At 38.1% G+C, this 72,089-nt stretch overlaps 1 protein-coding gene and 2 long non-coding RNA genes across 3 annotated transcripts; 1 reads left to right on the forward strand and 2 right to left on the reverse strand.

The window, feature by feature from the left end:
• The first annotated feature begins 11,221 nt into the window (after positions 1–11,221).
• Positions 11,222–12,699, forward strand: LOC148011452 (uncharacterized). The gene is made up of 3 exons (XR_015689391.1): positions 11,222–11,980; positions 12,153–12,311; positions 12,400–12,699. It is a non-coding gene; the product is annotated as an uncharacterized LOC148011452 (long non-coding RNA).
• A 14,338-nt stretch (positions 12,700–27,037) lies between these two features.
• Positions 27,038–54,527, reverse strand: LOC148011453 (uncharacterized). The gene is made up of 4 exons (XM_087670369.1): positions 54,402–54,527; positions 54,090–54,286; positions 53,911–53,967; positions 27,038–27,083 (listed from the first exon to the last, which is right to left on the reverse strand). Exons 1-4 carry the CDS (start codon positions 54,525–54,527, stop codon positions 27,038–27,040), a joined length of 426 nt encoding a protein of 141 aa, XP_087526495.1.
• A 202-nt stretch (positions 54,528–54,729) lies between these two features.
• Positions 54,730–55,200, reverse strand: LOC148011454 (uncharacterized). The gene is made up of 3 exons (XR_015689296.1): positions 55,097–55,200; positions 54,950–55,022; positions 54,730–54,845 (listed from the first exon to the last, which is right to left on the reverse strand). It is a non-coding gene; the product is annotated as an uncharacterized LOC148011454 (long non-coding RNA).
• Positions 55,201–72,089: the final 16,889 nt, after the last annotated feature.

Below are 72,089 nucleotides of genomic sequence, written 5' to 3' on the forward strand. Positions count from 1 at the left end.
GACACTTGCTGAATTGAAAATTGGAAATGGTGATTTCTTGCTACCCATAGAGAAGCAATGCTTTCAGGATATGCTTGAGCGACATGGAAGGGGATTTGCTTTTTTCCCACATGATATTGGATGTGTGAATCCTGATATTGTTGCTCCTATGGTCATTTTTACTATTCCTCATATTCCATGGAATCTCCGACCTATTCCAGTGCCTAAAGCACACTTGCCAAAGCTTATTGATTTATTGAATGAGAAAATTAGGATGGGAATCCTTGAGCCTTCATTTGCTCCATACTCAAACAGGTGGTTTACAGTTCCAAAGAAGAATGGCACTCTTTGATTTATTCAGGACATGCAGCCAGTGAACAGAGTTACTATCAGGAATGTTGGTATAGGTCCAGTTGTGGATGAGTTTGCAGAGGCATTTGCTGGACGTGCCATCTATTCTTTGGGTGATTTGTATTCAGGATATGATCAGTTTCAGCTGGCTTTGGAAAGCAGGGACATAACCACCATGAGAACTCTTATTGGGCTTGTCAGGATGTGTACCTTGCCTCAAGGTGCCACTAATTCTGTTGCGCATATGATGAATGCCATGCATAAGATTCTTCGTGATTATATACCACAGCTTACTATGCCTTTCTTGGATGATGTGCCCATTAAGGGGTGTGTAGAAGAAGAGAAGAATGAGAGTCTAAATGAGCAGGGATGCAGATACTTTGTGGCTGATCATATTTCAGCATGTGAGAAGATTTTGGCCAGGTTAGAAGAAGTGAATTTGACACTTTCAGGGCAAAAATTTGTTTTTGGAGTGAATGAGGTTGTCATTGTTGGACATATGTGTGGATATTATGGGAGAAAACCCTCACTTGATAAGGTGAATGCTATAGGCAAGATTGCAGAGTATTGTTCTACCACTTCAGAGGTACGGAGATTCATTGGTGCTTGTGTGTTTTATATGATTTGGATACCTCATTTTGCACACATAGCAGATTGTTTGTATCAGCTGCTTCGAAAGGGGCAGAAATTCTATTGGGATGAGAGCCACACTAGAGCCATACGGAAATTGAAGAAGTTATTGCAAAATGCTCCTACTCTCAGGAAAGCGGATTATAATTGTGAAAGGCCTATTGTATTGACAGTTGACACTAGTCCAATTGGCATAGGTTGGGCTGTGTGTCAAGATGATGCAGATGGAAATAGGTATGCTATTCGGTTTGGGGCGAAAGTCCTAAACGAGAGACAGAGAAGATATCCGCAAATTAAGAGGGAGTTATTGGGGATTGTCACGGCTCTCAAATGTGACAAGGAGTACTTTATTGGAGCTTCAGTTGTGGTAGAGACAGATTGCTTACCATTGATTGGTATGATTACGAGTTGCTCTACGCCGGATATAGCCATGTTGAGATGGATTGCATACATCAAGTCATTAAATCCGGAATTTAAACACATAGCAGGGAAGGATAATCCAGTGGCAGATATGTTGTCTAGAGCCAGATATGATGATGAGGAGACTCTACTTGCAGAAGAGGATGATGTAGAAATTTCAGCCACTATGGTTGATCATGTTTGTCATGTCTATGATATTGTGGCTTTCACAGAAGAACTCTATGTTGGAGATTGGTTGCAGATTGGCAGGTACCTTAGTACACTAAACAAAAGAGATGAATGGACGGATGAAGAGTTCAAGAAGATCAGAAGGAAAGCCTATGGTTACTTTCTCAAGGACGGATTTCTTTGGAAGCATCCGAATAAAAGAGGCGGATTACCTTTGCGGGTTGTCTGCGATAGAGAGACACAGTTACAGGTGATGAGGGAGTTTCATGAGAGTCCTTGGGCTGGTCATAGAGGAGTGTGGGCTACTTATGAGAAAATCAAGGAGAAATATTGGTGGAAAGGCATGTATAAAGATGTTTCTCACTTTGTTGAGACTTGCAGAGACTGCTAGATGTATTCAGTAGTGCGTCATCGAGATGAGCTTCATCCGACCTATCCGTTATGCATTCATTATAAGTGGGTAGTTGATTTGATTACCATGCCTATGGGTCTATGGCAGATGAGGTACATTGTTTTGGCTAGAGAGGATCTTACTAATCATGTTGAGGGCAGATCTTTGAGAACGAAGACCACTAGTGCAGTGTGTAAGTTGTTATTGGAGGAAATTTTCTACAGGTATGGTTGTGTGGGTAAGATCACTGCAGATCGTGGTGAATTGGATGCAGATGAAGCTAGGGAGTTTTTCTCTCAGCTAGGAATCAAGTTGGCTCTAACTACAGCATATAATCCAGAGGGAAATGGGAAGAGTGAAAGAGGGCATCCGCCGATAGTGAAAGCATTAGCCAAAGCATGCAGAGGACGGATTGGAGAATGGCCGAGACTTCTACCATTTGCTTTATGGGCTGATCGTACGACTCATAGTGTTACCACAGGATATATGCCTACAGAGTTGATGTATGGTCAGAAACCTGTTATGCCGATTGAGACTTGTGCTTTGACTTGGTCAGTTTTACCTTAGCATGAGGATTTGACGAGAGAAGAGCTCTTAGCTCTTCGGATTCGACAGTTGGAGAGGAGACATGAGGATATTCAGCTAGCTATTGACAGGTTGAAGGTTGCTAGATTAAGAAATAAGGACAGGTTTGACAGCAGGCATCGCTTGCGGCCTAGAGCAATAGAAGAGGGAGATTGGGTATTAGTCTTTGATAGCAGCCTTGAAAATCAGCATACTGCACTTCGGAAGATGGTGAAAAGATGGTTTGGGCCGTACATAGTCAGACATGTCTTTGATAATGCAACATATGAGCTGACAGAATTGGATGGGACAGTGCTTAGAGTGCTTATTGCTGGAAAAAGAATTAAGATTTTCAAGAAAAGAGATGATGAGGAATATGCATTGGAAGAATTTTCAAGAGAAGAACAACGAGAAGAAATTCCAATGGAAGAAACAGATGATATGACACTGGAAATGCATAACGAAGAGATTGATCTGTTTGTGGATCTTGATGATAATGATCATGGGTAGTTGGCCCATCCGGAGGATGCGCAAGATTAGAGGGGGTGGATGTCGTATTGCTGCGCATTCGAGGTGTGAAAACCACCCAAAAGTCGTGTGTGTGATTTGATATTTTGTACATATTTAGATGTTATGTTTGCTCTTTTATTCTATGCTGAAGACGAAGAAGAACAAGGAGTTTTGGGAGACTGGTAACTCGAGATGCAATCTCATGGCTACACTTATTTCAAGATATGTCGATTATGGGTTTCGTGAGGATGTTTCTAACATCTACAACTGGATGTTCTATGTGTGAAATGGCAGTAGTATGGGCACAGAACCAATTGATCATGATGAGTCTAGAGACTTATCAAAGCGTATCCTAGCAAGATGTGCGAATGTCTTCCGAATCTGAATGGAGAGAGTGTTGTGGAGTGTGATTAAGTTTCTTCCATGTTCACAGAAACATTTTGATCTTACGCTTGAGTAGTATATCTTGAAAGTTGGAGAGGGTAATGAAATGTAATGTGTTAGTGGGTTTATGGGTTTGGATGTTTCTTCAAGGCCTCTATGGATGCTTGGAGATGTTTTCATGGGCGCTTATCACACGGTTTTCGATTATGGAAAAACACGTGTAGGCTTTGCAAGGAAAGAGCTTTTTTTTGAATGGGACAAGGGGGGGGGAAAAGCAAATTTGAAAGGGGAGAAAAGAAAGGGCCGCTTTTGGAGAGGAATCGGGAAGGAAGGTTAGGGAGACGCAGAAAACACGGAAGGAGGAGACTAATGAGGGGATTTCAAAAGCTAAAGAGGGAGGGAAAGGCAAAAAGGGAGAGCCCGAAAAGGAAACGATGACGGAAACAGAGGAGGGAGGAGAGATGATACTCTGCGGAAGGACAGGGGAGAACGAAGGAGCTTTGTTTTTGGAATCGAGCTTGGGGAATTTTTTTTTCCAGGATTATTGATCTTGCATACGACATTTTAAAGGGAAATTGAAGATGATCAGCTGGAGGGTGAACTCAGCGTTCAGAACAGAGGAGGACGGCTATTCATTTTGTGTTTCAGGCCTGATGGTGAATTCACGATCATGCTATCCAGCAAGGCCGGATATATTATGATGACATCGCTGCTGGATATTGACAACGTGAATCACAGGAGAAGAGAAGTAGCAGGCCTTCATGCAATCGTCTTTCTTGTCCATGGAAGAAGACTGCAATCGAACGAAGGAGCAGGATTGCAACCTTTGAGGAGAAGTGAGACCTTGGAGAGAGGAGTTTACATCCATAGCATGCCATGAAGCACGTCGTTCATTATCGACACCAATTTCTTCATAAGGACAGCTATGTTTATTATTCATGATAGCTCAAAGGCTGTGGATGACCAGGAGAGCGACAGCCCTTCTATCTCACCAGTTCTGGTTTCGCATGCCAATCAAACCTCAAAATACACTGGAATAGGTGGCACTTAGTGAACGATGGTGCTAGACTCAGAGAATCATGGAGGCTGCGGCACATAGTCGATTGAGGAATGCTGGGCAGTGTAGACAGAAATTAGCATAATGATTAGAGAGAAACAAAGTTCCCTGCAACAGACTAGAACTGCATCTACTTCTATCACTCTAGCGGCCAAGGCTCTCTGTCGCTACGACAAGTGAGCGTTGTGTCTGTACTATCTCTGCGTAGACAGAGAGAAAATGGAGAGAGGGGAGACAAAGAAGGGAGATGGTTCCCTACAACCAGTCCGCGGAGACGGGAGCAATCAATAAACAGTCATGGAAACTTCCAGAGCAACCCTGTCATCGAAGCACAAGCTATCTCGAGAAGCAGGATGCATGTGTTTGGCCACGGCAGATTACGTCAGAGATCCTCCCTCCCTTCAGAAATACCTGGAAGAGTCCTGCTGCACTTGATAGAGAAGCACTTCACAACTTCCCAGGCATGGCCAGGTGTTGCATAGGTTGCCGAAGTAAGAAGGAATATCTTCAAGCTTCCTGCGGATTGAGGGAGCAGCCTGATAATGATGTCGCAGAGATGATTATGATGCAGCATTATAGATCCACTGCTTAGAGTCGAACTAATAATAGATCCTGAGTGTGGATGCTAAGCTCTAATATGAAGGATTGCAAGACTTGCTCTAAGCTTCCGTGTTTACGCCAATTCACATTCCAACTTCATCCATTGTTGCTATACAGAGCAGTGTGATAGTACATTAATCATGGAATAAAAAGAATGGAAAATAGAAAAGGATGAACCAGGTTGTCATTCTCATCAAGGACCTGTATTATGCACCAATAATTGTGGGATTTTTTTTAATGGAATGCTAGCACTATGAACCTTTGCTCACAGTGTTATTGAGCAGTTGAACTGAAGCGAGATAAGTCATCAGAAGCTGCAACAGCCATTGCAGTGGCTCATTCAAGCAATTTACCCCATAGGTGTCAAGTAAGCTTCGAATAGAGACTGTTTCTCTTGGGCAGAAGTATTAACTCAATCTGAGAAGAAAGAGAACTTGGATAGAACCCAAACTCCTAGTCTGATGCCATCACAACCAAACAAGTGCCTGCATGCAAGAGCTTGCTGGAGACAAAAATAGCCTGAAATTATCAAGAACTTCTGAAGTTGCGACATTGCTTTCGAAACCCTTCGACAGCGGTAATGATTGCCATAGAAAAAGAGAGAAAATTAAAAAAGAGAGTCATTTAGAACACCTATTGACAATAGAGACCAAACTTGGCAAAGGGACGAACAGAATTATCAAATCTTAGCAAGACAAAATGCTCAACTAGCACAAGAAGTTGAAGATCAATTATCAGGTCAAATGCAAAACATGAGGTTAGGAGCTTTAAGAGGTCAACCCTTAGGAAGATGTAATGGAGGACTGATGGGAAAATCTAATCAAGAAAAATTGAGAGGTAAAAGAGGAGAAAATGGTAGAGGATATTTTCGTAAATCAATGGTAACTTGTTATTCATGTGGAGAGATAGGTCATATAAGTACAAACTGTCTGTATCCACCTAGAGCCAGAGGGGATATGTATCCCTTACCTCAAAATTTGCCTAACAGACAGGATGATTTTGGGATAGAAATAAAAAATGATTCTACTTCTCAAGAACCTAGGTTGAATGAAGAGGAGAAATGAAAAAGTGCCATAAAAAATATTCTTTTAGAAAATGAAAAACAGGAAAGTAAAACTATTGATGTAATGCCTGTAATTAAAAGACGAAGAGATGTTGAGAGAGATGAACCTGAAACTAGTAAGGCTGGTGAGGTCAGAGAAAGAAAAACAAAGAGAGGAGAGAAGAAAGAGAAGAGAGAAGAAAATAAATTGAGAGCACCTAGAAAACATTATCATGCTACTGATATTCCTTTGGGGGAAGGAGAGAGTGACTATGACCTTAAAAAGGATATGATGGGTAGGAAAGCTTATTTATATTTTGCTCAATTGATGGAGTTATGCCCTAGGATGAGAGGACAATGGAAGAAATTAGTAAATCCAAAAGGGAGAGAGAAAAAAAGGAGCTGTAAGAGTTTTGAGTATAGAGGAGCTACTAGATATTTGTCCTGTAGTTGATGCTTGGTATAAAAAGAAGAACATAGGAGAGGCTTACATAGATGGAGGAGCACAAGTCAGTGTGATTACCCAAGCATGTGTAGAACAATTTGGACTTCAAATAGTTGCAGGATCTGGATTTTGAATTAGGCTAGCAAATCATGCTAAAGTGAAATGTATAGGAATAATTCAAAATCTTGAAGTCAAGGTGTATGCAGTTGCAATGAAAATCGCTTGTCATGTTATGCTAGTTGGATTAGAAGCATTTTCGCTTATCCTAGGTAGACACTGGGTTAGGAAGGCATGAGGAATACAAGATTGGGAAAAAGAAACCATAACAATTTATGACCGTAGAGGAGTAGCAAAGAAGTTTGATATGGCATCGAGGAAGGAATTAGTAAATGGGTATACTAGCGAGGAAGAAGAAGAGGAAAGTGATAGTACAGAAGATGAAGATGAAACTGAGGATGAAGGTTCAGAAAGTTATTCAGATCTAGAAGTTTCATCAATAATAATTGAAAAAAACAAAAAGAAGAAAACATCCTTAGGAAATAGAGTGAAGTTAATAACTCATATCGGACCATCAATAGTTTCAAGGGTATCAAGAAACATTGAAAATCTTAGTTTAAATCTTTCTTCTAAAGAAAAAGGACTTTTGTTCCTGTTAAAGGATGAAGAATCATCTTCGGAAGAAGAACTTTCACAAGAAATTTCAAATAAAGTCCAAATTATAAATGTTAAAGGAAATAAAAAATACGGATTTCTTGAAAATGATGAAGAAGGGAAACTGGAGGAACTAGAAAAATTAATGGAATGACCTCAAGTTTCCATAGGAAAAAGAGAGTTTCTTGAAAAAATGTTGAGTTAAGATATGATAGAATGAGAAAGAAAACAATATCATACACTCATCAATAAATATCCAAATCTATTTGCAACTTCATACACAGAAATCAGAGGAATGAAAGGGGAACGGCTAAAAATAGAACTTAAAGAAGATGCCAAAGCCAATATGTAAAAAATTATCAGTCTTGAAAGAAGAAGTAGATAAATTGTTGCAAGCATGATTTATTTATCCTATAGAACATTCAGAATGGGTAAGCACAATAGTTATATCATCAAAGGAAACTGGAGGTTGGAGAATTTTTGTAAATTATAAACCTCTAAATGCTGTCACAAAAATAGATGATTATCCGCTTCCTTTTATAGATGAAATTTTAGATTCAGTTATTGCAGGTTTTGAAAGGTACAGTGTTTGTGATGGAAATTTTAGATTTAGTTGTTGTAGGTTTTGAAAGGTACAATTTTCATAGCACCATGGGGTTGTTTTTGCTATAGAGTTTTACCTTTTGGACTCAGTAATGGACCGACTTGGTATCAAGGGAGGATAAATAGAGTGTTAGCTCATTACTTAGGGAAGTTTGTTAGAGATTTCATTGATGATATTTGTGTTCATAGTATAATATTAGAACATTGTGAAAAACTTGATGAAGTATTTGAAAGATTGGATAGTTACGGTTGTCCATTAAATCCAAAAAAATGCAAGATAGCCCAACCAAAAGTGAAACTTCTTGGTCATGTAGTTTCGGAAAATGGAATAGAGCCTGATCCTGAAAAAGTGGAAGTCCTAGTAACCTTAGTATCACCTGCAGATACTAAGGAACTTATGACATTCATTCATAACGTAAGATATCTATCAACATTCATTCCTTTGGCATCTCAGTTACTCTATCTGTTTACAGATGGTAGCCAAGAAGGATACTTTAGAGTGGACTAAAGAGGCTGAGGAAGTGTTTCAACATGTCAAGGAAATTGTGGGTCATGCATCATCAGTTCAAGCACCTGATTGGGAAAATGAAATTTTTGTAAATCCTTCAGTTGGAAAATGCTATTGGAGCAATTCTGATGCAACGAGGAAGGAATTCTAGATATATGAGACCTATCTATTTCGCAAGTTGAGTGAAGTTGCAAATAGAAAAATCATATATAGAAATTGAACTCGTAATGTTAAGTGTGATATTTGCTTGTAGAAAGTTTAGGAGGTATGTAGTACCAAAATCCTTTACTATTCTGACAAGAAAAGTTGTGAAATGGATTATTGAACTCAAATCTCTTAAGAAAAGTTGTGAAATGGATTGTTGAACTTGAAGAATTTCAGTATAAGTTCCAGGTTGAGGACTCAACTAGGGCTACAATAGTAAACCTTTTGACTTATAGATTAGCAAGGAAAGAAAGTATAGCTTTTTCTCCTTTTAAACTGGTTTATGGAAGGGAAGACTAACTACCTATAGAGGTAGAAATACCAGCTTTTAGGATGTCTAAAAAGCTGACTGAAGGTGAGGAAAGAAATTATTTGTAGAAAGGTTTATGCAATTACAAGAAGAACAATTATACAGATAAGAAGTGTGTGATCAATATGAGAGAAGTCAAGAAAAAAATCTATAAGGGATTAGTTAAAAAATAAAAATATGAAAAAATGGGATTTAGTTTTGAGATACAATAGTAAATTGGATCATAATTTCCAAAAGAAATTCCAAACAAAGTGAGAAGGACCATTTAGGGTTTTTGAAGTTTTTAAAAATGGGACTTATGCATTAGAAAATTTGGGTGGGAAGGCAGATAAACAAAGGATAAATGGATATAGATTAAAGAAGTATATATCAAGGTTAATGACAATAAAAATAGAGGAGTGGTCAGAACGATAATTTCAACAAAAAGTGAGGAAACTAAATGGATAATAGATGTAGCATCACTCTATGAAAGCAATGCTGCACATAAATGCTTGTAGACTAGGGGGAGGGCTAAATATGTCAAGCCTTTTTGCAAAAACTAAAAACCCCTAGTCAAACTGTAATCAGTTTTGTTTTTTGTTACCTAAGTTGTTTGTGTGTTTGTTTGTTTTGTCACTTTGTAATTGGATTTCTTGTGTTTGTCTAGCTTAGGATTTGTTTTTTCCATTTTGCTTGATATGTTGAGTGTGAAACTTGATAGCCTTGGTCTAGTTTGGTATTCTTTTGGACAAGTTGAAGTTGGAGTTTTCTAAGTAGCTGCCAAACATTGTGGAACAAGGTTTGATTTCTTGTTGATACTCTTGCACATCATGGGGATGATGGGTTCAGGAGCACCTCACGATGCACTTTGTTTGATGGACTGCACTCAGGGGTCGTCTCCTATTCTTATGAAATACTTCCATGCCACGGGTTTGGATTATGCACATTTTGCACCATTGTTGAGCACTAGCATGGCATGAGGCCCACTGTAGCTATATGTAGTAAATCTTAAATGCATGTGCACTTGAGAGAGCACATGTCATTGAACATGCATATTTCTTGCACGCTCGATATTTGAGATATTCATCACCAAGTTAGGAACCTTTGGAAGTGTGTAAGGTGGATGGGTAGAGTGGAGTATAACATATTTTCTTGCTGAGAGTTGAGAGGTGAGGTTAAGGATTTAAATAATCAAGGAACTCTGTTTGCACTTGCATGACGGACGAGCACATGTAGATAGGGTAGGCACAATATCTTCAAGTGCATCCATATTTCTTCGTGTGAGCATCGCTTGAGTGTGTGCATAGGATGAATTCCAATTGTCATATCTTCTTAAATCATGGTGCCTAGGCACAAAGTTTTATTCTAAAGCATATACTTCTTAGGGCATATTGCACGAACAAAAGCCAAGAACATATAAAACAAATTATCAGTTATTGAATACTTGAGGAGCATGTCAAGGTGGCTTTTTATGGTGATGTGTGTTCTTTGCAAGCAATCACTAGAGCAGAGTCATTTTCTTGATGTCTTCTATGGTAAATACATGGATCATTGAGGTTTTGGCTTCTGGCATTTCTTATACAATAATCAGGGCAGCTTGTAGTAGCGACAATGATGGGTAAGGGTGTCTTATTTGGCAAGGAAAAATTTGACAAAATGCAATTTCATTAGACATACAAGGAATATAAAGAAAGTGGACCCTTCAGTTTTTTTGAAGATATAAATGCAAGGTTAAGCCCAAGTGAAGATGAAGAACGTCAAGATCAAGAAGAGTACACAGACCAAGCGGGCCAAGAAGACCACCATGAAGTCCACCAAGGAAGAAGGCATGATGGTCAAAATATGAAGCCAAAGCTAGTGCCAAAAGAAAAAGACAAAGCTAGGATAAAAAAATCAAGACCAGGAAAATCGATAAACGGGCCGTAGGTCATGTTACTTTGCCGAATTGACACAGTTAGAAGCTGGAGCTAGACGTTTGCTATAGGTCTAGGAGTTAAACAAATTAGAAGGTTTGTTCCTGCGGAAGCTTGTGGGACTCCTTGAAGCCTTGAGAGGACGGTGGGCATAGGGTACTCTAGGCAGTGAATGGACCTAGAATCCTTCAAGTGGGATATGAAGGCGAGGAGGATCCTCCTTCTTTAGTAAGAAACAAAGGTACTGAACATCAACTTGAAATTCCTGTTGGATCTCCTCACATCAAGGATCCTGTTTGGTATGACATACAGGAGGACAAGGTGCAGAATATGGTGGGGTGTATGGGTTCGAGTCAGTGTACGGATTGTATGGAGATAGATATGGCATAAGTCAGATGCCTGGAGTAGCCCCTAAGAAGGCTAGTTTGGGCTAGTTGTATGAGAGGAGGAGAAAAAAAGAGCATATGGCTCACGGAGGCTATGGCAAGTGCAGGGTGGGGGGAGGCCCCGCTCTCATCCTCCTCTTTCACAAGAGGAGCTGCTCGTGGCAACAGAGGCCTCGAGGTGTGCCACACAGATAGGGAGAAGAAGGCCAAGATCATGTCCATCTTAGCAAGGCTTTACTAGTGGAGGTAAAGGATGCTCAATAGAAGAGAGTGGAAGACTAGAAGAAGCAAGTTGAACTCCATGGCCGTGTTGAACTTGAATGGAGGATTGATATTCGATATCGAAAAGGTAAGTTCTTTGAGAGGAGGAAGATTGAGCGAGCTATTTAAAGGTGGACAGATGGCGGAACGTGAAGCAGTTGTGGCCAAGATGGAAGTTGAACCGTGGAATATTGAGCCCTTTAAGGCTGAACAGATAGCACAGGTTGATGCTCAAAATCTTCATGTATCTCGTCAAGAGTTAAATGCACAGGTGCATCAACTAACAAAAGAGCTAGTGAGGGTTCGCACTGATGCTTAGCACGTTCCAACCATCAAAGCTGAAATGAAAAGCCTCAGGTAGGAGGTTCAACGTGCAAGAACTGCATTTGAGTTTGAAAAGAATGCTAAAACAGAATTGCTAGGGTAGAGAGGTGCAATGGAGAAAAACCTTGTGTTTAAGGCTAGAGAAGTGGAGAAACTATGTGCAGAATTAAGAGAACATGGTGGCATACGCAGATCGCAAGCAGTTTCGGCTATCGACACAGGTAGAAGATGGCGATTGTTATGAAGAAAGCAACGATTATTTGAGAAGCAAGAAATAATGGCAAACATTCAAAGAAGAAGGTAAGATGGGCAGCCTGTTAATTCAGGATGACTGTAATAAGTCAAAAGCAAAAGGGCAGTATATCAAGCGTGTTAACTTTTAAAAGCTATCCATAAAAGCATAAGCTTTTAAGTTTAGTCTTAACATTTTGAAAGCAAAACGTATAAAGAAGCCCAACGTGTGTGTGAGTAGAAAAAAACTATATACAGAGGATTGGTGGAGACTCAAGGAGGAGGCCACAAACTCTCCAAGACAATGGCAACCATAGTGGGAGGTAGCGAGGCATGATTGGAGACAGGGGCCATGCATCATCTGGGGACTAGCGGCCATATAACTTATTTGGAGGAATTTGTAAGTTTTCTTTTGTTCTCACTTTCCTATTTGGAATGTCACTTATAATAATAACCTTATTTTTAATAATGCTGCTTTTTTTTGGCAGTACTCCATCGTTAACCATGATCCTATAGGTTTGGAAACTCAGTATGTAGAGAGATGCGGTCTCACTACACTCATCCATAGATTTTATGTGTATGGTGGCCTAGTAAGTCAAGCCAAAAAGCGCTTATATGAAAACCTTGAGATGTTTTTATATGAGATTTGGTCTATTAAAATTTGGTCATACCATAAGTTTCTTACATTTATCAGGGTTCAAGGAGATACCTATATCGTCATACGCTCAAACACTTGCGTTAGTAGCTTAGGAGCACACATCCTTTCCTTTTGTGGCCCTATGATCCATATAGGCTCTTTCCATGTAGCATTCCTTGGATATATTTCTCATCCTTTGTATGGAATCCTATTTTGCAATATTTATAAATACATTTCCATGTTTGTTTTGGACTTTCTTCTCTATCATTCCATGTAGTTTTATGAGTTGTCATCATTGTTCTTGTACTTATTTGAATATTGAATCAATTGACATTTTTTTTCCAGTATCTCATGATACACGTGTCTCAATGATGATTGTTTATTCAATTTATAATTTCTTTATGGAACATTTTTCAACATATGGTACTCGAAGGTGGCAGAGCAGTATACTTCCCTGCCACCTTTTTTTACTCTATAACCATTGCTATTAGCGTCACTAAATTATTGCATGAGTCGCTATTAGCATCAATATATGCATCAGAAGAGACACGTATATCAATGCTTTTAGCGACAACGGGGGTAAATTTTTAGATGAATATTTGCATCACTTTAAACGTTGGTATATGGCATGTATCTTATAGTGGCATTACTCCTTTGTGATCTATGAAAATAATTGCCTCAATATACCGTCCTTTACTATGGTGTGATTGGGTATCTCTTAGGTTGAGTCAAATGATATTTCAAGTATAACAAAGCCATTATATTGGGGCATATATGATTTAGGAGGACCACTTTAGAGGCTCGTCACCCCATGGTGAAGGTCCCTTTGAACCAATCAATTTGTTACTCATTACTACCAATGGGTGAAAAGCATACCAAGGTTAGGTTTGATAATTAGGTAAATGAGCCAACAATACTTTCTAGCAAAGGTGGTATTCAAATAGGGGGAGATGCCCAAGAATTTTATCTTTCATTGATTAAAAAAAACTAATAAGCCACTTTCAATTGTATGCCTTATTCCTAGATTCTTCATTGTATATTTAAATTGTCATGTTCATTAATGAATCTCTATCAGTTAGAGCATTGTCTATCAAACAATCTTTAATCTAATATCTTGCTCCTAAGTTCTTGAATTCAAAATAGCATTAGCCTTATTTATCTCCTTTACACATTTTGGAACTATGGTTGGCTTTGATGCAAACACCAAATGGGAAGTCTATACTCCCCTTCATTTGAACAACATTCTTTCTTCTATGCATTGGTTGTACCAACCATAGTGGAAAAAATCTCAAGTTTTCTTCGAATGTGTCAAGGTTCCTCATCAAATTGTACTCCTTTTTGGGATCCATGTGTTTCACCAACTAGCTGTGCATGGGCTGACACCTATCCTATTTTTTTTAAAATTCTCAAGAATAAACTATAAAATCCTTCAACTGAGTTCTTGAGAAATTTTGATCTCTTTTTCATGGATCGAATTGATCCTTATGTGGCTCTATCTTAGCATGAGCCCTTTGTTGGATTTTTCTATACTATACTCTTCTAGGCATATGGACAATAGGACTTTGAGCTTAACTGCCCTTAGGTTTGGAGGACTTTCTTTCTTTGCCATAACTTGTCCTTTCTTTCTCTACCATAGTACTTTCTTTGCATGGAAAATAGTACCTCCTTCAATCTCTTCCAAGTTTTTTGTAGGCTCTTAGAGCTTGGATTCATTACCAAATATATGCGATAGCACTAGACTAGGACAATCTTTTGTAGTATGGCCTTTACTTTTCCATCTATTACATGATGACTTATAGTCCATAGACTTTTTTTGGATTCAAATATTTGAGGAAATGTTTTATTCTCCCCATCATTAATTTAAAAAGGGAATAAACAAGGCATTGTAAAAGGAATGAAGGAAGAGGGGATTAGTTATTGAAAGCTTGAAACATGGGTGGGCCTAATTGTCATGATGAGAGAAACATGCGTTAGTATGCTTCTATGGCTTTTGTAATGTTCTATATGGGCTTTGAAAATCACTAATGTGTACGATATATGGGATATATATCTCAAGGGTTCTTTGTGTTTTAGAAATGGGTGGCTTTTTTCTCTAGCTAGATAGCTTAAAGTGAAAGTTTTTTAAAGAGTCAACTGAAGATTAAAGTGATAATGTAATGTGAAGCATTTGCTTGCCTCTTTATATAAAAAGATTTCTCTTGATGGTATCTACATGAACAAAGAGAGATGACTATGCATTTTTCATTATTTTACTAATGAAAAATAATCAAATATTTTTTATGAGAGGGAGTATAATATTGCCTATCATATACTATGTACTATTGAGAAGTTTTGGTGAGAGAAAGCAGTTATGAAGACATTGCAATGCTATGAAGGAGATTCTTTCATGGATGTGGATCTTATGGTATTTCTCTCTTTCCTTAAGAAGGACATTTTTGTCAAGATGATGAATTGTTGTGATAAGTAATGATATGCATGGGAGGAAATAGAAATGAAGCTATCTCCTTATGCCAGCTAGTTCTTTTCTTTCTCTTTTTCTTTGGTTTTGTATAATTGAAGAAATGAATATATTTCTCATTGTTTTTAAAATGTATAGCTTATTCATCTCATCCATATACATGGAGAAAGAACATTGCTATTATATACTAGATATCAAAATAGGTATGTTTTCATTATTCTCCAAATGTAAGAAAGCATATGTTACTCTATTAAACACTTCAGAGAGAATTTGAAACATTAGACGCATTAAGGAATGTGAATAGAATTGGAAGGCGTGTTCTTTTGTGAAGCATTAATAATAAATATGAAGTGATCGAGGCTAAGGAAGCCCTAAGAGTTTAAGGTGATTAAGAAAATATTTAGAAGAAGAGTTGGCAACCGTATGTGGGTGCTCTATAACAAGAGATATATGATGCTTAGTGTACTAATAACTTACTATTCATTGACTTTTAAACCTAATTACAAAATGATTGGATCATATCATTTTACTACTTAAAAGGTCAAAACTATGAAAAGTTTGTACGACCACTATGGTGGATCATATTATTTACGACTTAAAGGTTTGAAATCATGAAATGTTTGTATAGCCACTATGGTGGCACTCTAAAGTCTCTCACATGGATTATATTTGAAGATCTCAAAAGAGAATAAACCTTGATTTATAGTGGGCTACATGTTGAGTTTAGAAGCTTCAACAAATAAGAACTAAAAAGAATTTTCAAAAAAGACTCCTATACAACTTAAAAGAAAAGAGAAAGAAAAACAAACCCACCATATGCTTCCTGTCAAACCCTTTTTACATACTATAATCCCTTTTTACATACTATACGGCATTGATATCCTAAAGTGAACCATTGTTGACGTGATTCACTTATTTAGAAAACAAGTCAGAAAGTGCTTCCAAAGAGAGAGAGACCTCAAGTAGCAAAACAAAATAGCAGTTGAAAAATCACTTAAAGAAGTCATATTGAATAATATCTTAATACAATGTATAGATCTAGAATCAATAACCTCAATCTATGAAATGAATGGTGAATCAACAATCATAGCAATAGAGCCTAGCCAAGTGGAATCAATACTCAATCCAACTTGGACTTTTAAGCTAGAATCAGCGCAACACCCTTCTCCTTGCAAACCAAATTGTGTATGATGTTGTCACAAACACACCCATTGAATGTTGACACAAATAGATCTATCCATAGAGAAGCATTGTGCTCCAATGTATGGCTTGAAAAGTGAACTTATCACAAATGCACCCATTGAATGTCGATACAAATAGATTTATCCATAGAGATGTATTGTGCTCCAATATATGGCTTGAAAAATGCCATCACATGGTATATTTAAGCATTAGTCATCTACATCAATAACCAATGTCCACAAGTACTTAATGGATACAATTTTAGAGTAGATTAATAAATTAATTAATATTGATACAAGTAGATCTATCCATGGAGAAGCCTTCTACTCCAATATATGCCTTGAAAAATGCCATTGAGTGGGACACTTAAGCATTGTGTGTAGCCAAAAGCCAACAATACAAAGTTCCTTCTACCTTATTTCTTTAAAAGAAAACCACACTGAGGATACTTGTTCTCTAAAGGAGATGCAAAATAGATGAAAAGAGAACAAGTTATTTGATTCAACTTGTTAGAGTCTAAGATAACTAATTAGCATATCATTCCTCAACCTAGAGAGTTCATTTCTAACTTTAGATCGAGAAGGTTCCCCAAAACTTCAAAGTCATTAATCTAGAGGAGGGTAGAGGTCTAAACTTAGTATATTCTAGCACTAGGGAGAGTATGAACTCCAAAAGGGCCTTTACATTAGGATATCACAAGATATTTAAGGTTGATCAATGGGAGATTGGAAGTGTACATTTTATGCCCTACTATTTCTACCTTTGCTCTGCAATTGTGTTTTCTCAAAATATATAGTGGTTTTGGCAGTAAGCTATTACCAAATGTCCCTTGAGGAATGATGCCATTTTGAGGGATTTTGATCATTTAAATTCTAACCTACCTATTCAACAAATCATTTTAATTTATATTACAAAAAGCATGGTATGCTTAGCATGTGGAGGCAGATTGGTACTATTCACCATTGGTTAGGTCTATGATATTTGTCACTAAACTATTGTAAAAAGCCCCCTATGGAATATGTCTTTTGTAAGAAATTTTTATCATTAAAATTTCAAATCCATTCCTTTTTTTCTTAAATCTTTATGCTATGAAAGTCATAAGACTTGCACCATGTGAAGATAGAACAATAATACTTGCCAAAATGTTAGGCCTAGCATTATCATACCCCTCAATAAAAGAGAAAATACGTCAAATTGCATGAACATGGTTTAAATCAATTAAAAACTAAATTGAAATATATAAATTCACATAGCACTAGAAACGCCTTCTCATTAGAACTTGTTAAAGGCTATTGAAATCCATATATGACCATTTCCAACACTTGAAAATCAAAACCAATCTAGTATAGAGGAAAATGAGCTCAATAAACAAAAGATAAATAATAGAGCATTCAAAATTCCAAGATATGCACATAACCACATACAATTTACTCTAAATGTATGATTCAACACATATTTCAATCTCTAAGGCCACATTCAACAGCAAAAATTGACCAATAATACATACATTTCATAATCATAGCAAGCATTCACCAATCATTTTGGCTTCTTGGATATAAAGATGTTTACACACATGTTGTTCTTTAGCAGTCTTACTAACTGAGGATTGTCAATAGTATTTTTTGAGTTTTTGTGGCTTCATCCATTTAAAATGTTAGGTTCTTTGTACATCGATATCAATTTAGTGGATTTATTTTGCATGCAAATGCACATGTACACACATACACACATACCTATATACATGACACACACATATTTGTATATATGTATGTATATATTTGTCTCTATGTTTGTGGGGGGGGATGTGTATGTGTGGATATGCATGTATGTCTATTTAATGTTGTGTGACAACATATGGTCAAGAGCGATATGGTTAAAGAACAATATAGAAGTTTATTTTTACATTGTAATTTTGAAGTTGAAAATTTTGAAAAACATTTGGCTACATTTTTCTAACTCTATTTGATAATTTTGGATCTCACTCTTTGGCAAGCCTCTAGTATGGCCTATAAAAGGTAAGATTGAAAAGGACATTCACTTTATGTCAAATGTCCAAAGGCAACTACGTAATTAAGAGGGAGTCACTAGAAGACATAATTCTTCTAGATCATGTACATTGACATATAGGAAGGAAAACATATGCGAATAAGTCCTCGAGAAGAAAGAAAATAATGGCATTTTAAGTATAAAAGAAGATAATAATCTTCCTCAATGTCATTCAATGAATGCATGTGATCACTTTTTGATAGCACAAGTAAAAGTCTTCAGATAATCCTTGGGATTGCAAGCTTTCTAAAAGTCAAAATAATTGTACAACTAACATCTTATCGAACCTATGAAGATTCCGTAATTTGAAAGCTAGTGTGTTAACTATATACAGATATTCTAAAAGGGATTTGGACGTATCTTATCTTGTTTCGAGATAGTAGACATTTTATACATAGTTACTATTTATAAGGGGTTATTCAAGTTCAAATAGAAAATGTGTTAAATCCATTGAAAAAAATCACATCTATGGTTTTCTTAAATAGGCCTTCAATGTAGGTCAATAAAAAGGGTTATATATTGTGAGACTCCCATTTTAAATTGAATAATTTAGTGTGAAAAACTCACAAATAATGCATGGAAATTTATTTGACAAGTTACCAAAATCCAAATCCTTGAGTAGTAATTGATAATGGCTTAAAAGTTGCTAATGCTAAAATGTCAACCCTTCTTGCAATCTTTTGGGCAACCACTATCTTAGCAAGTACAAATATTCAACCACTCCACAAAAGATTCTTTATTTCATGGGAAGGATTTGATCCTTAAGTATTTGTAGATCAGTCCTAGACCAATTCATTGGCACACTCTCCCACTTTGGTTGTACTGCTAGACATGAACCCAAAGAGTCATCCTTAGGGTCCCTCATAACGTCGAGAGCAAATTGCCAAAATGCAAAAGATGACAAATGGTCCTTAACAACTATAGCAATATGCAAGTGCCTTATAGACAACAACTTTGTCATTTGAAATTCTATTCATGGTCCTTGTATTTCCACGCAAGTGCCAAGAATAACATCCAATCAATCACAAAATGTCAAAGTCTAGTTTACACTTCTCAAATCCTGTGCCAATGGTGGAACGATCCCTTGTAAGCATTTCAATTTCACAAAGTGGAAACCGTTGAAGGACTCTCATCGTTGATGAGATCCCACAACCATATGATGTGCGATTTTCACACGTCTAGACACCCTACTTAATAATAGGAGCCATGAGTGGATCATATGTCTTGTATTTGAGACTTGTGATGTGCAACAAAATCACCACAAAAATAAACACAAGCTCAAGTTTTTAACTTGGTGGGGGGGAAGGGCGAACCTTTACAGCTAAGATGGCAGCCCACAGTATCAAAAAACCGCACTTGGGTAGTTCACTTGTGAAATACCGCACTTGGGTAGTGTGCTTCTTACTGTTCGTCCTTGATGTTTTGAAAGCCCGAGCAAGAGACTGTAGTACGAGTTACTGCTAATGCGGGGAAGATGAGAGAGAGTAGCAAGTTTGGATGGGCGGCGCAATGAAACTTAAAACTTTAAAGCATGTTAAGGCATGGTGGATATAGACAATAAATCTATAATCAACTAGATAACAAGAACAGTGTGCAAAATATTGCTGATATTGAAGGTGTGTGACAAAGATCATCGTCAAAAATGAGCATCTGTGCCTGCAACTGTCGAAAAGGAAAGGTTTGGGTAGAAATGACCACCGCCTTGATGCCGTCACCCGTGGCCCGATATGGCTAGACTAATTAACTGATCGATAACGATGTTGATTAGTGAGCTAATGATGGGAGCTGACAGCTATAAAGAGGCAGCCTGCAAGCTCCCCCAGCTCGATATACTCAGCCTCTCTCTCTCTTTCTCTCTCTCTCTCTCTCTCTCTCTCTCTCTGTGCCTGCGCGCCGTCGAACATGGCAGCCAATATTCTTTGTGGCCGTGGCTGTAGTGTAGTGCTCTCTCTGAGGCAGCTGCTTGTAGTGGTCGTAGTTGCCGCGAGTATATGCAGCTGGATGGCGTGTCCTGTGAAAGCGAACTGCCGGGTGGAGAACCAGTCCGGGCAGCCGGTGGTGCTGGTGCCGGTGGTGGAGGTCGGGGTGGCTGTCAGCATCGACGTGGAGATCGGGGCTTCGGTAGACGTCCCCTCCCCCCAGCAGAAATGCTACCTCAAGAACCCCTCCTCCGGCCACCAGGTCGGCCCCGTCACTCTCCCCGACGGCATCGTCGTCATCGTTGACGGCGAGGTCGATGGCACCGTCGACATCCACGTCGCTTCCCTCCTCGGTGCCGTCCTCCAGCTCGGTGTCAGCATTGTCATCGCCCTCTAAACTCCATAATTAGCAAGAATTAGAGCTCCATATTTTGCAAATCGTACTACGTATGACTATGATAAGCAAGCAATCCAGAAGCTGCTCCGTGCTGCAAAGCTTCCTTTCTCTTTTCTCCATTGTAATGCTATACTGATAAATCTCTAATTTTCAACAACTCCCAAACTTGTGTTTGCCTTCTAGGATGTGCCCTCTATGCAAGGTGAATCAATTGCAAGTCCTTAACAGCAAGTTGCATGACATGAATTTGGCCGCCTTTTGAATAAGCAAGCAATGACATGCATATAAGCGTTAACGATGGCATGTCTTTCTATGTAAGAATTTTAAACTCTTAAGGTTTTCAAAATAATACTTTTTCTATCTATGATTCATGGGTATACATAGATTCAGTGTAACTTGAGCTCTATTGGACATGATGTTGTAATCTTAAAGAAACCTCCCCATCTTTGTTTCATGTAAGCTATCATAGCTTGACCTAGCTACTTAAGGGAGTAATAAGTTTTATGGCTTAGAAAATGACATCATATTAACATGCTTCATGACAAAAGCTTTTATGTAACGATGTTGACTTGCTTTTCTAGTTAATGAATGACAAGAAACACAATTTGCGATATCAATTAAGCTGTTAAAATGTGGAAGTTAAATAGCACGTCAATCATATGGGATGTGTACACATAGGATAAAGGGGCGAATCATGAAACGGATGCCAGTAACAAAACACATATTGGACATTATTGAGGGCTAGCTATAGAACGCTTTATGACCACTCACAACATAAAAGTACGTGAAGGGTGATTGGATTACTTGCAATGGTCACCTCCACCGTGTGAGAATAAGGGTCGAAACCTACATTTCACTATTGGACTAGCCTGTTGTACATTTGGAACCTACTTGTAGATATTTGGAGGGCAATTTTTAAAAAACCTCATTTCAATTTTAATGTGTGGGACATTGTTAATGTACATCACACAAGCTAGCTGAACTCCCTCCCTTGGACAATCATGTTATGCTATACTACATCCATGGCCACTCCCTTGGGATTAAACATTTTTTTTCCTATCTTATGCATTATCATCAATATTCTAGGTTTTAACAATAGATCTGTATGTTTTATAATTGCATTTCTTTGTAAGTTAGGTATGATCCTTAACTCATATATTGTTCGATTTGTAACATGTTTATCCATGGGAAGGAAATTGCATTGTACAACCCTATTGTATCTTTTCATTTGGATTCATTGTGGTTATGGTCGATTCTTGTATAATATTGTTTGTCCTTCAAAAGTGATATGTTTATTAATTAGATTCTATGTCACCCTTTAGGACTTTCATATGTGACCCATCTTTGATTGTCCCCAATTTTTCTTTTGTTGTTTTTCATCAAATTTGTGCATTCTCAATTTTGAAAGTGATCTTCAATATTCATAATTTCTACTTCTTTTTATTCATAGGATTATTCCTATGGTGCACCACATACTCCTTCTCCAGCTTTATCATCGATCAACTAGTGTATCAATACTAGATAAACAATAGATATTTAATAAATATTTGATGAAATGGACAACCCGTGGAGTCTACCTATAAGAAATCATCTATATATATAACATGCATTCAAAGGATATTAACAAATACCATTTCTTTACATGCTATAAGACCTTAAAATGACCCCTTTTACTTTATTGAACTTACTGATTTCTTTCAAATTGTGATTTAAAAATCCCTTTTGTAGATATAATCTTGTAAATTTTACAAAATATAATACCCTTTATTTTGAACTCATGTGGTTTCTTACATGTTTTATAAGGTGGACCCTCTCGGACTATGAGTAGTGCCATCAACCCACAAAGTGTAGGAAAGTGGCATTGACCATTCTTGTATCTTCTTCCTGCATGCTTTTGCTAGGTCCTTGACAATCAATGGGTGTCCTCTTTCACTCTTCCCATTTCCTTCAAGATTGTATGTGATATGTGAGCAATCTCAATTTTGCAAAAAGTGAGAGTTTTTGGTAAAGCTCACAAGACAAGGAGTACTAGTAAGATGTGTAGAGCCCAAACCAAACTTTTGAATAATATATTCAATGAACTTTGTTTGACACAATAATAAAACACCATTTTCTTGATAGCATTGAATATGAATACCAAGACATGAGTGTATATCTCCAAGATTGACCATGTTAAACACATAATATAAAACCTTCTCTACTCGTTGAAGGAAGTTGAGATTGTTAGAAACAAGTATGGTATCATCCACATATAGAGTAAGAATAACAAAACTATCATTGCAGCACTTGACGTATAAGTTAGGATATGAACAACAAGAGATAAAACCTTGTTTTGTAAGGAAGAGATCAATCTTTTGATACCAAGCTCGTAAAGACTGTTGGAGACCATAGAGTGCTACAAGCAATATTTTCCTTATGTTTGACTATAAATCCCTATGGTTGCTCCATGTATATCTCTTCCTTTAAATCACCATTAAGAAAAGCAATTCTCACATCCATTTGGTGAACCTCGAAATCAAACTCAATAGCAAAAACTAACAAGACTCGAATACTGGTAATTTGAACAATAGGCGAGAAAGCTTCCTGATAATCAACTTCTAATGCAATTTGTGAGAAATGTTTGGCAACTAGCCTTGCTTTGAATCTGTCAAATGTTCCATATGCTTTTGTTTTACTCTTACAAATCCACTTTGTTTTAATAGTAGTGCGTCCAGGTGGTAGCTCAGTTAGAATCCATGTACCTTTAGAGAGAAGAGATTCATACTCAACTTCCATGGCCTCTTGCCATTGTTCTTTTTGTGGGGATGACATGGCATGACTATAAGAGACAGGGTCTTCACAAATATTGAGAGTATTCTCAAGAATATCAGCATCATAAACATGACAAGTACCATGCTCATTATCAATTCAAAGAATAACATAAAGATCAATGCCAAGGTCATCATTAATTACAATAATAGATGCAGGTTGTAAATCATGATTTGAAGAGTTAATATTATCTCATGAAGGAGGTTCATCATCATATAGAAAAGGAAAATATGTGAGTAATGACTTTGTATCATCAACATCCTCTAGTGACCACATTTGCCCAATATCCTCCTAAGACCATGCGCTATCCATAAGTTGCTCATTGAAAATAGCATCATGACTTATGATTACCTTCTTGGAAGATGGATTATAGAACTTGTATCTCTTAGAAAAAGTTGAATATCCAATGAAAATAACTTTCAAACCGGAAGGATCAAGTTTTTTGCGAGTCTCTTTGGGTACATGAATATAAGCAATATATCCAAAAGTTTGAAAATATGAAACATAAGGAGTTTCACCTGTCCAAGTAGTAATCAATATTTTAACAGAAGGAGCAGTTGTAGGAAGATGATTTTGCACAAATATTGACGTTGTTAAATTTGCTTCAGCCCAGAAACATCGAGATAAGCCTGAATGAATGAGCATGCATTGCATGACATTAAGAATAGTCCTATTTTTATGCTCATTAATACCATTCTGTTGAGGAGGTTGAAGAAAGAGTATCGAGATATAAATCACCTATACCTTTGACTTGGCAAGTTGTGTCAGTAGCAAGATAAACGAATTTCTTGATAGGAATAGAATGATCAATAAATTATGTAAGCATTAGGATTGATATGTCATGTTTCCCATAGTACGAGAATCAATAATAAAAAGAGATTCGTCACGAACATGAAGTATCCTTTCCAGAGAGAGAATAACTCACATAATTTGCTTCTTCAGTAGTGTTGTCATGTGTAGCAGCATATGCTCTATTATGATTTGAATCAAAACACAACTTGAAACATAGATGGGTTGGATACTCACTCTTTTTGCCATAGTCACAAGGAGAATAATCTCTAGATATAAACACGATTGTTTATTTGTAATACCATGTTCTTCATCATATTGTTTTTCCCAACAAGCATAAGAAGTTTTCTAGGGTTGCCCATGGTGTCATCAACGAAGCAAAAACTATGCTAGCTCTTAGCATAAATGCATTTTATGTTGTTGAGAAAATATAATCACAGCTCGATTGGTTAGCTGTGGTGAAAATTTTGACAATCTTTTAGTAAATTTGTCTCTTTCAGTTGTGGAGTAGTAGCACACTTCCCAAAAAGTAGTGTAATGTAAATGTAGATTTGGATTATTTGCATGAATTATTTTATATTTAAAATTTTGGGAGAGATAGAGACAAAACTACTCACCATGAGCAAAGAGAGAAGTACTTGTTGCAACACATATCATAATCTAACGTAAGACAAGTTCTATCAAATATCCATTGCAATAAAAATTCTATCAATCTAGAGTGTTTACATTATGTAAATGGTATACAAACACACACAGTACATATATACATACATAAACATATACACAGATGCCGAGAGAGAACTCTTTACAAGTAAAGGGAGATATATTTGTTAAAACACGTTGTCAAGCGTTTTTGTGAAAATTGAAAACCCCTAGTTAAATTGAAGTTCGGTTTTTTTTTTTGTTACCTAAGTTGTTTGCGTGTTTCTTTGTTTTGTCATTTTGTAATTGGAGTTCTTGTGTTTGTCTAGCTTAGGATTTGTTTTTGCCATTTTGTTTGATTTGTTGAGTGTGAAACTTGATAGCCTTGGTCGGGTTTGGTATTCTTTTGGATAGGCTGAAGCTGGAGTCTGCTAAGTAGCTACCAAACATTGTGGAACAAGGTTTGATTTCATGTTGAGACTCTTGTACATTACGGGGATGATGGGTTCATGAGCACTTCACAATGCACTTTGTTTAATGGACTGCACTTGGGGATCATCTCCTGTTCTTACCAAAAATACTTCCATGCCAGGGGTTGGGATTATGCACATTTCCCACCATCCTTGAGCACTAACACGGCATGAGACCCACTACAGCTATATGTAGTAAATCTTAGTTGCACGTGCACTTCGGAGAGCACATGTCATTGGACACGCATATTTCTTGCACGCTCAATATTTGGGATATTCATCACCAAGTTAGGAACCTCTGGAAAAGTGTGTAGGGTGGACGGATGGACAGGAGTATGACATATTTTCTTGCTGAGAGTTGAGATGTGAGGTTAAGGATTTAAATAATCAAGGAACTCTGTTTGCACTTTGCGTGAGGCACGAGAACATGTAGATAGGGTAGGCACAATATCTTCAACATCGCTTGAGTGTTTGCATAGCATAAATTCCAATTTACATATCTTCTTAAATCATGGTATATGGGTACGAAGTTCTATTCCAAAGCATATACTTCTTAGGGCACATTGCACAAACAAAAGCCAAGAACATATAAAACAAATTATCAGCTATTGAAGACTTGAGGAGCATGTCAATGTAGCATTTTATGGTGATGTGTGTTCTTTGCAAGCAATCACCACAAAAGAGCCCTTTTCTTGATGTCTTCTATGGTAAATACATGGATCATGGACTATTTGGCTTCTGGCATTTCTTATACAATAATCAAGGCAACTTGCAGTAGTAGAAATGATGGGTAAGGGTGTTCAAACTCGTGTTGTGCTATGAGAACAAAAGAGCGTATGGCTCATGGAGGCTATGCCAAGTTCAAGGTGGCGGGGACGCCCCGCTCTCATTCTCCTCTTCTTCAAAAGGAGCTATTGCTGGCAACAGAGGCCCGAGGATGCACCACAAAGACATCAAGAAGAAGGCCAAGATCGTGTCCATCTCAAAATTAAGGCTTTACTAGTGGAGGTAAAGAATGCTTAACAAAAGAGATTAGAAGACTTGAAGAAGCAAGCTGAACTCCATGGTTGTGTTGAACTTGAAGGAAGATGGCACTTCGATATCGAAAAGTTTAGTTCTTTGAGAGGAGGAAGATTGAACGAGCTATTTAAAGGTGGATGGATGGCGGAATGTGAAGCAGCCGTGGCCAAGATGGAAGCTGAACCGCGGAATATTGAGCCCTTGAAGGCTTGAACTGCGGAATATTGAGCCCTTGAAGGCTGAACTACAAAGAGCACAGGCTGATGCTCGAAATCTTCATGTATCTCGTCAAGAGTTAAATGCACAACTGCAGCAACTAACACAAAAGCTAGTGAGGGTTTGCACCGATGCTTAGCAGGCTTCAACCATGAAAGCTGAAATGGAAAGCCTTAGGCAGGAGGTTCAATGTGCAATAACTGCATTTGAGTTTGAGAAGAGTGCCAACACAGAATTGCTAGAGCAGAGAGGGGCAATGGAGAAAAACCTTGTGTTTAATGCCAGAGAAGTGGAGAAACGACGTGCAGAATTAACGGAACATGATGGCATATGCAGATCAGAGGCAGTTTCAGCTATTGACACACGCAAAAGATGGCGGCTAATATGAAGAAAGCAACAATTATTTTTTTCTTCAACAATTATTTGAGAAGCAAGCAATAATGGCAAATGGCCAAAGAAGAAGGCAAGATGGGCAGGCCGTTGATTTAGGATGCCTGTAATAAGTTGAAAGCAAAAGGGCGGCATATCAAGCGTGTTAACTTTTAAAGGTTATCCATAAAAGCATAAGCTTTTAAGTTTAGTCTTAACCTGTGAAAGCAAAACGTATAAAAAAGCCTAACGTGTGTGCGAGTAGAAAAAATCTATATAGACACAGGTGATGGAAGAGCAAGGGGCCTTTTCCCTATGTTTTGATCTTGTATCTTGTGAGACAGGTGAGAGGAGGGTCGTATGCGAGAGAGCAAACTCTTGTTGTGCTAACTTGTGAAGTTGGAAAATTTGGATGTAAAGGTGCCAAGTCTCGGCTCATGGCTTTCAAGTTATGAGAATACAATTCACTTGGTTTTGTCTTCGAATTGGTGGCATTTTTGAAATTTGAGTTTAAATGATGCTCTACCCACATTCGGGTTTTAAGTTGCTTTGAGCTACGAGAGGCATTGTTTGTTTGGTGTGTGGTTCTGTGTATGGTTCGTGTAATGTTTATCGAAACATTAAAACTTCTTGTGTTGAGTTGTGCATCCGACAAAGTCAATATCCCCAACCAGCACTCCTTTGCGTCTCGTTATCGGGTTGTGAGTGAGACTTGCTCTCAATCACCGCTTGCATAACATCTTTTATTTTGTGCCCCAACTAAGGAGTGCCAAAAACTTGACTTTGCACATGATTTGTGGATTGATTTCTTGTTTGTGATTGATTTCCAATGGCCAGTTATTTACCTGAATTTTATGGAAAGAAGGGAGAGGATCCTCAACGATTCCTCAAAAAATTAGAGCTTGGATGTATTACCGCTCGAGACTCATCCCTGAAACTCCAAATTTTAAATTTCAACTATTGGATGAAGGTTATAATTGGTTTGAAGATTACAAAAAGATCATTAGAATGAGAAACCCTCGTATGCCAATGGAATATGAAGTAACTAAACAGGTGTTTCTTGACTATTTTAAGGAAACTGAGACTTCCTAAGACCTTTGGAGAAAAATAGAAACTTGCCAGAAAAAAGAAGACCAAACCATAGAATTTTTTGCTATGGAGTACACTAGACTTTGGGATCGTTGGAATGTAACATAAGGCCTTGGAGAGAGAGCCCTGGATATGTTGAAAATTAAACATTTTGTGAAAAATTTGGTGAGAGAGGTGAGGACAAAACTGAAAATTAAGAAACCAAACACATTTGATGAAGCGGTAATGATTGCCATAGAAAAAGAGAGAAATTTTGAGAAAATTAAAAAAGAGAGTCATTTAGAACACCTATTGACAATAGAGACCAAACTTGGCAAAGGGACGAACAGAATTATCAAATCTTAGCAAGAGAAAATGCTCAACTAGCACAAGAAGTTGAAGATCAATTATCAGGTCAAATGCAAAACATGAGGTTAGGAGCTTTAAGAGGTCAACCCTTAGGAAGATGTAATGGAGGACTGATGGGACAATCTAATCAAGAAAAATTGAGGTAAAAGAGGAGAAAATGGTAGAGGATAATTTCGTAGATCAATGGTAACTTGTTATTCATGTGGAGAGATAGGTCATATAAGTACAAATTGTCTGTATCCACCTAGAGCAAGAGGGGATATGTATCCCTTACCTCAAAATTTGCCTAACAGACAGGATGATTTTGGGATAGAAATAAAAAATGATTCTACTTCTCAAGAACCTACGTTGAATGAAGAGGAGAAATGAAAAAGTGCCATAAATTGTATTCTTTTAGAAAATGAAAAACAAGAAAGTAAAACTATTGATGTAATGCCTGTAATGAAAAGAAGAAGAGATGTTGAGAGAGATGAACGTGAAACTAGTAAGGCTGGTGAGGTCAGAGAAAGAAAAACAAAGAGAGGAGAGAAGAAAGAGAAGAGAGAAGAAAAAAAATTGAGAGCACCTAGAAAACATTATCATGCTACTAATATTCCTTTGGGGGAAGGAGAGAGTGACTATGACCTTAAAAAGGATATGATGGGTAGGAAAGCTTATTTATATTTTGCTCAGTTGATGGAGTTATGCCCTAGGTTGAGAGGACAATGGAAGAAATTAGTAAATCCAAAAGGGAGAGACAAAAAAAGGAGCTGTAAGAGTTTTGAGTATAGAGGAGCTACTAGATATTTGTCCTGTAGTTGATGCTTGGTATAAAAACAAGAACATAGGAGAGGCTTACATAGATGGAGGAGCACAAGTCAGTGTGATTACCCAAGCATGTGTAGAACAATTTGGACTTCAAATAGTTGCAGGATCCGGATTTTGAATTAGGCTTGCAAATCATGCTAACGTGAAATGTATAGGAATAATTCAAAATCTTGAAGTCAAGGTGTATGCAGTTGCAATGAAAATCGCTTGTCATGTTATGCTAGTTGGTTTAGAAGCATTTTCTCTTATCCTAGGTAGACACTGGGTTAGGAAGGCATGAGGAATACAAGATTGGGAAAAAGAAACCATAACAATTTATGCCCGTAGAGGAGTAGCAAAGAAGTTTGATATGGCATCGAGGAAGGAATTAGTAAATGGGTATATACCAGCAAGGAAGAAGAAGAGGAAAGTGATAGTACAGAAGATGAAGATGAAACTGAGGATGAAGGTTCAGAAAGTGATTCAGATCTAGAAGTTTCATCAATAATAATTGAAAAAAACAAAAAGAAGAAAACATCCTTAGGAAATAGAGTGAAGTTAATAACTCATATCGGACCATCAATAGTTTCAAGGGTATCAAGAAACATGGAAAATCTTAGTTTAAATCTTTCTTCTAAAGAAAAAGGACTTTTGTTCCTATTAAAGGATGAAGAATCATCTTCAGAAGAAGAACTTTCACAAGAAATTTCAAATAAAGTCCAAATTATAAATGTTAAAGGAAATAAAAAATACAGATTTCTTTATAATGATGAAGAAGGGAAACTAGAGGAACTAGAAAAATTAATGGAATGACCTCAAGTTTCCATAGGAAAAAGAGAGTTTCTTGAAAAAATGTTGAGTTAAGATATGATAGAATGAGAAAGAAAACAATATCATACACTCATCAATAAATATCCAAATCTTTTTGCAACTTCATACACAGAAATCAGAGGAATGAAAGGGGAAGGGCTAAAAATAGAACTTAAAGAAGATGCCAAAGCCAATATGTCAAAAATTAAAGCCCCTGACTTTAGAAAAAATGTCAGTCTTGAAAGAAGAAGTAGATAAATTGTTGCAAGCATGATTTATTTATCCTGTAGAACATTCAGAATGGGTAAGCACAATAGTTATAGCATCAAAGGAAACTAGAGGTTGGAGAATTTTTGTAAATTATAAACCTCTAAATGCTGTCACAAAAATATATGATTATCCACTTCCTTTTATAGATGAAATTTTAGATTATGTTGTTGCAGGTTTTGAAAGGTACAGTGTTTGTGATGGAAATTTTAGATTCAGTTGTTGTAGGTTTTGAAAGGTACGATTTTCATAACACCATGGGGTTGTTTTTGCTATAGAGTTTTACCTTTTGGACTCAGTAATGGACCAACTTGGTATCAAGGGAGGATAAATAGAGTGTTAGCTCATTACTTAGGGAAGTTTGTTAGAGTTTTCATTGATGATATTTGTGTTCATAGTATAATATTAGAACATTGTGAAAAACTTGATGAAGTATTTGAAAGATTGGATAGTTACTGTTGTCCATTCAATCCAAAAGAATGCAAGATAGCCAACGAAAAGTGAAACTTCTTGGTCATGTAGTTTCGGAAAATGGAATAGAGCCCGATCCTGAAAAAGTGGAAGTCCTAGTAACCTTAGTATCACCTGCAGATACTAAGGAACTTATGACATTCATTCATAAGGTAAGATATCTATCAAGGTTCATTCCTTTGGCATCTCAGTTACTCTATTTGTTACAGATGGTAGCCAAGAAGGATACTTTAGAGTGGACTAAAGAGGCTGAGGAAGTGTTTCAACATGTCAAGGAAATTGTGGGTCATGCATCATCAGTTCAAGCACCTGATTGGGAAAATGAAATTTTTGTAAATCCTTCAATTGGAGAAGATGCTATTGGAGCAATTCTGATGCAATGAGAAAGGAATTCTAGATATATGAGACCTATCTATTTCGCAAGTCGAGTGAAGTTGCAAATAGAAAAATCATATATAGAAATTGAACTCGTAATGTTAAGTGTGATATTTGCTTGTAGAAAGTTTAGGAGGTACTTAGTACCAAAATCCTTTACTATTCTGACAAGAAAAGTTGTGAAATGGATTATTGAACTCAAATCTCTTAAGAAAAGTTGTGAAATGGATTGTTGAACTTGAAGAATTTCAGTATAAGTTCCAGGTTGAGGACTCAACTAGGGCTACAATAGTAAACCTTTTGACTTATAGAGGAAGCTCTTTCTTACTAAAAGGAAAATTTGGATATAAAGAAGAAGTGAAACTAGAAATAGAAAATTCATTTTTGATGTATTTTGATGGATCATATTGTAAGGCACACGAAGCATCATTAGGAGGATTAGTAGTTTATGATCCTCAAGGAAAGTTGATTAAAAAAGAAATAGTTAAACTTGAGGCAACAAGTAACAACAAAGCTGAGTATGCAACCTTGCAAGTAGCAATTATGCTTTGTCAAAGAATGCAAATTCGAAGGTTGATCGAGAAGTAGAGGTGATGCTTTACTATTGATAAAGCAGATATTCGGAGTTTGGCAAACCAAGAATCCCAAACTGAGAAGGATGTGTAATAGAATTTGAAGAGATTTAAAAGAGTTTGAAGCTTGGAATTTGAAACATATTCCCAAAGAAGAAAATTAGGAAGCTCACAATGCAGCCCAATTAGCAAATTTTCAAGTATTCGTAAAGAAAGTAGATCTTTGCACATTGTGCAACTCTTGCTTGAGCTGCATTTTCTCGGCTTGCGTATTTGTGCTATACATTTTTGACAAAGTATCCCATGCCTCCTTTAGCATACTTGCATCTTGAATATGCACAATCATAGAGTCTGAAATGCTGATAGATAGCTAGTATATAACTTTCCTGGCTCTCTCATGCCATGCTTTAAATGTCTGCATTTGCTGTTGATTGGGAACATCAGGAAGAACTGGTTCTTCTTCATTTCCTGCAACGAATTCCCAATATCCTTTTCCCATAAGGAAATTCGTCATTCTAAACTTCCATGCTTGGAAGTTGTTCTTGTCAAGCTTTTCAGTGACAATCTGTGAAAGAGAATCAGACGCCATTACAGAACACTGTAAAAAATTCTGTGTTCTTCCTCTTTATAGAGGAAGAGAAGCTCTAGATTCCAAAGAAGAATTTCTCTTAACAGGAAAAGTACATTCGAGTATTCCAAAAAACAAAAAATATAGGTTTTTTAGAAGAGGAGCTGGAAGATATAAAATGGTGAACGATGTTCTTTATGCTAAAGGAGTGGATTTAATCTTGAGGGAAGAGTGTCTTGGAAAGAATAAATATATCATATACTTGAAACAAATCATGAGGGGGCATGTGGGGGACATTATTCTTACAAAATAATTTTATAAAAGATTTTAATTGAAGGATATATGTGGCCAAGTGTTCAGAAGGATGTCAATCACTGCTGTAAATCGTGTGATGAATTTCAAAAGAATGAGTAAGAGAATATTAAAACCAGAAACAAGAAAAACAATTCTTGCATATGATATCTTTGAAAAATGGGGAATAGATACAATTGGTCCATTACCACATACTTCAAGAGGAAAGATATACATTTTGATAGCAGTCGATTATCTTTCTCAATATGAGCAGAAGCTAAAGCTGTAAAAAACATCAGAACCACAAATGTGGAAAAATTCATCTATGAAGATATATGCTGTAAATTTGGAACACCACTAGAGATTGTGTCAGATAAAGGACCAAGTTTCTCGAGGGGGGGGGGGCGGGGGGGGGGGGGGGGATCACTTTTGAATATATGTATAAGTTCAAAACAAGGGGTTTTTAAAGCACCATTTTTATACAATTTTTACATACAGAAGGGTGTCATATAAAGGGATTACTTACATATTGAATAGAAAAGGGTTGTGTTTTATTTAAGAAAAATTCACATATTAGGATATTTATAAATAGGCCATGAACGCATGTTATATGGAGAATATATATATAGTGAACCCCCAGAGCCAGGTTTTAAGGGAGAATTAATTGATTATCTTTGTGAAAAAATGAAAATAACAAAAAGATTTGTCTCATCATACTATCCTCAGCGTAATGGTCTCAATGAGTGATTCAATGGGGAGTTAATAAGAATGCTTCTAAAATGACAAAGGATTGTCCTCAAACATGGGATATTGAGTTGCCAAGTGCTTTGTGGGCTTATAGATTAGCAAGGAAAGAAAGTATAGCTTTTTCTCCTTTTAAACTGGTTTATGGAAGGGAAGCCTAACTACCTATAAAGGTAGAAATACCAGCTTTAAGGATGTCTAAAAAGCTAACTGAAGGTGAGGAACGAAATTATTTGCAGAAAGGTTGATGCAATTACAAGAAGCACAATTAAACAGATAAGAAGTGTGTGATCAATATGAGAGAAGTCAAGAAAAAAATCTACAAGGGATTAGTTAAAATATAAAAATATAAAAAAATGGGATTTAGTTTTGAGATACAATAGTAAATTGAATCATACTTTCCAAAAGAAATTCCAAACAAAGTGAGAAGGACCATTTAGGGTTTCTGAAGTTTTTAAAAATGGGACTTATGCGTTAGAAAATTTGGGTGGGAAGGTAGATAAACAAAGGATAAATGGATATAGATTAAAGAAGAATATATCAAGGTTAATGACAATAAAAATAGAGGAGTGGTCAGAACGACAATTTCAACAAAAAAAATGAGGAAACTAAATGGATAATAGATGTAGCATCACTCTATGAAAGCAATGCTGCACATAGATGCTTGTAGACTAGGGGGAGGGCTAAATATGTCAAGCCTTTTTGCAAAAACTAAAAACCCCTAGTCAAACTGTAATCAATTTTGTTTTTTGTTACCTAAGTTGTTTGCGTGTTTGTTTGTTTTGTCACTTTGTAATTGGATTTCTTGTGTTTGTCTAGCTTAGGATTTGCTTTTGTCATTTTGTTTGATCTGTTGAGTGTGAAACTTGATAGCCTTGGTCTAGTTTGGTATTCTTTTGGACAAGTTGAAGTTGGAGTTTTCTAAGTAGCTGCCAAACATTGTGGAACAAGGTTTGATTTCTTGTTGAGACTCTTGCACATCATGGGGATGATAGGTTTAGGAGCACCTCACAATGCACTTTCTTTGATGGATTGCACTCAGGGGTCGTCTCCTATTCTTATTAAATACTTCCATGCCACGGGTTCGGATTATGCACATTTTGCACCATCGTTGAGCACTAGCATAGCATGAGGCCCGCTGTAGCAATATGCAGTAAATATTAAATGCATGTGCACTTGAGAGAGCACATGTCATTGAACATGCATATTTCTTGCATGCTCAATATTTGAGATATTCATCACCAAGTTAGGAACCTTTGGAAGAGTGTGTAAGGTGGATGGGTAGAGTGGAGTATAACATATTTTCTTGTTGAGAGTTGAGAGGTGAGGTTAAGGATTTAAATAATCAAGGAACTGTGTTTGCACTTGCATGACGCACGAGCACATGTAGATAGGGTAGGCACAATATCTTCAAGTGAATCCATATTTCTTCGTGTGAGCATCGCTTGAGTGTGTGCATAGGATGAATTCCAATTGACATATCTTCTTAAATCATGATGCCTAGGCACAAAGTTTTATTCTAAAGCATATACTTCTTAGGGCATATTGCACGAACAAAAGCCAAGAACATATAAGAAAAATTATCAGTTATTGAAGACTTGAGGAGCATGTCAAGGTGGCTTTTTATGGTGATGTGTGTTCTTTGCAAGCAATCACTAGAGAAGAGTCCTTTTCTTGATGTCTTCTATGGTAAATACATGGATCGATGAGGATTTGGCTTCTGGCATTTCTTATACAATAATCAGGGCAGCTTGTAGTAGCGACAATGATGGGTAAGGGTGTCTTATTTGGCAAGGAAAACTTTGACAAAATGCAGTTTCATTAGACATACAAGGAATATAAAGAAAGTGGACCCTTGAGTTTTTTTGAAGATATAAATGCAAGGTTAAGCCCAAGTGAAGATGAAGAACATCAAGATCAAGAAGAGTACACAGACCAAGCGGGCAAAGAAGACCACCATGAAGTCCACCCAGGAAGAAGGCATGATGGTCAAAATATGAAGCCAAAGCTAGTGCCAAAAGAAAAAGACAAAGCTAGGATAAAAAAATCAAGACCAGGAAAATCGATAAACAGGCCGTAGGTCATGTTGCTTGCCGAATTGACACAGTTAGAAGCTGGAGCTAGACGTTTGCTATAGGTCTAGGAGTTAAACAAATTAGAAGGTTTGTTCTTGCGGAAGCTTGTGGGACTCCTTGAAGCCTTGAGAGGATGGTGGGCATAGGGTACTCTAGGCAGTGAATGGACCTAGAATCCTTCAAGTGGGATATGAAGGTGAGGAGGATCCTCCTTCTTTAGTAAGAAACAAAGGTACTGAACATCAACTTGAAATTCCTGTTGGATCTCCTCGCATCAAGGATCCTGTTTGGTATGACATACAGGAGGACAAGGTGCAGAATATGGTGGGGTGTATGGGTTCGAGTCAGTGTACGGATTGTATGGAGATAGATATGGCATAAGTCAGATGCCTGGAGCAGCCCCTAAGAAGGCTAGTTTGGGCTAGTTTTGTGAGAGGAAGAGAACAAAAGAGCGTATGGCTCACGGAGGCTATGGCAAGTGCAGGGTGGGGGGGAGGCGCCGCTCTCATCCTCCTCCTTCACAAGAGGAGCTGCTGTTGGCAACAGAGGCTTCGAGGTGTGCCACATAGATAGGGAGAAGAAGGCCAAGATCATGTCCATCTTAGCAAGGCTTTACTAGTGGAGGTAAAGGATGCTCAACAGAAGAGAGTGGAAGACTAGAAGAAGCAAGTTGAACTCCATGGCCGTGTTGAACTTGAATGGAGGATTGATATTCGATATCGAAAAGTTAGGTTCTTTGAGAGGAAGAAGATTGAGCGAGCTATTTAAAGGTGGACAGATGGCGGAACGTGAAGCAGTTGTGGCCAAGATGGAAGTTGAACCGTGGAATATTGAGCCCTTTAAGGCTGAACTACAGATAGCACAGGCTGATGCTCAAAATCTTCATGTATCTCGTCAAGAGTTAAATGCAGAGGTGCATCAACTAACAAAAGAGCTAGTGAGGGTTCGCACTGATGCTCAGTGCGTTCCAACCATGAAAGCTGAAATGAAAAGCCTCAGGTAGGAGGTTCAACGTGCAAGAACTGCATTTGAGTTTGAAAAGAATGCTAAAACAGAATTGCTAGGGTAGAGAGGTGCAATGGAGAAAAACCTTGTGTTTAAGGCTAGAGAAGTGGAGAAACTATGTGGAGAATTAAGAGAACATGGTGGCATACGCAGATCGCAAGCAGTTCCGGCTATCGACACACGTAGAAGATGGCGATTGTTATGAAGAAAGCAACGATTATTTGAGAAGCAAGAAATAATGGCAAACAGCCAAAGAAGAAGGTAAGATGGGCAGCCCGTTAATTCAGGATGACTGTAATAAGTCAAAAGCAAAAGGGCAGTATATCAAGCGTGTTAACTTTTAAAAGCTATCCATAAAAGCATAAGCTTTTAAGTTTAGTCTTAACATTTTGAAAGAAAAACGTATAAAGAAGCCCAACGTGTGTGTGAGTAGAAAAAAACTATATACAGAGGATTGGTGGAGACTCAAGGAGGAGGCCACAAACTCTCCAAGACAATGGCAACCATAGTGGGAGGTAGCAAGGCATGATTGGAGACAGGGGCCATGCATCATCTGGGGACTAGCGGCGGCCATAGAACTTATTTGGAGGAATTTGTAAGTTTTCTTTTGTTCTCACTTTCCTATTTGGAATATCACTTATAATAATAACCTTATTTTTAATAATGCTTCTTTTTTTTGGCAGTACTCCATAAACCGTGATCCTATAGGTTTGGAAACTCAGTATGTAGAGAGATGCGGTCTCATTACACTCATCCATAGATTTTATGTGTATGGTAGCCCAGTAAGTCAAGCCTCTTTCTTTTTTGCAGTTATTAGTTTTTTTGTGATGCATTATATATCATGGATTAATATCTAGTTGTTTATTTTGTAGAGTCTGTTTGATGCTCCATTGCATCAAGACAAGCTCTCAGATAGCGAGGAGCTATAGTACTCACATAGGTTTGAGGAGCACACATCCTTTCCTTTTATGGCCTTGTGATCCATATAGGCTCTTTCCATGTAGCATTCCTTGGATATATTTCTCATCCTTTGTATGGAATCCTATTTTGCAATATTTATAGATACATTTCCATGTTTGTTTTGGACTTTCTTCTCTATCATTCCATGTAGTTTTATGAGTTGTCATCATTGTTCTTGTACTTATTTGAATATTGAATCAATTGACATTTTTTTTCCAGTATCTCATGATACACGTGTCTCAATGATGATTGTTTATTCAATTTATAATTTCTTTATGGAACTTTTTTCAACACATGGTACTCGAAGGTGGCAGAGCAGTATACTTCCATGCCACCTTTTTTTTCTCTATAATCATTGCTATTAGCGTCACTAAATTATTGCACGAGTCACTATTAGCATCGATATATGCATCAGAAGAGACGCGTATATCAATGCTTTTAGCGACAAAGGGGGTAATTTTTAAGATGAATATTTGCATCGCTTTAAACGTTGGTATGTGGCATGTATCTTATAGTGGCATTACTCCTTTGTGATCTATGAAAATAATTGCCTCAATATACCGTCCTTTACTATGGTATGATTGGGTATCTCTTAGGTTGAGTCAAATGATATTTCAAGTATAACAAAGCCATTATATTGGGGCATATATGATTTAGGAGGACCACTTTAGAGGCTCGTCACCCTATGGTGAAGGTCCCTTTGAACCAATCAATTTGTTACTCATTACTACCAATGGGTGAAAAGCATACCAAGGTTAGGATTGATAATTAGGTAAATGAGCCAACAATACTTTCTAGCAAAGGTGGTATTCAAATAGGGGGAGATGCCCAAGAATTTTATCTTTCATTGATTAAAAAAACTAATAAGCCACTTTCAATTGTATGCCTTATTCCTAGATTCTTCATTGTATATTTAAATTGTCATGTTCATTAATGAATCTCTATCAGTTAGAGCATTGGCTATAAAACAATCTTTAATCTAATATCTTGCTCCTAAGTTCTTGAATTCAAAATGGCATTAGCCTTATTTATCTCCTTTACACATTTTGGAACTATGGTTGGCTTTGATGCAAACACCAAATGGGAAGTCTATACTCCCCTTCATTTGAACAACATTCTTTCTTCTATGCATTGGTTGTACCAACCATAGTGGAAAAAATCTCAAGTTTTCTTCGAATGTGTCGAGGTTCCTCATCAAATTGTACTCCTTTTTGGGATCCATGTGTTTCACCAACTAGCTGTGCATGGGCTGACACCTATCCTCATTTTTTTAAAATTCTCAAGAATAAACTATAAAATCCTTCAACTGAGTTCTTGAGAAATTTTGATCTCTTTTTCATGGATCGAATTGATCCTTATGTGGCTCTATCTTAGTATGAGCCCTTTGTTGGATTTTTCTATACTATACTCTTCTAGGCATATGGACAATAGGACTTTGAGCTTAACTGCCCTTAGGTTTGGAGGACTTTCTTTCTTTGCCATAACTTGTCCTTTCTTTCTCTACCATAGTCCTTTCTTTGCATGGAAAATAGTTCCTCCTTCAATCTCTTCCAAGTTTGTTGTAGGCTCTTAGAGCTTGGATTCATTACCAAATATATGGGATAGCACTAGACTAGGACAATCTTTTGTAGTATGGCTTTTACTTTTCCATCTATTGCATGATGACTTATAGTCCATAGGCTTTTTTTGGATTCAAATATTTGAGGAAATGTTTTATTCTCCCCATCATTAATTTAAAAAGGGAATAAACAAGGCATTGTAAAAGGAATGAAGGAAGGGGATTAGTTATTGAAAGCTTGAAACATGGGTGGGCCTAATTGTCATGATGAGAGAAACATGTGTCAGTATGCTTCTATGGCTTTTGTAATGTTCTATATGGGTTTTGAAAATCACTAATGTGTACGATATATGGGATATATATCTCAAGGGTTCTTTGTGTTTTAGAAATGGGTGGCTTTTTTCTCTAGCTAGATAGCTTATAGTGAAAGTTTTTTAAAGAGTCAACTGAAGATTAAATTGATAATGTAATGTGAAGCATTTGCTTGCCTCTTTATATAAAAGAATTTCTCTTGATGGTATCTACATGAACAAACAGAGATGACTATGCATTTTTCATTATTTAACTAATGAAAAATAATCAAATATTTTTTATGAGAGGGAGTATAATATTGGCTATCATATACTATGTACTATTGAGAAGTTTTGGTGAGAGAAAGCAGTTATGAAGACATTGCAATGCTATGAAGGAGATTCTTTCATGGATGTGGATCTTATGGTATTTCTCTCTTTCCTTAAGAAGGACATTTTTGTCAAGATGATGAATTGTTGTGATAAGTAATGATATCCATGGGAGGAAATAGAAATGAAGCTATCTCCTTATGCCAGCGAGTTCTTTTCTTTCTCTTTTTCTTTGGTTTTGTATAATTGAAGAAATGAATATATTTCTCATTGTTTTTAAAATGTATAGCTTATTCATCTCATCCATATACATGGAGAAAGAACATTGCTATTATATACTAGATATCAAAATAGGTATGTTTTCATTATTCTCCAAATGTAAGAGAGCATATGTTACTCTATTAAACACTTCAGAGAGAATTTGAAACATTATACGCATTAAGGAATGTGAATAGAATTGGAAGGCTTGTTCTTTTGTGAAGCAGTAACAATAAATATGAAGTGATCGAGGCTAAGGAAGCCCTAAGAGTCTAAGGTGATTAAGCAAATATTTAGAAGAAGAGTTGGCAACCCTATGTGGGTGCTCTACAACAAGAGATATATGATGCTTACTGTACTAATAACTTACTATTCATTGACTTTTAAACCTAATTACAAAATTATTGGATCATATTATTTTACTACTTAAAAGGTCAAAAATATGAAAAGTTTGTACGACCACTATGGTGGATCATATTATTTACGACTTAAAGGTTTGAAATCATGAAAAGTTTGTATAGCCACTATGGTGGCACTCTAAAGTCTCTCACATGGATTATATTTGAAGATTTCAAAAGAGAATAAACCTTGATTTATAGTGGGCTACATGTTGAGTTTAGAAGCTTCAACAAATAAGAACTAGAAAGAATTTTTCGAAAAAGACTCCTATACAACTTAAAAGAAAAGAGAAAGAAAAACGAACCCACCATATGCTTCCTGTCAAACCCTTTTTACATACTATAATCCCTTTTTACATACTATAAGGCATTGATATCCTAAAGTGAACCATTGTTGACGTGATTCACTTATTTAGAAAACAAGTCAGAAAGTGCTTCCAAAGAGAGAGAGACCTTAAGTAGCAAAACAAAATAGCAGTTGAAAAATCACTTAAAGAAGTCATATTGAATAATATCTTAATACAATGTACAGATCTAGAATCAATAGCCTCAATCTATGAAATGAATGGTGAATCAACAATCATAGCAATAGAGCCTAGCCAAGTGGAATCAATACTCAATCCAACTTGGACTTTTAAGCTAGAATCAGCGCAACACGCTTCTCCTTGCAAACCAAATTGTGTATGATGTTGTCACAAACACACCCATTGAATGTTGACACAAATAGATCTATCCATAGAGAAGCATTTTGCTCCAATGTATGGCTTGAAAAGTGAACTTATCACAAATGCACCCATTGAATGTCGATACAAATAGATTTATCCATAGAAATGTATTGTGCTCCAATATATGGCTTGAAAAATGTCATCACATGGTATATTTAAGCATTAGTCATCTAGATCAATAACCAATGTCCACAAGTACTTAATAGATACAATTTTAGAGTAGATTAATAAATTAATTAATATTGATACAAGTAGATCTATCCATGGAGAAGCCTTCTACTCCAATATATGCCTTGAAAAATGCCATTGAGTGGGACACTTAAGCATTGTCTGTAGCCAAAAGCCAACAATACAAAGTTCCTTCTACCTTATTTCTTTAAAAGAAAACCACACTGAGGATACTTGTTCTCTAAAGGAGATGCAAAATAGATGAAAAGAAAACAAGTTATTTGATTCAACTTGTTAGAGTCTAAGATAACTAATTAGCATATCATTCCTCAACCTAGAGAGTTCATTTCTAACTTTAGATCGAGAAGGTTCCCCAAAACTTCAAAGTCATTAATCTAGAGGAGGATAGAGGTCTAAACTTTGTATATTCTAGCACTAGGGAGAGTATGAACTCCAAAAGGGCCTTTACATTAGGATATCACAAGATATTTGAGGTTGATCAATGGGGGATTGGAAGTGTACATTTTATGCCCTACTATTTCTACCTTTGCTCTACAATTGTGTTTTCTCAAAATATATAGTGGTTTTGGTATTAAGCTATTACAAAATGTCCCTTGAGGAATGATACCATTTTGAGGGATTTTGATCATTTAAATTCTAACCTACCTATTCAACAAATCATTTTAATTTATATTACAAAAAGCAAGGTATGCTTAGCATGTGGAGGCAGATTGGTACAATTCACCATTGGTTAGGTCTATGATATTTGTCACTAAACTATTGTAAAAAGCCCCCTATGGAATATGTCTTTTGTAAGAATTTTTTATCATTCAAATTTCAAATCCATTCCTTTTTTTCTTAAATCTTTATGCTATGAAAGTCATAAGACTTGCACCATGTGAAGATAGAACAATAATACTTGCCAAAATGTTAGGCCTATCATTATCATACCCCTCAATAAAAGAGAAAATACATCAAATTGCATGAACATGGTTTAAATCATGACCTCTAGATCTTAGAGCTACGTACCTACTAGTACCATGCTAGAAAGTCATTTTTGTTAAACAAAGTTATATAAATAGAAATATATGCTATCTTTTTCTTATTTATAATGAAAACAAAAGTGGCTTTGGCTCAAAATCCCCTTTTCTCTAATCATGGCAACTAGCCCTACCCATCTCTCAAGATTCTAAAAACTAATCCTCTATTACCTCATTCCTTTACAATGCCCTTTTTATTCACTTTTTCCATTAATGATGGAGAGAAAAAGAAAATATTTCATACTAAAAAATAAAACTGTAAGATGAAATTAAAAACTAAATTGAAATATATAAATTCACATAGCACTAGAAACACCTTCTCATTAGAACTTGTTAAAGGCTATTGAAATCCTTATATGACCATTTCCAACACTTGAAAATCAAAACCAATCCAATATAGAGGAAAATGAGCTCAATAAACAAAAGATAAATAATAGAGCATTCAAAATTCCAAGATATGCACATAACCACATACAATCTACTCTAAATGTATGATTCAACACATATTTCAATTTCTAAGGCCACATTCAACAACAAAAATTGACCAATAATACATACATTTCATAATCATAGCAAGCATTCACCAATCATTTTGGCTTCGTGGATATAAATATGTTTACACACATGTTGCTCTTTAGCAGTCTTACTAACTGAGGATTGCCAATAGTATTTTTTGAGTTTTTGTGGCTTCATCCATTTAAAATGTTAGGTTCTTTGTACATCGATATCAATTTAGTGGATTTATTTTGCATGCAAATGCACATGTATACACATACACACATACCTATATACATGACACACACATATTTGTATATATGTATGCATATATTTGTCTCTATGTTTGTGGGGGGGATGTGTATGTGTGGATATGCATGTATGTCTATTTAATGTATGTGTGGATATGCATGTATGTTTGTGGGGGGGATGTGCCCTCTATGCAAGGTGAATCAATTGCAAGTCCTTAACAGCAAGTTGCATGACATGAATTTGGCCGCCTTTTGAATAAGCAAGCAATGACATGCATATAAGCGTTAACGATGGCATGTCTTTCTATGTAACAATTTTAAACTCTTAAGGTTTTCAAATTAATACTTTTTCTATCTATGATTCATGGGTATACATAGATTCAATCTAACTTGAGCTCTATTGGACATGATGTTGTTATCTTAAAGAAACCTCCCCATCTTTGTTTCATGTAAGCTATCATAGGTTGACCTAGCTACTTAAGGGAGTAATAAGTTTTATGGCTTAGAAAATGACATCATATTAACATGCTTCATGACAAAAGCTTTTATGTAACGATGTTAACTTGCTTTTCTAGTTAATGAATGACAAGAAACACAATTTGTGATATCAATTAAGCTGTTAAAATGTGGAAGCTAAATAGCACGTCAATCATATGGGATGTGTACACATAGGATAAAGGGGCGAATCATGAAATGGGTGCCAGTAACAAAACACATATTGGACATTATTGAGGGCTAGCTATAGAACGCTTTATGACCACTCACAACATAAAAGTACGTGAAGGGTGATTGGATTACTTGCAATGGTCACCTCCACCGTGTGAGAATAAGGGTCAAAACCTACATTTCACTATTGGACTAGCCTGTTGTACATTTGGAACCTACTTGTAGATATTTGGAGGGCAATTTTTTAAAAACCTCATTTCAATTTTAATGTGTGGGACATTGTTAATGGTGCGCAGATCGGTCGCTGTATGCTCACGTAGTGAATCCTGGAAGGTCCCCAAGAACAATGAACTCTACTTTTTGCACAAATTACAATGTAAAAAGCATGAACGACAAGAGCAAGAGACCAATTGGGTTCAATCTCCCCCCATGCCTTGTGTGAACGCTTCACAAAGCATGTATTTTATGTATATTTCCATCTTCATGCTCAATAATAGCCCAATTTACAAAAATATGGCAAGCTTTTAGCTTTTGAGTTTGCTTTTACAAAAATAGGAGATAAAGCTAATGGACGGTGCCCATGGAGTCTGACACGCCCAACAGAATGTCCAAATAGAAATAACATATCCATGTGCATAGGCGCATACAAAATAATAATAAATAATCGATGTCTCAAAAGACATAACAAAATATAGGTGTGGCGCCTATCAAAATATAATCCATAGGTCGAATACTCGCTAGACTCCAATGCTTTCCTCCGGCTGCTATCTCTACACATCAACTGAAGCATTCACAATCTTTAGTAAAATAATACAATTAAACCGACAAAAGTGAATACCTAGCAGTATTTTGCGGAATCACCCATTATGGAATCACCCATGTACACACTAAATTAATGAAACGCCCGAAAAGGACAGGCGTCCCCATCAACTTCTCGCACAAAGAATCCTCTTTGTGTATGAGCCCCGGTCATCAAAGTTTACAGAATCCACCGCAAAACCTCACGGAATCCACCGTGGAATATGCCTCCTGGCATCATACCCCCGGGGTGGGATAGCAATTGACCTCAATTGCTATTAGCTCAATGTGGAGCTAACAGAGTGGGGAAAGCATTTAAGTCTCTAGCGTGCATCCATTGTGCTTCCTCTACAGGATGGTTCTTAAATTTTACTAGATATCTAGAATACCTTCGGCCAGTTCTAGTGGTCATAAAGTCAGTGTCTATGATAGCTTCTGGTTCAAGTATTTCAGTCTCTTCCTCTAATAAAGGTGGGTTTTCATAAACAGGGTGGACAGGTAATTGGCCTCTAAATGGTCTCAATAAACTAATGTGAAATGTATTGTGAATTTTCCAATGAGATGGTAATTCTAATTTGAATGCATTATCATTAATTTTATGAATGATTCTAAATGGTCCATAAAATCTGGGAGCTAATTTGACAACTGGATGTCTATCTACACTTTGCAGTCTACGTTTTTCTATTCTCAGCCAAACATAATCATCAACTTTGAAATTCATGGCTTGTCTTTTCTTGTTGGCTTGTTTGGTATATGATTGCTGGGCTTTAGCAATCATATCTTTAACCTCATCAAAAATACTGTTATGCATACTAGCAATATCGTCAGCACTCTGAATTCTATTAGACAAAGATGCAACAGGTGTAGATAACCTATATCCATAAATTACTTCAAACGGTGCTTTCTTTGTAGATGTGTGCGGTGTATTGTTATATGCAAACTGTAATAAATGCAAATGAGTGTCCCATGTCTGAGGTTTAGAGATAGTATATACACGTAAAAGATCTAGAATGGTGCTGTTTGTGGCTTCTGTTTGTCCATTAGTTTCTAGATGAAATGCAGATGAGAAATCAATCTTTGTGCCTAGATTAGCAAACAGGGTAATCCAAAAATTGTTACAAAATCTAGAATCAGGATCTAAAATGATAACTTTGGGCAATCCATGGTTAGTAAAAACAATTTTCAAAAATAATTGTATTGCTTGTGATGCTGTTAAAGTTTTCTTACATGGAATGAAATATGCTTGCTTGCTAAATCTATCTACAACTGTCCAAATCATATCATGGTTAAATTTAGTATTTGGTAAACCAGTAATGAAATCCATAGAAATTTGTTCCCAAGGTTTAGATGGAATAGACAAAGGCATTAATAATCCATATTGTTTACCATGATGTCTCTTAACTCTTTGACAAATCAAACATTCAGAAACGAAGTTAGATACATCTGCATCCATATGCGGCCAATAAAAATCTTCAGTTAACATACGTAATGTAGATATGATACCTCTATGACCTTGATATGGGGGACAATGAATTTCATTCAAAACAAAAGATCGGAATGGAATAGTAACACACAGTGTCTTTTCATAAAACATAAATCCATCATTATATGACAATGAATCAACAGGAATGAGATTATTTTGAACTAATTTATTCCAATCAGAATGAAAAGTAATATCCTGGTGATATGTATCGTTCATAGCAATCAAAGAATCAAAAGATATGACAGAAATATTATGAATTGCAGGTCTTCTACTCAATGCATTAGCCACTACATTTTCTTTTCCAGGTTGGTATTGAATGATAGGATGAAAGCTTTGAATAAAGGAAGCCCATTTGATATGACGGTCAGAAATTTGGGATTGGCTAAGTAAATGTCTAATACTTTGCTGATCGGTCTTTATCATAAATTCTGAACCCATTAAATAGTGTTTCCACTGTCTTAATGCTTGTACAACTGCTAATAGCTCTTTGTCATATGTGGAATATTTCAGCTCAGATGGTTTCAGCTTACAACTAGAATATGCTATAGGATGATTGTCTTGCATTAGTATGGCTCCTATTCCTTATCCGCTAGCATCAGTCACAACTAGAAAGAATGGTCTATTAAAGTCAGGCAACTGTAAAACAGGGGCAATGGTTAATGCATGTTTCAGTAAGTCAAAGGATTTCTGTTGAGTTTCAGTCCATTGATAAACAATTCCTTTCTTGAGAAGTTTGGTTAATGGTAAAGCAAGTAATGAAAAATTACGTACAAACTTCCTATAGAAACTAGCAAGACCAAGGAATGAGCGTAACTCATGCACGTTTTTAGGAACATGCCAATTCAGTATTGCATCAATTTTCTTAGGATAAACTTTAATTCCTTCAGATGATACAATATGACCTAAATACTCAATTTCTGTCTTAAAGAATTCACTCTTTTCAGGATTTGCAAATAGTTGATTTTCTTTCAATAACTGAAAAACTAATGACAAATACTCATAATGCTCTTTCTCATTTTGACTAAACACCAAAATATCATCAAAGAAAACAATCACACAGTACTGATATTTCAGAAAGATACGGTTCATCATTCTACTAAAGGTAGCAGGTGCATTAGTCAATCCGAATGGCATGACTAAAAATTCGTAGTGACCAAACTGTGTTCTGAATGCAATCTTGAATATGTTAGATTTATCTAGCCTCACCTGATGATAACCAGACTTAAGGTCAATTTTACTAAATATAGAAGATCCTTGCAGTTTATCCATAAGGTCATCAACTCTAGGTATAGGATACCTATTCTTTACAGTGATCTTATTTAAAGCTCGGTAGTCAATACACATACGATAGGTATTATTCTTTTTCTTGACTAAGAGTACAAGTGCACCGAATGGAGAACTCCTAGGTCGAATTAAACCTCTATTTAGTAATTCTTCAACTTGGCTCTGGATTTCTTTTTGCTCTATCTGGTTGTGCCTATATGGTGCTTTGCAAGGTGGTTGCATGCCAGGGATCAAATCAATCTTGTGGTCTTCTGGATGTGAAGGAGGTAAACCTGGTGGTAAGTCTTCTGCAAAATAGTCCTTAAAATATGCAAGAAATTTCTTATGCCTAGGGTGTATATGATTTTCCTTTGCTTGCAATTCATTCACCCAAATGAGATATGATTTACTACTCTTACGTAATGCACATTTAGCTTGAGTATGCGAAAGCAGTGGAAAAACATTAGATGCATGCATACCATATAATGTAATAGATTCTCCTTGAAAATTAATATTCATTGTGTGTGTGGAATAATCTATATCTAGGTTATGCTAGTGTCGCCAAGGCATTCCTAAAATAATGTCACTCGACTGTAATGGAACAACTAAGAAATTTCTTCTTTCAGTGTATGAACCAATTTGAATCTCTAAGTCTTGCACTTCCTGTGTACCATTATACCTAGTGCCTAAAACTGCAGCTTTTATGCGATAATGCGTAGGTACAGTCTGTAATTTCAATTCCTTTACCAATTTTGCTGAAATAAAATCATGAGTACTACCGTCATCATGCAAGATAGTCTTTTCCTTTCCATGCACCAAACATTTCATAGTCAATAATGAATGTGGAGTAGGCATACCTGGTAAAGTGTCAAAAGTAGTAGTAGTGTCGTCCTCATCTTCAGTGAAATCAGGCATATCCTCATGTTCGTCTTCGTCCATGGCTCCAAGATAGTTGATATGAGCTGGTGGCTTCTTTGAATGACAATTTGTTGCGAGATGTCCAGGCTGGTGACATTTATAGCATACTATTGGCTTGGCTTTGGTTACATTATTTGCAATGGCGGGAAGTCTAGGTACATTTGGATTTGGCTGTGGAATAGGCTTAGGATTTGGATTGACATTGGATGGTAATGCAGGTGGTTTAGCCCAATTCTTGCAGAAAGATAATGAAGAGAAACGACCTGGATTAAATCTTCTAAAATTGGAATTGAATTGTTTAGATCCATAATTACCATTGGCTTGGAATTGCTGTGGTTGTCTGTCTCTATTGCATAACTTATCTTCAGTGTCGTGAGCTAGTGAAATGGCGTCTTCAAGGGTGGCAGGCTTGAACATGTTCACTTCAGCGTAGTAATGTCCAAGAAGTCCAGACATATACTTTCGCTTATGTGTCATCTCTGGTATGTCTTCAAGCATGCGTAGCTGTAGGAGTGCATTCCAAAAATGCTATGTATACTGAGGTATAGGCTCACGATCACGTTGTTGAAGTAGATCCCATTGCTTGATAGCCTTTTCATGAAATTGCGGTGGAAGGAAATTCTGCATGAACTTCTTCTTGAAATCTTCCCAAGTAGCAGGACATTCTATGCTCTTGCGTACTACAGTCCACCAAAGTGATGCTCTGTCTACCAAATGATTAGTAACACACTTGATTTTATCTTTTTCTGGATAGGTTTCCTCATGGAAATAGTCATTAAACTGACTAATGAATGATAAAACAATCTTTCCTTCTTGTATGCCATTGAAAGTGCGAAATTTGAAACTTCGTTTACTTATCTTTGATTCCTTGCGAATGGTTTGAGCTTCAAGAGTGGCGTCGATGGTACGTCGAATCAAATCTTCACCTTGATGTTTTTCTTTGTTGGTAGACGTTCTTTGTAATTTTGTCAATTGTACTTGCAATGCTTGCCTAGCCCTTCGTTCTTCTTCCAATTACATCATGATTAGGTCCAACTTTTGCTCCATGGTAGGCTCAGGTAGGTCGTCTTCAGCCATAGGATCATCCATATGTGGTTCCGTCATCCTGTAAAACTCAAAAGACCTTTCTCACTCAAAATTAGGTTAGCGGGATGAGCATAGCTCAAATCCAGGGTTACAAGGCTATGTGTTTTTTGGGTATTTCTTTCTCAATCTTCAGAAAATCTGCGATATTTCCTTCTTCGTATGCTGAAGATGCTTCAAGGAACCTGCGTATGGGTAGAATACCTTGCCACGAACAACTTTGCAGTTCAGAATTTCTGCGCAGGAGCAACCCTTCTAGGAGTTTTGAGCACTAGTCAGTTCTGACTCCAGTTGACTAGTCTGACTTGCAGAGTTGCAGACTTAGCCGACTTAGTGAATTTGCAGGACTTGATCACGATTGACTTGGAAAACTTGATTTCTGGAGTGCAGGACCCGGAGTTGCTGACTTGCAGAGTGGAGAAGTAACTTGTCTAACTTCTTTAAGCTTAATACCACTGGTGCGCAGATCGGTCGCTGTATGCTCACGTAGTGAATCCCGGAAGATCCCCAAGAACAATGAACTCTACCTTTTTGCACAAATTACAATGTAAAAAGCATGAACGACTAGAGCAAGAGACCAATTGGGTTCAATCTCCCCCCATGCCTTGTGTGAGCGCTTCACAAAGCATGTATTTTATGTATATTTCCATCTTCATGCTCAATAATAGCCCAATTTACAAAAATATGGCAAGCTTTTAGCTTTTGAGTTTGCTTTTACAAAAATAGGAGATAAAGCTAATGGACGGTACCCATGGAGTCTTGCACGCCCAACACAATGTCCAAATAGAAATAATATATCCGTGCGCATAGGCGCATACAAAATAATAATAAATAATCAATGTCTCAATAGACATAACAAAATATAGGCGTGGCGCCTATCAAAATATAATCCATAGGTCGAATACTCGCTAGATTCCAATGCTTTCCTCTGCCACTGCTGCTATCTCTACACATCAACTGAAGCATTCATAATCGTTAGTAAAATAATACAATTAAACCGAGAAAAGTGAATACCTAGCAGTCTTCAGCTACATAAATAAATCAACTAGTTAGAAATAAATCCTAACCTTAATTTATTACGAGTGCGCACTCTAAACTCATAAACATTTATTAATTTAATATGCATTTTGCGGAATCACCTGCTATGGAATCACCCATGTACACACTAAATTAATGAAACGCCCGAAAAGGACAGGCGTCCCCATCAACTTCTCGCACAAAGAATCCTCTTTGTGTATGAGCCCCGGTCATCAAAGTTTACAGAATCCACCGTAAAACCTCACGGAATCCACCGTGGAATATGCCTCCTAGCATCAGTTAATGTACATCACACAAGCTAGCTGAACTCCCTCCCTTGGACAATCATGTTACGCTATACTACATCCATGGCCACTCCCTTGGGATTAAACATTTTTTTTCCTATCTTATGCATTATCATCAATATTCTAGGTTTTAACAATAGATCTGTATGTTTTATAATTGCATTTCTTTGTAAGTTAGGTATGATACTTAACTCATATATTGTTCGATTTGTAACATGTTTATCCATGGGAAGGAAATTGCATTGTACAACCCTATTGTACCTTTTCATTTGGATTCATTGTGGTTATGGTCGATTCTTGTATAATATTGTTTGTCCTTCAAAAGTGATATGTTTATTAATTAGATTCTATGTTACCCTTTAGGACTTTCATATGTGACCCATCTTTGATTGTCCCCAATTTTTCTTTTGTTGTTTTTCATCAAATTTGTGCATTCTCAATTTTGAAAGTGATCTTCAATATTCATAATTTCTACTTCTTTTTATTCATAGGATTATTGCTATGTCTAATTAGTTATTGAAATTGTGTTCATTATATAATAATATCATATACTAAAATAAACACAACTCATAGCAACAATCTTGGAGGCACTTTTAGGTCTCTTTTATGTGTGTGAAATCTATTGCTAGGGATTCATGTTTAGTAATTTGCAATGACACTACAATTCGTGCTAATTTTTTGTCACTAATAGTGGCATTATCCTCTTACGAATAATTTGCAAAATTATGTCCTTCGAGTGTGTGCTTATTGCTTCCTCTCTATTTTTTCTCACATTTTCAATCTATTTTTCTCTACTTAATCTTTTCTTTCTTCTACAGATTACTCATACATGTGAAGTAGTCAATGATCTTGAGTAGCTCAAGTCTTAGGAAAAATAAACATTTTCATGTGAGAGAGGTGCCACACAGTATTAATACATTAATTTTACATCATAAGATCAAAATGTACATTGCATAGCCAAGAAGGGCAAGACATGTATCTTCTTTTGTTAATCAAACAATATTATTTTTATAGAAATTAGATTCCACTTAGTGTCTCTCCTAGTTAGATACAAGCATTACATGAAATTAACATACAGAGAATTTGAAAAAAATGGCAATTGAAACATCATTTTTTTTAGTACAACAAAATCGACCCATAGATGATGGGGTTTTTTTTTGTTAAAATAAAAATTTCACATAAGATGCTTGTGTTTTTCTTTTGTTTACCCTAATGTGAGAGTATGGAATTTGGATATGTAGGAAAGGATGTGTTTTCACCAAAATATGTTTGTTGCTAGACATGTGTAAAGTGGGAAAGGCCAATAAAAAGGAATGTCAAGAAATTTTAGTATAAGGAGGTATGCTTTCTTAGCTAGTACTTTACACCTACTAGGGAGGTTGTCATTATGCACCACAAAACATATAATCTAGTCCATTGCACTAGGGCTTTGTATGCACCTTCCTTTCATTTACTACCATGTCATGATGACAGTACAACAAAAAGGCTCCATAGACACGCTTGTAGACGCAATATTTGAACTGTGATAAAAATATCGGGTACATTTATTACAGCGTCTACTGCTGCGTCTACAATTTCGCGTCTAAAAACGCGCTTATAATCAGAGTTACATGCCCATATAGACGTGCATATAAATGCACGTATTGACGCGCTACGTAAATATATAATCATATTTATAAAAAAGTGGATATATTCATATTGTGCATCTATATACATGTGTATCTACGCGTCTAAAAAAGTGTTTACTCTGCAAGTTTTTGACGAGAATAGATGCGCATTTATCCTGCAATTTAGACGCGCTGATAGATGCGCAAAACAGAGGTATGCTTAGGGAAAACATCAAATTGCATGCTTAGAAAAAACAGAGAAAGATTATTTCGAAGATTTTTGTACTCATGAAAACAAAACAATATATGTAAAACACGAAATTTCATATATATAGATGAAACATTTCTACATGATGAGTTCTAGTGCTTGTGACCTCAAGCATGGTCATGGTCGCAAGCACTAGTAGAAAGTAATACATATCAAAAATGAAAATTACAAGCCAAGGGGAGGCATGCATGCATGGGGCTCCTCTACATCTCCTCAGAAGAGGCATCATTATCGCTACCACCATCGCTGCCTGTGCCGATGTCGTTGCCACCACCACTACTACTAGTCCCCCCCTTTGCTATCCTCAACTGCATCAGGGTTCGCCTACACAAAGGATTAAGGTATATAAATACCATTACAAACAATAAATTAGAGTTACCTATACTTTTCATGTAAAAAATAAAACATACCTCTTTTGGTTGTGGAATCCTCATGGCACGATTATATTGCTCCTCCGTGATGAGTTCCTCCTCATAGAAATGCTCCCAAGTGGATGCCCGTTTATGACCTCGATGGTAGCCTACCTCTCTAGGAGTAGACATCCTACCAACAATATGATACTACAAAACAATTTGAACATACAACATATTAGAAGACACTACATAATGAAGTGAAATAAATTACAAAATTGAATTTAAAAAAAGAAATCAAATAATACTTACAAACTCGGCCTCCCATGATTCCCTGCCACCCGATCCATAATGCGACGATCCAATGGTTGCCATTTGGATACGTCGCGCCTCTGCATGTTGGCGACTTGTCATTTTCTCTGTTGCTGTCTTCTTGGCCTCTTTCCACTCCCTGCAGTGGCAATTGGGTGGTTCGCCATATCCAAGGCGCCCTTGCTCTTGTCTCCGTAGTAACTCCTTGGCACGCATCATAAGGTGAGACCTCTTGTTATGAAGCGCGTCTCTCACCTTTGACCGTCCCCAATCATCTGAGAATCATGAATTCTCAGGATTAGGGAACCTTCTATGTACTGGCCGCAGCACCTCTTGCCACAAACCATTTTTTTGGTACTTGAAGGGAATCATGCAATCTTTGTATGTGGCATGCACGATACTCCTCAAGTAGGCTATCACTTCCCTCCCCTCAGAGTCATGCAAGATACCACCAACATCAAGGACAGGGTAGTACATTTGTGGAGACTCGCCTCTCTCATTTCCCGGTGAGGGTGATCGAGAGCCACCCCCTAGGCAACCCCCACAAAGCCCTCGATCTCCTCCTCCTCCCGCACGACTCTCCCTCCTCCCTAGGTAGGCATTACCCTCTACCTCGGGGGATTTTATTTTTGCGGGCTTTCATTTTCGTTCTTTTCTAATCAATCTCTTTTTTTCGAGCTTTTTCGTGCAACATATCCATTCTGCATATAAATAGTCCTACTTAAGGAGTACGACGCATTGCATTTACATGAACACACACACATCAAAAAAACAAAACCAACAGAAAACTAGTAAAATATATTCGTGTCAAATAGTTGCAAGGTACACTCTTCCTAAAAACAAATCAAAGATCCCAATGCATGTAATCTCTTAGACAAAATCGGGCATAGTCACATGACGAAGTGTATAATAAACATATATATAAAAGTAGTAACAAAATGAAATGTCTAGAGTCTCTCGAAAAAAAAAACACACTCTCTCTCAGCATGGTACCGGTCCACACACTATGGTGGACAAACACTCCCCATAGAGCACATCATCTATTTCTAGACACATGCAATGTCTCATCTCCTCTGCACTGGCCTGCGCCAAACCACCACACCCCGCAAACACATCCAAAACATAGTCGTAGCGTTTCGTAAATGTAGCTAGTAACCACCTAACCATATCACCAATCACATATCACCAATCAAGATACAGAATCTTTGCGGCCATGCAAGTAGAAACAATGAAAATACCATACAAGGTAACCTGAGAGCAAAAACATGCAAGACTACTTACCGAAAGAAAAGATGAGACCTCTCTGCTCCGCCTCTGACAATGACACCATCAACGTCCATGGGAAAGACACAATCATCCATCATGTAGCTACGATACGCTGGAAACAATCTCTCTGAAATCTTCTCCCCAGCCTCTCTGTCGTAGCAAGGCACAACATGACCAGCACGATGCCAAAGACACACAGTAAGATCAAGTACCTATTCACGAGTGGAATTAGAATAAGTGATCCATGTTTTTATTTAAAGCATGTAACATAAACTTTATTTAGAACATACAACCGTACGTTCAACGTATCCAACTTTGTTATCTTACCGCCTCTCTAGTAACGGGATGTCGATAAGCCTTGGAGTCACACATGAGTGTCCAAGTGCGGTGAAGCACAAACCCCACCCTTGCTGCATCCGTAATAAACTCACCTATATGCTCTGCTAAGCACATAGTGACTAAGAATCCCTGGTCGGCCAAATACTCGCGAGCAAGGTCCATACAACCCATAACTAGACCCTTTGAGAACGTGTTCCACTTGGGAATAGTCATGCCCTCTACAAACAATATTGGTATTATGATATATGAGAAGTGAGTTTGATGTAAACCTTGTGTGATAGAAAGCATAACTTACCCAAAGGGATGGGACCTAGAGCATCCACAAGCAAGCTCGTAGGAAAATCCGCAAATATCAATCGAGCCACCTCTTGACATGGAACTCCATCTTTGCTATAAAGATGCATCTTTTGTGTTGCCAAAAACTTGTTGATGCTATACACAAAACAACATAGTCATTAATGCAAAGTAACCGATGATGCAATGCTATATGCAACATGTAAATTGATGTTCTTGCAATATGTAGTTGTCATGTCTACCTATCAAGGGCAAATCTATCAATTTGGGTCACATCCACTAATAGAGCATCGACATATGTTTGATACTGGAACCCTGCAACAATTATCTCAAAGTAATTTATTTTTAATAATCATACACGAATTTCAAGTTAATATAAGACTTCTCACCTACTAAACGGGTCATAGGTCGCCTCTCCCAATTCTCTCGACCAAGAGATGAATCTGCAACAAAGGAGGTGGTGGGTGCCATAGAGGACTCTGGCACATTTTTTCTCCCTGGATTACCTTGAGTACCCTGGGTGGCACCTTTGGTAGCCTTGGTTGCTTGCTTCTCTACAGTGGTGGGTGCGGTAAGCGGTTCATGAGTATCAACTCCCTCCTTGAATCCTACATAGTATCATTCACCCTTAGACTCCCATGCATGAGCACAAAAACTATTGCTACAAAAGCGACAAGATGTTTACATAGATTGAAGTACTTACTGTCATGCAGATCTTTCTCTTGCTTAGGGATAACCCCCACAGGGTAATCTAGCCACCAAGGGCAAACACTTGCCTCCCATGCCGTCAATTTTCTATCACGTAATGATGGAGAATACATAGTGTTCTCGTCACGAACATCAATCCACTCTCTTGTGAATTGCGGAGCTGCATCTAGCCTCTTCTCTTCTACACATTGTAGTATCCACCTGCAACATTCTTGCCAATTACGCAAGCAAATGCATGCAATCTAATATGAAAATCAGACACACAATCTAATATGAAAATGCATGCTAACCTATAAATCACACGTTTGGCTGAAAACGTAAGCTCCGGCATCTTCTCTGCAACATCTGAAGATTTCACTCCATCCAAGAGGTGTACAAAAGCCTACACAAGTTTCACAAGCGCTTAACATTAGCACATATACATTTTAAGAAAGAACTTAAGAAAGCAATATGTTGGCACTGCATTGAGTCAACCTGCATGACATGATTCTTCATGTTAAGCTTAAAGAACTCCTCAAATGAATCTGGTAGCTGTGGACCTTCTACTTGTATCCTATCAATCTGAAGTAGTGCCTCCGAATGCAAGTGAGCCCAATATGTCTCTTTCTTCATGTAAACCCGAAAGAGCTTATAATCACCAAAATGCGGGTATTGGGGGTCTTTGGCCTTTGTGAGACTCATAAGATGCAACAATATTTTTTTCCTGTGATGCACAACAATATACACAAATAGAAAGCATTGAAGAAAAAAGCATCACATACACACACCTTGCGTTATATATACAAATTACCTTTCCGCAGGGATTTTTGAGCTTGTGAGACAATACAGCTTGTCTCTTGTGATCTTGAGCATGCTTGCATCATCCCACTTTAGCCCAAATAACAACTTAAAGAACTCATCACCATTTTGGGGATTAGCAATGGATAGGTATTTGTAACCCCTATCCTTAAGGCGCTCCTCTTCCACCCTTGTAGCCTTCTCCAAACGTTTCTTCCTCTCTACCTCATCTAGACCAAGAGCCTCAAGCTTAGCAGTTTCTTTTGAGATGAAGACATGAAATTCATCCTATCATTCCAAAAAAAAACTAAATTAGAGATAGAAAAGCACATCTCATACAAGTGAGCCATAGAAAGAAAATCACCTTCCATACAAGCTGAGATATCAAACCGCAAGGAGAGTTATACCATGGAGCAACACCATGATAATACCTTGCCTCTATACTCATCTCAACCTCAGCCCACTTCCTCATGGCCGGACTCAATCTATCTAGAATGGAGTCTTTGTTTGCAATACCAAACTTTTGAAACATATACACCTCATGCGCAATATTTGGAGTAACATGAGCTCTGGCAATACTATTGAAAATGAACAAAAGCATAATATGAGAATGTAAGTGTAACATATTACAAAGAGGAGCATAGTTAAAGGAAGAAGACTTATGCGTTGGTGGTGTCTAGTGCGAGTAGTAGCTCTGCTTCCTTTGCCTTGGGCACCTCAATGAATTGGCACCGTACACTAACATGGTAGTGAGCATAGTCGGAGTACTCTGTAATTGAAAACCAACAAACATAAGAATGGGATACGAACATTCAATACTTGTATGTATAGTGGACAACTTACTTTCCTTGATGCGTTTCCACCACGTTTTAAGCCTGTGGTTTCCATCCCAAACCAAGAACTTTTTACCCTTAAGGTCTTGCCACTCTCTTCCAAGAGCCCTCTCAAAATCCTCATTTCTTTGACGCCATATTGGACCCCATTCATCTAGATTGCTAGCTGTCACAGACATGGTCTCCCCTCTCGGACCTTCAACTGACACAAGGAAGTGTCCCATAGTCTCAAGATAACCAGTGGAATCAAAGGAAGGAATCAACCACTGGGCATCATCCGTAGCAAATCTGACTGCCTCATGAGCCACTAATCTGCAAAGAGGCACAAGAGGAGGTAGCGTCCTCTTTTTTATATAAAATTGACTCAGCACATCCTTCATCAGTCCTAGAGAGACTTGCTTGCCTAAGTTCCTTGAGTGCTTCTTTTCTTTTTCATCATCATTCTCCCTTTGATCACTATCACCACTCACCTCTTCTTTGTCATCTAGACTATCATGCTGCACATTAGTCTCTGTAGGAGCAGATATTAATAAGTAAAAATTAACAAAAGTAGCATTAAACCAATCATATTTAATACATAACACTGAACAAAACGTCATATGTAAATGAAATGGACACATAAGTGACTACCTGTGTGCTCCGCAACCCCGTCAATTGTATTGGAGTCCCCATCCACTTGTGCTTCGTCATCAATGTAGACACATCTTTTTGGACCACGTCCTTTCTTTATTGAAGGAGTGTCCACTGATCTCAAACGCGATGATGCTTCTTGCTCTAAGATCCGCCCAGGAACACATCCTGAACGTAGCTTCATACAGACTTCACGGCTACTATGAGGTGACACACATTTCTTTCTCTTTTTAAGCACTCTTTTAGGTGCCATAACTTTCTCTACACACTTACAAATAGATACACAATCAACCTCTTTAAGATTAACAACACAATCAATCTATTTAAGGTTAGCAACACAATCAATCTCTTTAAGGTCACGGGACAAAGCCACGGACGAAGCCACACGCTTGTGCATAAGCCCACGGATCGTCCGCGCGGACGCGGACGATTGGGGGGTTCAATCTCTTACCTTATTCTCACGAAGCATATGGGACGAAGCCACACGCTTGTATCCATGGGGGGTTCAATCTCTTACCTTGGAGGCCCGTCGGACGGCATACGGGACAGTTGCCATGGGGCATAAGCCCACCCATTGTCCGCGTGGACGCGGACGATTGGGGGGCTTCAAGGTGTTACCTTGGAGGCCCACACGACGGCGCATACCAAATGACGGGGCATAAGCCCACCCATCGTCCGCGTGGACGCAGACGATTGGGGGGCTTCAAGGTGTTACCTTGGAGGCCCACACAACGGGACGGCATAACCAAATGATGGGACGACATACGGGACAGTTGCCATGGGGCATGAGCCCACCCATCGTCCGCGTGGACGCGGACGATTGGGGGGCTTCAAGGTGTTACCTTGGAGGCCCACGCGACGGCTTAGCCCACACGAAGCATGACCGAATTAACACAACGGCTTAGCCCACACGAAGCATGACAAAGCGTGACAAAGGTAAACCAAAAGACGAAGCTTAAGCCCACCCATCGTCTGTGTGGATGCAGACGATTGGAAGGCTCAAGATAATACCTGGGACGGACGAAGCGTCACGGACGAGGATACGAACAGTCGCGCAGTGCTGCAGGAGTTACGAACAGTCGCCACGGGGCATGAACAGTCGCGGATGCAGGAGTTATGAATAGTCGCGGATTGGGAGGCCACCGTCGTGAGGCACTGTCGTTAGTCGCTAGTTGTGGGGCTTTCCCTCCAGCCCTGTTGGTTTCTACATACACAAACACAGCTTGGTGCACTTCTAGTAGGTCATCATATTACTCTTTAACCCGGCAGGCTCTTATTGATGTACATAGACAATATTGAAACAACTTGTGAGCACATCTTACTAACGTTGCAAAAGAACTTGTGATCACGTTAATACTAAACCCTAACCGAAGCGACACAAAGATTAGACTGTTTACCTTCATGTCACCATGCATTCAACCTACCAACTAGGATATGCATTGTTCGACCTACGAATCAAGAAATATTGAAATAAACAAGGGAAAGGGCCTTCAGCCGAAGAGACAGCTAGGGAACAACCCACGAAGCGCCCCCCCTTCTCTCTCTCTCTCGGTGTTGCCCCCCCCCCCCCTCAAAAGAAAAGAAGAATCAGATTTGAACGCAAAACTGTCACATGCCAAAACTTCATGCAAAAATATCATGCAAATTTATAAAGAGGCTCAGCACATGCCAAAACTTCATGCAAAAATATCCCGAGATGACCCATCGTCTGTGTGGACGCAGACGATTGGGGGGCTCAAGATAATACCTGGGACGGACGAAGCGTCACGGACGAGGTTACGAACAGTCGCCACGGGGCATGAACAGTCGTGGATGCAGGAGTTACGAACAGTCGCGGATTGGGAGGTCACCGTCATGAGGCACTGTCGTTAGTCGCTAGTGCTGCAGGAGTTACGAAAATATCAATCGTCGCTAGTGCACCGTCGTGAGGCACCGTCCTGAGTTGTGGGGCACCGTTGTGAGAGAGAGACGGAGAGAGGGAGAGAAGGGAGAACAGAGAAAGAGAAGAGAAAGAGAAGGGAGAAGGGAGAACGAGAGAAGGGAGAGAGAGAGAAAGAGAAGGGAGAAGGGAGAAAGAGAAGGGAGAAAGAACGGAGAAAGAGAAAGAGAAGGGAGAAAGAGAAGGGAGAAGGGGGAGAGGGAGAAGGGAGAGAGAGAGAGAGAGAGGGAGAAGGGAGAAGGGAGAAAGAACGGAGAAGGGAGAAGGGACAAAGAACGGAGAAAGAGAAAGAGAAGGGAGAAGGGAGAAAGAGAAGGGAGAAGGGAGAGAGGGAGAAGGGAGAGAGAGAGAGAGAGAGGGAGAAGGGAGAAGGGAGAGAGAGAGAAAGAGAAGGGAGAAAGAACGGAGAAAGAGAAAGAGAGAAGGGAGAAAGAGAAGGGAGAAGGGAGAGAGGGAGAAAGAGAAGGGAGAAGGGAGAGAAGGGAGAGAGAGAGAGGGAGAGGAGAGAGAGTGAGAGCAAAGAGAGGAGAGAGTTGAGAAAGAGAGGAGAGAGTTGAGGAGAGACTTAATAACCCTAATAAAGAAGTTAGCCGTTGATTGCGTAATTAGGTAACTAGTTGGCCGTTAAATAATTAATACAACATAAATAAATTATGAGTGCATAAAGGTGAAGGATGGTGGGTGGTTGAGTCGTAAATTTTTCTATTGATTTCTCTCCGCTTGTAGTGACGGTGAACTGTTGCCTTCTCTTCATCAAATACACACTATGAGCTATATTCAGAGTTTTCTTCTCTTCATCAAATACTAACCCACCAGAGGGCACGACATGTCGAGTTTTGCTATTTTGACATGGAGACTAGCCAGTGATTGCTTAGAGCACAGGGTTTCATTAAGAAATGGGGAGATTCTTTTGAGTGAGTACTACCTACAGAATCTATTGCCTCCAACACAAAAATTCCAGGGGTTGCAAGCCATCATAGAGAATGATGGTGGAGCAAACAATGTCACCGTGTCTCCAAGATGGGATCATCAAGGGCATGCGCACTATTTGATTGATAGTACATTATCATCCACCTACTCTATCAGGCACTCAAGTAACTATGTGTGCATCTCTAACAGTATTGAGTCAATAGAAGATGAGATTGACAACTACATTGATTGTACTCCAGGTTGTAGCAAATCAACTCCAGTGTGTCTTGACGTACACTCAGATAACAAGAAGGATGTTGATGACACAAATGTCGGGGAGGACCTATGTGTGGGCAGCCAAAGCGAGGACTTATCTTCCTATGATAACTCGATTGCAGCCTTCATTAAGGAGAAAGCTAGAACGGGTAGATTGAAAAAATTACTAGCGCTCTGTGGACCTCCACGAAGGGTGGATGAGCTCCCAATCGAGTATAATGGCACAATTGCTTTTGAGCTTCCAGCCACAGATAGCAAGAAACGAATGATGGGTATGGAACAAAAATATGATGGTCACCTGTGGTCGCGGCCCTCACAGACAAATATGGCAATTGAGTGCACTGTGCGCTTGAGCTATTGTCTTGGAAGTCTTCAATGTCTTAGGATCACTTGTCCTTACTACATAACAGAGGGAAAGTACAATGATGTTTTTTTCCATGGTCACTTGGATAGAACCGTGAGCATGGGTTATCCTGCAAGTGAGGGAAACTCCAAGATAACATGTCACTATTGTCTTAATGTTGCTACTTGTGTAGCCATTTGCAAATGCATGATCTATTATGTGTTGCCGCTGGATCCTACAATGACACGTTTGGTGATCCATGTTGGGGAGCATGCTCACAGTGTTCAACATGGCACTAAGAGGGCAACCCTTGACAAGGTGCGGAGGCTTGTGAGCACGGTCCTAAAGATCGAAAAGGGAGGCCCACGAAAAATACAGATGCTAGTCGCTCGGCAGATGTTGTTTGAATCTTTAACAAAAGAAGACGAGTCGGAGGCGACAGAGGTGGATCTTAATCATTTTCTAGAAGAAATGATGCCTCTTGTGCAGAATAAAGGGTAGGCTTGTGCATTATTATTTTCTGCTTACAATGTATGTCTTGCATTTGAAATAACCCTCTAATAAACACATAGGTTCAAAGGCATTGTTTCACAAGAAAGAGCCAAACAAGGTCAGGTGGTTGGTGATGGGTATGACAACATACTTCTTTTGCAAAAACGTTGTGTCTTCCCATTTTTCCATGGAAGTAGATTTCCAGGACAAGGTGATGCCAAGGAGAAGTGCTACTTGTTTAAAATGTCCACCAAGGGACCAGCATCAAGGGTGGACTTAGTGAATCGTATGAGGCGAATTGGGACTGGAGATTTACGACGTGCATGGGTGCACTTTGATCATACCCATAGGATTGATGGGTGGGCAACTATGTCTTGTTCAGTTTATGATCACGGGTATGTGGCAACATAATGAAAGCTTTTATTGAAATTAAATTGTTGTTGATGAACACTATACTAATGTATCAATCATGAACTAGCATGAGAGCATTGCAGGTAATTGCAATATGTGAATTTAAAGAGGAGGATGAAGAGTCTCAAATCCTGTTTTGGAGAAATTTGAATTCTGTCATGGTTCAATGTGGCCATGATCCACCTGACTTTGCTGGATTTATGTCCGATGAGGCAAGTGCGAATTGGATGGCAATAAGGGCTGTGTACAATGGAGGGCCTCATAACATAATGGAAGGGAGGGAGCGTTCTTGTCTTTTTCATTGGGAGCAAAGTTTGCAAAAGCATACTAAGAAATTAGTCCCTGTGGATAAACAAATGCACCACATTGAATTGTGTGAAGCATGGAGGCTAGCAACGACAACTCAACTAGCCTCACTTCAGGCCTCTGCTATCCGAGATTGGTGGGCACGAAATGTCAACAAGGAACACATCAAGGCTTTGGATAGGTGGTTGAAATGGTGGGAGCAAAGAATTGCCCACTGGGGAGGAATTGAATCTCATGTAAGTGTGACATTTTTTCCAGGTCCTTAATATTTGTTGCACAATGTAGCAATGGGGAGAGCTACTGATTCTATTTTTGGATTTGACTCCACAGGCTAACAAAAGTCCTTGGGAACATGCTCAAATTCCAAGCATAAACTTATCAGAAAGTGTCCATGCTAGTTGGTTAGCAGGTGAGGGTGGAAAACGAAAGATATCACTTTATGATGCATATGTTAGTGATGTTTTGAATGCATATATTCAATGTGCAAAGAGGTTGGGCTATACCACGGGGAGGTTTATTGGATCTGGGCCTTCTATGGAGTCTTTGTTGGCTAGTGCCAGCAAAAGGGAATCCCCAAATCCCTCCTCTGTTGCACGGGCGTTGCAAGGTGTTGTAGCTGGAAGTCCTTTGTACAAGGAGCCTATAATGCAAGGTGATAGGGAGACTGTGCAAAGAAAAAAGAAGGGAGGTGGAGCAACTGTAAGTTCTCATAGACCGGGATACGTGATGGAGTCAAGGCAAAGGAAAATTAGGGGCAGGCCGCGGAGTATACAGTTTGACGATGGAAAGATGGAAGAGATATGTATCCAAGAGGATGAGGAGATACCAATCAAGCCCTTTGCAAGTGGAGTAAGTGCACCAAATGCGGAAATGTCAACTCACGTAGAAGAGGTAGAAGTGGCACAGGAGGAGTGGGGTTTACGAAGGACACCACCTAACTGTGTGAGAAAGTGTTTTGGTATGGAGGGTAGAAAGAATTGCAGTAGCAAATTACAGAGTCGGCAAGTGGGGTTAGTCGCCCCATGCTTTTGGTCTGAGAGAGCCTATAAGAACAAGGCCATTGCACAATGGATATGGTTTTGTAATCATGATGTCAAGCATACAAACGCTGTGCAGAAACAAGTGATAGCATCATCAATCGTTCCATCTTTGTGGCCAGTTGATATAGGAACAAATATATCGAAGGAAGAGTGTAGCAGCCTAAGACAGGCTGGTTTCAAGTTTGCCTGCTTTAGCTTTACAGCACCACCAAGGAACGAGAAGAGCAAACCTCCTATTTCTACAGAATGTGGTTCAAGCGGGAGAAGACGCAAGTGGAGACATGGAATTTCCAAAGATGCACAAAAGAGAATAGAGGCAGCTGGTTGCATGGTTGTGACATTCTTGGAGGAGGTAGTGCAACTTGAGAGACAACATTCAGTATTTCGAGTCTTGACAGAGAGTGGTTATGATGTGCACATCAAAGAAGAGCCTAGGTGCACTTGTCCTGATTTTCAAAAAAGAGAATCTAACCAAAAGGCATTTCTTGCTTGCAAACATATGTATTATGTGTACATGCACATACTTGGCCTTCAACCCAAGGAGCACATGGTCATACATCAGCCTGCACTAACCCCCACAGACCTTGCCTTTGTGTTAGGGCAAACACGTAAGATATGCCCTGTTATGTAGGAAGCCCAACGTAAGCATGGCTCATTCATTGTTCTAGAGGACTCATCATCATGCACTTCATTAGGGTGTGACATGTCCTTTTTGTTACATGAAGATCTTGGAACCTTTCTAGATATTGTACTCCTTTTGGGTAATGCAAAACTTTGGAATGTTATTATTTGTTGTGATCAGATATTGTACTCCTTTCAACACCATTGCTCCCTTTATTGTGAATGGGTTAGTAATGCATGATGCGCAATATATTTTTGACATGTCATTTGTACAAAGCATCCAAGGTTGTTTCAAAAAGCTCTAAAAATCAATTTCAATTGCAAAAGCACGAAATCAAAAGCTTGCAAAAATAACACACCCTCTACCTCGCTTGATGCACGTGCTTCGGCTGATCCATGTACTTCAGCTGATCCCTGTGCATCAGCTGATCTGTGTGTATGCATAGTGTGTGGAGTACCTGTTAGTAGAGGTGTGCCAAGGTTTGGTGTTTGTGCGGCAGTGCTAGGCAAAGATGTGATAGGTATCCCAGACATCACACTGAAAACCTCCTTTGCAGTGGAAGGGCGACCAAGGTAATTGGTCATGTCCCCCATGAATTGCTCCTTGTTTGGAAAACCTCCAAAAAAGCTACTAACATCTCTAGAAAACTCCGCTAAGGTGTTAGTCATGCGTTCCAACTCAGGATCAGTGCTGGAGGATCCATGATTCCACATCTACACAAGAAAAATCATATTACCTTGTGCAGATAAAACATATTACATGCTGCGTCTATATCTGCATCTTTGTGTGCATCTGTCACAGCACGTCTATTTCAACATCTATACCTGCGTCTACACTATCATCTGGACGCGCTAACAGACGTGCACAGTCGGACCATTTTTTTCAAACTTGGTTAAAAAACACGCAAAAAAACCTCCATAGATAACAATCTATAGCATGTAAAGAGAGAGAGAGAGAGAGAGAGAGAGAGAGAGAGAGAGAGAGAGAGAGAGAGAGACAAACAAACAGAGAAAGCAAACAAGATTGAGAGAGAGAAGAAGAACTCACCTTCCAGGTGGCGGCTAGGTTGCAAGCTCCTTGTCCTCCTTCTCCCTTCCCTTGGTAAGTTGCTTGAATCTTCTTCTCTTCCTTGCTGTTTGGCTCTTGTTCTTTACTCTTTGGCTCTTCTTTCCTCCTGTCCTCTTTCTACTCTTATTTCCTTCCCTCATTGTCTTCATGAAGTGATAGATAGACATGAGTAGTGATGTCGAGCTCGAACTGCAGAAAACGTGCAAAAAACGCAAGAAAGTAAAGGTTTGAAAAGAAAGCCACTACTTTTTTTAAAAAAATTTAATATTTGCATAGCGCATCTGTAAGCGCGTGTAATTGCGCGTGTGTATGCGCAGATAATACCTATTACACGTGTTGACAGATGCGCAGGAACAATTAAACTGATTGGATGCTAACTTTTGGTTGTTTTTCGATCAACATGACATGACTTTCCTAGTCTTTCAATATCAAAATGTTTGCCTCCATGTAATAAGTATCAATGCATGCATTTAGGGAACATGACATATATAGATTGTATGTGCATAGTGGTTCAACAAATAAAGCCTCTTTCTTATTTGCAGGCATTATATATTGTAGCTAAACTCTAACAGTTTATATTGTGCAAAAAGGTGTCATTGATTTAAGCTAAGATCTTGATCTACATTGCTATTCATACAATTTCATTTATGTTGGGTTGACCAATCTGCTTGATTAATGCAAGATATGCTTGATATGATGTTTTTGATTGAGAATACTGGTGAAATATATAGAAAATCTTGAGATAAGAGATGGTACACTAGCAAATGAATTGACCTATGTGGTGACATATATAACAAAGCTTGAGGATAAGAGATAACACATTGGCAAGTCAATTGGCACATATGTGGTGACTTACTAGACCATCCCACTTGCAATTGCATGCAAGTATCAATAGGTGGATAAAGCACGAATGGTTTTTAGCTAGAGAGAGATAATGCAATGAAGGTGTATATGAAAGAGATAGAGAAAGGCATATTATCCATCAATCAATCAAAGATATGTACATGAAGTGACTTGATATATTAATTAGAGTATCGTCATTTTTAGGATGCTCCATTGACTTCTGCAAGTTCCCATAACCTTGAAGTAGATAGCCAACCACACTGTCCATGGAAGGAAAACTTGACCTCATCAAATTAACCAAGTTAATTTACTTATACATTTCATAGATAAGAGATTTGTAGTTGGCTTGTTGGTATTGCAAAGTATCCTTACAGTGATCTATTTTAGTCACCACCAAGTAGACACACTAGCTAAAGATGATGAAAATCGGACATGTGCACATTGGCTACATGTGGTCCACCTTATCTAAAATTATATGTGAGCTATAAGTGCACCTTGACATGATTGGAATAGCTTGCACATGCACAAGCCAATTGATTTACATCAATCTACTCATGCTATGAATTGGCATGCATATCTTGCTTTTTCTTTGATTGCATTAATTGTGATATATATTCCTAGAGAATAATGAGAATCAAGGGACTACCCTAAAAAGTGAGGGTACTCCCTTGAAACACTGATTAAGTTTTGATCTATAAGTTTATGCATGGCTAGGTTAAGTGCACAACAAATGAGACATGTGAGTGTATTGATTAGTTTTCTCTCTCTCTCTCTCTCTCTATATATATATATATATATATATATGCACAAGTCAACCTTTGATCTATAAGTTTTAGCCATGGCTAGGTTAAGTGCACAATAGATGCAACATGTTCATGTATCAATCACTTCTCTGATAATTATGTCATATATACATCCAATCATCATGCCCTATCCAATCACGTTTGTATAGAGCATGATTGGATGTATATAGGGCATGAAATCACATATATATAATTAGCTTTGAATGATTGGATGTATATTTGTAATACTCAGAAAAGAAGTAAAGTTGGTAATGTATATCATGTCCTATACATGTATGCCCTTTACGTGTATATCATGTCATATATACATGTATATCATGTCATTATGATCCTATACATGTATATCATGTCCTTATGATCCAGCTGTAATTATGTTGTATATACATCCAATCACGCCCTATCCAATCACATTTGTATAGGGCATGATTGGATGTATATAGGGCATAAAATCACACATATATAATTAGCTTTGAATGATTGGACGATATACATGTATGCCCTATACATGTATATCATGTCGTATATACATGTATATCACGTCCTTGTGATCCTATACATGTATATCATGTCCTTATGATCCAGGTGTAATTATGTCGTATATACATCCAATAATGCCCTATCCAATCACATTTGTATAGGGCATGATTGGATGTATGTAGGGCATGAAATCACACATATATAATTAGCTTTGAATGATTGGATGTATATTTGTAATACTCAGAAAGAAGTAAAGTTGATAATGTATATCATGTCCTTATGATCCTATACATGTATATCATGTCCTTATGATCCAGGTGTAATTATGTTGTATATACATCCAATCATGCCCTATCCAATCACATTTGTGTAGGGCATGATTGGATGTACATAGGGCATGAGATCACACATATATAATTAGCTTTGAATGATTGGATGATATACATGTATGCCCTATACATGTATATCATGTCCTTATGATCCAGGTGTAATTATGTCGTATATACATCCGATCATGCCCTATCCAATCACATTTGTATAGGGCATGATTGGATGTATGTAGGGCATGAAATCACACATATATAATTAGCTTTGAATGATTGGATGTATATTTGTAATACTCAGAAAGAAGTAAATTTGGTAATGTATTCAAACAAATACTAGCTGTTAAGAGGTTTGGTCATATTTAGGACTTTATGAGAAATGAAAAATATGTGCGTTTATTTTCGCATCTATAGGTGCGTTTATAAATGCGGATATATAGACGCGTTCTGTATACTAGCGTAAATAGACGCACTAATACACCCGCCTATAAACGCACCCGCTTTTTCACATGTACAGTGCACGTCTATAGGGCCTTTCTCTTGTAGTGGGAGAGAACACACTTAATCACCCCATTTTATGCACTAGCATGGCATGAGGCCAATTGAGACTATATGCAATAAAATCTAGATGGACATGCACAAGAGTGGGTACCTTACATTGAGCACACATTCTCTAATACTACACATCAGAAAATCCTTGCATTCAATAAACCCTACAAATAGAGAGAGAGGTGGAATGAAGAGTGGAGGGTCATGTAGGACTCTGATAGGAATGGGAAGAGTTCATCAATTTCATTGTATCAATTGTGAATGTATGTGAGAGAGGGGGGTAGAGTGTACTTCATGTCAAGATTGTGGGAGAGAAGGAAGGAGTCTCACTTGTAGCTTTCTTGCTTGCACAACGGGGGAATACACATAAAGATGGAGGCTAAAAACAATTTTTCTCTTCTTAGTTGTGTAAGCCAAAAGAACTCAAGTACATAGAAATAGAAGAACCCTATATATGGGTCTTAAACCAAACTCAACAAACTAAGGTGGCATACTAACTGAGCCATGAACTAGAGTAGATAAGGATAGTTGTCATCTAGCTATTATTCATGGGCGATGTACCAATCGCATCTGCAACTGACAAGTCGGTGACATAAATGCACAACGGTCACCCTGACATATCATGAGTGGAGCTCGATATCTCAATACTCCCCCTCGAGCTCAATCCCAATTCCTGCACACCAAGCAGGTCTCTGAACTTGCGCAGCTTCTCTGCGCCCAATGCCTTCGTGAATATGTCAGCTACCTGATCCTCTGTGCTGACATAAACTAGATCAATAAGACCTAGTAAAACCCTCTCCCGCACATAGTGATAATGCACATCAGTGTGCTTTGTTCTAGCATGATAGACTTGGTTATTTGCCAAGTGTATACTACTCATGTTGTCACAATAAATGACAAATAGCCCATCTGTAGGCTGACGCATATCATAAAGTAGCTTATGCAACTAAGCTACCTCACATGCAGCCATTGCTGCACCCCTGTACTCAGCCTCTGTGCTCGACAAGGCAACTGTAGGCTGTTTCTTACTGCTCCAAGTGACTGCAACACTCCCAAAAGAGAACACATATCCACTGGTAGATCGTCTATCAGAAATACTGCCAGCCCAATCAGCATCAGTGTATCCATGCAACTGTATCTGAACCCCAGTCTTATAAAATAGTTCATACTGCAATGTGGACTTCACATATCTGAGTATGCGTCTAGCCGCATCCAAATGTGGTTTCCTTGGAGCCTGCATCAACTGACTTACCAATCCAATAGCATAGCTCAAATCTGGCCTGGTAATAGTCATATAAATCAAACTTCCTACTATATGTCTATACATAGTAGGGTCTTCCAGAAGCTCACCTGCATTTGCACTCAGCTTCACATTCTGCTCCAAAGGAACTGAAATAGGCTTACAACCTGTCATCCCATATTTGGACAGCATGTCCAATCCATACTGCCTCTGCAAGAGCCATATCCCACTTGGTGATCTAATCACCTCAATGCCCAAGAAATAACGCAGCTCTCCCAAATCCTTCATCTCAAACTTCTGCTTCAATAGCATTTTCACATGAAGGATATCTTCATCACTATCACCTGTGATAATCAAATCATCAACATAAATGACAAGTAGCATAATACATTTCTCTGTTTTTCTCACATAAAGTGAGAAATCTGCCTTGGAAATCTGAAAGCCAATAGTGACAAGATACTGTCCTATCTTGTGAGACCATGCTCTAGGTGCTTGCTTCAAGCCATACAAGGCTTTCTTCAACCTGCAAACAAACTCAGGATGAACAGCATGCACATAACCTGGTGGCTGCTCCATATAGACCTCTTCTTGCAAATCACCATGCAAGAAGGCATTCTTTACATCCATCTGATGTAAAGACCATCCCTTTGATGCAGCCATAGCAATGACTGCTCTTACGGTTGCCATTCTTGCAACCGGACTGAATGTTTCTTCATAATCAATGCCATATGTTTGTGCATACCCCTTGACTACTAATCTTGCCTTGTATCTGTTCAGAGAACCATCTGCATTGTGCTTCACCTTATAAACCCACTTATAACCAATTGCATTCTTATCTTTAGGCAAAGGTACCAATTCCCATGAAGCATTTGCTTCCAAGGCATCCATTTCTTCATCCATGGCTTTCTCCCATTTTTCTTTTCCCATGGCTTGCTCAAAAGAAGTGGGTTTTGGTTCCTGTATCACTTTGACCATATATGCATAGTGAATGGCTGTAAATCCATCATATTTCAGCCTATCCATAAGATACCTAGCTCTAGTAGACCTGCGCAAAGTAGGTTCACTCCCAGGTGCTCTCAAAACATCCCTGGTCTTCCTTACTCCAGGTGTAACAATAGAAGGAATACCCAACTCATCATCAATGCTCTGTTCTGAGCCACTAGATTCACCATCCATATAAGAGTGACCTGCATTCACATCAAACATGGCCTGATCTACCTTCTCTTTTCCTTTTCGTGATACCTGCATACCACTATCTGCATTACTTTGAGAAGATTCTCTTGATCTCAATCTGCGTGTCCATGGTGAAGAATCTGAACCACTGCTAGAGGACGCTCCAGGTCCACTAATATCTTGTGATTGCTGTTGTAAATTCTGTGCAACATTACCATTTTGTGCATCTACATTATCAATCACATTTACTGGTTTATACCAGCTACTCATCTCATCAAAAACAACATCTCTGCTCACTGTAAACTTACGAGTAGAAGGGTTATAGCATCTATACCCTTTTTGCTGCAGAGAATAACCAATAAAGATGCACTTCTCAGCATTTGGATCCAACTTGGATCTCAACTCATCTGGCACATGAACATAGGCAATGCAACAAAAAATTTTCAAATGAGAAATATCTGGTTTTCTACCAGTATACCTCTTCTCTGGAGTCATCCCATGTATTGCTGCAGTGGGAGTCCTGTTCATTATGTAGACTGCTGTAGCAACTGCCTCGGCCCAATAAAAATCTGGCAGGTCTTTTTCATTGAGCATGGCACAAGATACCTCTCCAATATGCCTATTTTTCCTTTCTGCAATTCAATTTTGTTGTGGGGTATGACTGCATGAATATTGTTGCTTTATGCCATGCTCCTACAGGAACCTTGCAAACTCATTTGAGAGGTACTCTCCCCCTCCATCTGACCTTAGGCATTTTATTTGTATGCCTATTTCTTTTTCAACCATAGCTTTAAGAGTTTTGAAATACCCAAAAACTTCACTTTTCTTTTTCATAAAATACACCCAAACTTTTCTGCTATAGTCATCAATAAAAGTAACAAAATAATGACAGCCTCCAAGAGATGCAGCTTTACTAGTCCACACATCAGACTGGATTAATTCCAATGGCTTCTTACTCTCTTGAACATGTCTAGGAAATGGTTTCCTTGCCTGTTTTCCAAATTGACAGGCTTCACATACCTTATGCATTTCTGCAACCTTGAATTTAGGCAATCCTGCAACAATATTTTGGGCTTGCATTGATTTAAGTCGCTGTACATTAACATGACCAATGCGTTTATGTCAGATATCAATATCTGCAACTACACCGGTCCCATGTGCAAACATTGCTGCACTCAATTCAGGCATGTCTACATCCAACGTAAACATTTTGCCCTTCTTCTTTCCTTTTGCTATCAAGCGACCTTTATTTTTCATATCCTCAACAAAGCATCCATGAGAATTAAATCTGACCTGCAAGCCCTGCTCAACCATTTGACCAACAGAAACTAGGTTCTTGGTGATATTCGGGACATAAAATACATTCGACAGGTATTTCTTTTTCCCATCCTGCATAGACAAAGGAATTTTTCCAATCTGCACAATAGGATGTGCAGTATCATCACCAGTCTCCACAAATCCTGGTTTTTCCATTTTCCTTGCATCCTGTATGCATTCTGCATGACCTGTCATGTGTTTGATGCACCTGAGTCAACATACCACACATCGTTTCTTACTTCTGCACTTGTCACAGAATTGGTCATGTGCTGCACCATAAACAAATGCTCATTTCTGTCATCA

Source organism: Lygodium microphyllum, chromosome 28 (assembly GCF_053477565.2).
Source record: "Lygodium microphyllum isolate KBCC chromosome 28, Lygodium_microphyllum_v1.1.10, whole genome shotgun sequence".
Taxonomy (NCBI): Eukaryota; Viridiplantae; Streptophyta; class Polypodiopsida; order Schizaeales; family Lygodiaceae; genus Lygodium; species Lygodium microphyllum.

What these genes read in the sequence shown, in the direction of transcription:
- LOC148011453 (XM_087670369.1), bottom strand. Translation starts at nt 54,527, where the DNA reads ATGTGCTTAGCAGAGCATATAGGTGAGTTTATTACGGATGCAGCAAGG. An exon ending in AGGTCTCATCTTTTCTTTCG is followed by an intron (nt 53,968 to 54,089) that starts GTAAGTAGTCTT and finishes TGATATGGTTAG; the next exon opens with GTGGTTACTAGCTACATTTA. An exon ending in GTTTTGGATGTGTTTGCGGG is followed by an intron (nt 27,084 to 53,910) that starts GTGTGGTGGTTT and finishes TTGCTTTCACAG; the next exon opens with GTTAAGACTAAACTTAAAAG.